Below are 67041 nucleotides of genomic sequence, written 5' to 3' on the forward strand. Positions count from 1 at the left end.
CCCTACAGAAATGTAAGGCGATATTGTGGGTTTACCTTTGTTCACTGTTGGATGAACAATAATGACTGGCAAAAAATATTTGGAGATTGAATCTATTAATAGGGGAGCAGTTGAATAAATTATGGCACGCAGTGGAACACCATACAACCATTAAAACAAACATGATACCTCTCTATATACTAACACAGAAAGATATCCACAATGTACTGAGAAAAAAGTAAAAATATCTACCATTCTATCTATGTATGCAATTGCATAGAAAAATCACTTAGAGGACGATATGCCAAACTGTTAGCCATGGTTTTTCCGGGGTGGTGGTGGTGGTGGTGGAATTCTTTTTAGATTGGTAAAATCTAAGCAACTTAGGAGAGATTCTATTCGCAACTGGCAAAGTGCACACATCACTGATTACCTAGCCCCCTTCTAGATGTTTCCCAGCTCTCAGGTCTGATTTAGGTTAATACTGCCTTGGAGAATGAACTCGCCTAAACTGGGGAGCTTAGAGAGTCATGCTGAATAATAAATGACAAGCTCCTTGGAACAGCCTTACGTGCAACATTCACAAAATAAAAGGCAAAGTAGAGGCTGTTATGAGACCTGCAATCTATTCACAACTGTGCCTCTCTTCAAGAAGGTAAATGGTGATTGTAAGATACGGATTCCTCAGATTAAAGACTTGTTGCCTAAAAACCCATAAATAAATTTCTTAAGGATCACAGTATCAATATATTTAAATATAGCTGGGTGAAGGAAAGTATAAGACGCCTTCCAATCTCCCACTTGGACTTTTCACACAATGGTCATTATTGCTCTCCAAAAGTAGATGGTGGAGGGCATCCAGTGACCTCTATCAAATTCAGAAGATCGTCTTGGCCTTCCTGACGACTGACAGGGCAGGTTTGGTGAAAGCTAGCTGACTGGAACTTAGACCAAAATGGATTTGAGCAGATCTTTCTGGAGATGGAGCTGGGATCCATGTATCTTGATTTAGCAGTCAGGAAAAAATGCAATTTCGTGTACATATGGAAGCTTACTGGGAGATATGGCTTGGACTCATCAAAGTGGTTCTTCGACCCCCTCAACTGGTACATCTTTTTATTTCTTCACCATGCTGAATGGCATGTGGGATCTTAGTTCCCCAATCAGGGATCGAACCCGTGTCCCCTGCAGTGGAAGCACAGAGTCTTAACCACTGGACAGCCAGGTAAGTCCCTAGTATATCATTTTAAATGTTCAATAGTGGAATACCTGACCACATCTCACAGGATAATTGCCTTGTTTCCACATATTTTTCAGCACATTCATCTGCTACAAAGTCAAATGCACTGGCTCTGAAACCAAGCACAACTAGGTCAGACATTTTTGTCCCACTAGAACTTATTTTCTCACCAGAAAGTAGAGGGTTTACTAATTTTAGCTGTTTTTAGAGAATAACCCCCTTTCGGTTGTAACCGCAATACATGCTCATTGAAGACAATCTGGACAATGGAAAAGCAGGAACAATCAACTACACACAAAATCCTCCACAACCCTTCCCCTTAAAGGCATCCACTGCTCTCTGATCACCCTTGATTGCATTCCTTTCCCATTTTTTTCCCCACACAGATTAAGTCATATACACATATAAAAACTATTTATACTTAACATTATATTAAGTATTTTCCCATGTAACTAAGCTCTTCAAAGACAATATTTCCTCTAAGGATATAAGCAATGCATTTTCTCTATAGAAGACTTGGAAAATACTGAAAGCAAAAGAAAGTTCCACGTAATCCCGCCATCTACAGATGGACACCTTCAGCGGTAACTGCAGGGGCATATCCTCCCAATTTTTTTCTCATCATATATACATTTTCTTAAAAAAAGAATTGGATTCAAAGCATATATACTTTCTGCTTTTCCCCCATACTAGATCATGAACACTTTCCATGGTTAAATATTCTAATTGTCCATGACACAGATTATCACTTCCTTAGCCATTATTGTGATCTTGGGCATTTAGGCTATTTCAATTTTTCTATTATGAATAATGCTGTGATAAGTTTGAAATAATTAACATGAATTTACTATAAAGAATGACCAACTTTTTTCCACCTCTTTTGAGGAGATATGAGTGAGAGCTAAGGAAATACTAACCATGAGGGCAGCTTAAGGCCAAACTGGGCTACGTGAAGTTTCTTTAAAAAGTCTCATATGCCAGGACTTCCCTGGTGGCACAGTGGTTAAGAATCCACCTGCCAATGCAGGGGACATGGGTTTGATCCCTGGTCCAGGAAGATCCCACATGCCGTGGAGCAACTAAGCCCACGCACCACAACTACTGAGCCTGTGCTCTAGAGCCCGTGAGCCATAATTCCTGAAGCCTGTGAGCCTAGAGCCCGTACTCAGCAACAAGAGAAGCCACCGCAACGAAGAGTAGCCCCCACTCGCTGCAACTAGAGAAAGCCTGCACACGCCAACGAAGACCCAACGCAGCCAAAATTTTTTTAAAATGTCTCATATGTCTAGAGATGAAGATGAACTGCAGTCCATCTATTGAAATTTATAATTCTGCTTTGTAGTTAAAAGTTGGAGAGGAGGGACTTCCCTGGTGGCACAGTGGTTAGGTTCTACCTGCCAATGCAGGGGACGTGGGTTCGAGCCCTGGTCCAGGAAGATCCCACGTGCCATGGAGCAACTAAGCCTGTGTGCTGCAATTGCTGAGCCTGTGCTCTAGAACCAGCGAGCCACAACTACTGAACCCCGCGTGCCTAGAGCCCATGCTCCGCAACAAAGAGAAGCCACCACAATGAGAAGCCCGCGCACTGCAATGAAGAGTAGCCTCCGCTCACCACAATTAGAGAAAAGCCCACACACAGCAATGAAGACCCAACGCAGCCAAAAAGAAACAAACAAACAAATTTATATAAAAGAAAAAGTTGCGGGCAAATGACAATGGTCGAAAGCAGCCTAGGTTTTTTTTAAAAGGCTTTTTGTTTTTTTGATAAATTTATTTATTTATTTTTGCCTGCATTGGGTCTTCGTTGCTGTGCACGGGATTCTTGCTGCAGTGGCTTCCCTTGTTGTGGAACACGGGCTCTAGGGTGCACGGACTTCAGTAGTTGCAGCACGTCGGCTCAGCAGTTGTGGCCCCTGGGCTGTAGAGCACAGGCTCAGTAGTTGTGGTGCATGGGCTTAGTTGCTCCGCGGCATGTGGGATCTTCCCAGACCAGGGCTCGAACCCACGTCCCCTGCACTGGCAGGCGGACTCTCAACCACTGAGCCACCAGGGAAGTCCTGAAAGCACGCTAGGTTTTTAAAGGAAAGTTATCACGTAAACATAAGATCTTTATGTGTTGTCTCCCTTATGACAAAATAAAAAAGATAAAAAATTAGGTAATAATATCCTTACCAATCCACAACACCAAGAGGTCTATCTAAATATGCTAGAAACACATTAAAAAGCTCAGAAGTAATAAATAGAAATGGAGGCACATTTTTTTTTCAAGTATACAATTTATTTTTATTTACAATACCCTATAAAAATGTAAATTTAGAAACTTTAATTTTTATTAATTAAAACCAAACAAAAAAGATAAAGCACAGAAAAGAAGAAATAATAATCAAGCCTTCACTTGATCGGTTGTGAAGGGAAGGTAGGAAAGGCGCCTAGTGGAAAATGATGGCAGAGGGCAAGCTAGGGAATGTCATGGGGAACAGCTGGTGGAACCTAGGGCCACTGAATGGGAAGAAATGGAGGTGGAGAACAAGGAGAGCTGGATATAACTGAGGACCTTACTGTTGTACATTTATGTGCAAAATGTTAAATCTCATTAAATATCATAACCTGTCCCCCCACTACATTCGAAAAGGCTAGAACAGCAAAATGTGCATCAGGACAGTCATGTGAAATTAATTCAGATTTAATTTTCTTGAGGGCTATAATCACCAGGGATCAAAACCCTTTATCCTGGTTGACTGCTGAATGGGGGAGGGATAAGTGACTAGGGTCACAGCAGGCTTGTCCCTGCTCGCATTCAGACCCAGGCCCCTGGCTGCCTGGGAATGGGACCTGGGTGAGATGAAGCAGCGAGGACGGCAGCTCTGCCCACAGTGTGGAGGAAACTGAAGAGCAGCACAGGCCGGACTTAGCTTCCATGGTTAGGTGTGGAGGTTTCTCCCCATGGCACCAAATAAAAACAGAAACGAGAGAAGTGAAAGCATGGCTTACTGAAGTAGCCTCAGGAAGACAGACTGAGTGTGTGAAAGCTGCACTGTGGAAGCGGGCTCTAGGTTACGGCCATCCTGGGTGACCTTCCATGCACTCGAGGGGACAGGCTCAAGTACACCGCAGTTGTAGCAGGAAAAAGGCTTAACCGTGTGCTGTTTTCACTGAGGTGGACAGAACCAAAGGAAATACAAGTGGGGAGGAGATAAAGAACTTCTCAGCCTAGAGCTGGGCAGCAGCCAATTAAGAGTTCTGGTTTTATTAAACGTGCTCCATACCCTATATTTATATGAAAACAAGTAGAACCCACCAAATTCATTACAAGAGGGACGAGAATCAGATTAAAAATACATCAACTGGTTTGTGGTTAAAGAAGGGTTGTGTCACCTAAATATTTCTCAATCTAAAATTCATTCTTTAAGCATCCTTTGGAGACCACATAAGTGTGTGTATAGGGGGGTGTGTGTGCATATATATAGACTTCTACTTAATTGGCTCTCCTACAGTCATATTAATATGGGGCAATGAAAAAAGATTTCAGTAGGATGAGGGAAGGAATCCTTTGGCAAGCTACAATCTACTCTGAACTGGAGTAGTGGTGGTGGGATAAAGGGAGAGATTATATTTGTGTTTCTAGGGCAAAGAAAATGCAAAATTGAGAAGAATTGGGTAAAAGTAGGACATGCAGAATTGTAACACAGACGGTAAGAAGAAACCAGCAGAAGTATCACCCAGCCACATTTCACAGACCAGCGGGGAAATAGCTGGCATTCAGAGCCAACCCCTGTGAACAGGAATCGGTCCCACAAGACGCTCTGGGGAATAAGCTACCTTCCCTCCCTCATTAAAAACAACACTCCATTGGTGGTGGCAGCAGTGCAGGTGGCAGCCAAAAGGAGGTACAGGACACATGTGGAGATCTTTTATCGTATCCCCTGAACTAGCCTACGGTACAAAGAAAGAGAGAAAGGAAACCTGTATAAATGAGTTAAAACAGAAGTCAGTCATTTGTATCAGAGTTACATCCTTGTATGAACTCTCGTAACAAAACACCTAAGATATTTGTACCCTTCACATTTATTTAACAATGAGGGTTCTGTTGCATCCAATACAGTCTTTTATATCTCGCAGATATTCATGCATTTGACAGAAATCTTTAATCTCTTCCACCAAATGCAGTTTTATGCCCCCCCAGCCTCCTCAACATAACTTCTAAAGTGCCAACTTCAGTGAGATGTGGAACTCTCCTGTTTCCAACTTACTGCAGTTTTGTCTCCAGCAAGTTCAGTTTCTGTCGGTCAACGTAACGAGAAAACAGGGATACTAGATTTGTGGGTATAGAGACTGGCTTGGCCAGGGCTGCCTGGGGAATCCGCAGAAGTTCTCGGGTTGCCAGGAACATCACCTCCGTCCTGAAAGGGAAAATCAAAAATAACAATATAAAAAAAGAATGAAAAGATTACCTAAAAGAACTTAAAATAAGAGAAGAAACACAGTCTAGACTGACCACTGGTTGCTCTGCGTTGATTCTGAAGTGGGGTCTGAGCCCTGCAGGTCTTCCCCCCGGCTCAGCACGAGGAGGAGCAGTGACAGGCCGAACTGCGAGAGGAGACAGAGGGCGTCACACGGCGCTGCACCCAGTCCTCCTGGACCGCTGCTGCGCGGACTGCAGCCCTAGATGGGCAACGGCGCTGGATCAAAAGAACCCCACTGCTGTGCTGCTCTGTGGAATCGGGCCGAGCCGAGAGGCCGTGTCCTTCTCCTGGCACAGCAGCAACAAGCCCCCCCAAAGGAAGCAGGAAGCCCCAGTGTCCAGCGGTCCTCCACACCCCACCCCACCCCGACGGGACAAGACAACTTCTCCTTGCCACGGGCAATGCGGGATTTAGTCCTCCACACCCCACCCCACCCCGACAGGACAAGACAACTTCTCCTTGCCCAGTGTCCAGCAGTCCTCCACACCCCACCCCACCCCGACGGGACAAGACAACTTCTCCTTGCCATGGGCAATGTGGGATTTAGTCCTCCACACCCCACCCCACCCCGACGGGGCAAGACAACTTCTCCTTGCCACGGGCAATGCGGGATTTAGTCCTCCACACCCCACCCCACCCCGACAGGGCAAGACAACTTCTCCTTGCCCAGTATCCAGCAGTCCTCCACACCCCACCCCACCCCGACGGGACAAGACAACTTCTCCTTGCCACGGGCAATGCGGGATTTAGCTTTTCTCCTGTTCACCAGAACAGAAATGGATTAAAAAGGAGAGTTAAATGAAGACAAATTTTGATACAGAAAATTAAAGTTCATAGAATAAAAGACATTAAATAGAATTTGAATTAAGAAAAATGGTGTTAAGACCTGTGAGAAAACATACAAAGAAAGGTAACTGCGATGATCAGGGAATGAAGAGAAAATTTCCTTAAAAAAGGACACACATATCTGGAAATATAAAGGCTTAGAGAGGATGTTCCAGTCCTAGGTTAAATGTATGAATCACAGCTATAATGGACCATAAAGAGAAGCTGGGGATATTTTGGGATTCCATCCCCTCCTTTCTGAGTTCACCTCATACAGGATAACCTTGCCTTCCAAAAAAGCTCCCTTCATGTCATTGTCGGAAAAACAACGGGTTACATAACCTTGTCTGACTTCATGCTTTTCTACTGTCTTTATCAAAATTAAAGCTAAGAGACCAAATAACATGGAAGGCACACAACTGATTACCCCAGAACCCCTGTCTTATGCCCCCTGAGGCACCATCACCCTCTCAGCCTCTGAGGTACTCGCGGCCCTTCCGAGCCATGCTTGGCAGGTTTTCAGGTATAAGAAGAAAGAGGCCTTGGGTCTGCTTTTCCTTCTACTGTAACAGACGGCCCTTAGTGAGTGCTCACTGTGTACCAGGCATTATACTGAACCGTTCACGGCTGCTTTCTCTTCTAAGAAACAGGACAACTCTGACACTGACCTCATCACCTCCACATTACAGATCAGGAAAGTGTGGCTCAGCAAAGTGAAATAATGTGTTCAGGGTCCCAGAGCTAGGATGTGGCAGAGAAGGAGTGGAAACCTGCTCTGTCTCAAAGCTCATGTTCTTCTTCTGTATCCAGCTTCCCCTAGGAGTCTCTGGGTCTTTAACCTGATATAGATGAAATATGAAATAGTCTCTTATGACAGAGACCGTTAATTATCTACCTAATACTGTATGCTTTCCTTCTCCTATTAGATCTATTTGTGGTGACAATGGCGTGAACTAAAAGACGTTCTCCAGCCTTCCTGCAGTTTAGGCATGGCATGTGACTAAGATCCGGCCATTGAGATTAAGTAGAAGTTCGTGGTTAGAGCTCCTGGAAAAGGTCCAAATAAGGAGGACAGACAGCTACTCCACACCTCTTGGCTTTCTAAACACACCTCTCTTCCTGGTGCAAAGTGGAACCTTAAATTCCACAACCATCGTGGACCATTAGAGGTCACAAGCATGGCAGCCACTGCTAAGGATGGCAAAGAAGGGAAACTGAAGGAGCCTGTACCCCTGACACCATGCAGTCACCATACCAGATTTATTCCACATGAGATACAGAATGTTCTATTTTGTTGAAACCACTGTTATTTCTAGTTTTTATCACTATAAGCTTAATGTAAAAGGCTGAAGGAAGCCTTTTTTTTTTTTTTACAATTGCCACAGCAGTCATTATTTTTACTCATAACTCAAATTTAAACGCCTCTCAAAGTTCAGGGACATAAAAGGGCAAGGCCACCTTGTTCTGGAGCACAGCAGTGAGGTGAGGATTGGAGGGTGCTGGTGCAGCTGCACTCTGAGGTAGGTTCATTAGCTGTTGCAGAAGGCTGGTGACAGTCACTGATGGAAGATGATAGAGGAGAAGAGAGAAGGGACTCAATAAGCATGGCAGCACCTACCAAAAAAAAAAAAAAAGGCATCACATCTCGGCAACTGTTACTTCAGTCACACCCCATCAGTGGGCACGGATGGAAGGATGCTCAGTTGTATATTCAACTTCCCGAGGCAAGATTTAACCAAAAAGGGCTGACAAGCCTAGCAGATACTACCAGCATCTTAACAGCGGATTCTATGGTAGCTACTGAGAACTTTTTCAACTCAACTTGTAAAGGAAACAGCATTACTTGTGTGAACCAAGGGTGTAAACATCGCTTCTCAAATCCATAGCAAGATTCACGATAAACATCAGTATTCCCTCCGCAAATAGTTAGATGCTTTAACACATTCAGATGTGTTCCAGGCGTGTGAGGTAAAAACAAATAGTAAACAGGACAGACCCTCAGGGGTCTAAGGCATAGAGGAGAAGCCATGAGTAAACTGGCAACTTTAATGCATTGTGAGAGGGACTCTAACACAGGTAAAATTCTCAGTGCTACAGAGTTATCGAGAAGTATTTTCAGAGTTAACTGTACCTTGTTTTATCTTTTTATAAAAGCTGAATGAGGAAATGATTAATCAATTTTTATAGATTATTAGAGAAGCTAAGTGATCAGAAACTCAGTGTTCGGTTACAAAGCTAGGAGCTGGAACCAGACTCCAAGGCTGCTGGATTCCAGCCTGCTGGTCCACTCATTCCGTTTTGCCTTAAGGCCCGGACTGGGAAGTTAAAATACAGAGCTACTGGTATAACTAGGTTATGACACTTGAAAGGAAATTGAGGGTGCTTCCAGCACTCAATGCCCATGGCATAAAAAGTGATGGCTGGTTCTACTTTAAACAGCATACAAGGATGCAGAAAACTCCTTTTCATGATCTACTACTCTAAATAAACAGAGCTTTAAAAATGAAACCATTCTTAAACATACACAAAAGTACAAAGACCAGTATAGTGAAGTCCACATACCCATAACCTAACTTCAACAACAATTCAATCAACAACAGGTTGCCAACCTTATTAAATCTATATTTAAGATATAGATTCCCATATAAGATCATTCCATCCATAAATACTTCAATTGGCATCGCTAACAAAATCTCTCACAATATTATCACACCTAACAAAGTTTAATTCCTTAATTATCATCCAATATTTATTCCAAATTCAGTCTGTCCAACTGTCTCGAAAATGTCTTTTAACAGCTGATTTATTCTTTTTTTTTTTTTTAAATGCCATCAGTTAATATAGTCCAACACAGCAAAAGCTTTCCTCAATGCTTTGGCCAATTTGGTACATGCCCATCCTAGCTTGATGGACATTCAGTCTAGGACCAGCAATGTGAATTATTATTTTTATTTTTAAAATATTTATCTATTTGGTTGCGCTGGGTCTTAGTTACAGCATGCGGGATGGTTAGCTGCAGCATGCGAACTCTTAGTTGCAGCATGTGGGACCTAGTTCCCTGAGCAGAGATCGAACCCAGGCTCCCTGCATTGGGAGAGTGGAGTCTTAACCACTGGACCATCAGGGAAGTCCCAGTAGCTGATTTATTTTAATCATGATTCAAATAAATCCACACATTGCATTCGGCTGGTAAGGCTTTTAAAATCTGTTAATAGCGCCTTTGTCACTGTCCATCTCCTTTTCTCATGCCATTTATTTGTTGAAGAAACTGGGTCATTTGTCCCATAGTTTGGATCTGGCTAATTGCACCCCTGTGGTGTCACTTAACAGGTTTCACCATCCTCTGTTTTTTCCCATAAAAACTGATAATTAGAGGTTCGATTCAATTCAAGTTCAATGGAGGGGTCAGGGTGGTGCATGGCAAGAAAACTTCATGGAGAGAGCTGTGTGTTTTCTACTGCATCACATCAAGATGCACATAGTGTCCGGTTGTTCCCCTTAGTGGTGTTAACAGTCAACACTGGGGGACTTCCCTGGTGGCACAGTGGTTGAGAATCCACCTGCCAATGCAGGGGACACGGGTTCGAGTCCTGGTCCAGGAAGATCCCACATGAGGCGGAGCAGCTAAGCCCGTGAGCCACAACTACTGAGCCTGCGCTCTAGCGCCCGCGAGCCACAACTACTGAGCCCACATGCCACAACTACTGAAGCCCGCGTGCCTAGAGCCCGTGCTTCGCGACAAGAGAAGCCACTGCGATGGGAAGCCCGTGCACCGCAATGAAGAGTAGCCCCCACTCGCTGCAACTAGAGAAAGCCCGCGCGCAGCAATGAAGACCCAACGCAGCCATAAATACATACATACATACATAAATAAAACCAAAAACAGTCATCAGTGGGTTCAGGTGTCGCCAGGCTGCTCCAACCACCGTAAAGGTCCCCATCCACCTTTTACCTAATGCTTTTGTAGCACCAGTAATGGCTGCTGCCTAGATTGATTGCTTTTCCATTAGGAGCTGTAAAACTGCAATTTTCTAGTTTTATCATTTCTTTTGAATTTATTAGCTGATATACCTTCTATAAAGAAGAACTTTTCTATTATCACTCTCTGGTCACCATGACATTTGGTTGTAATGCGGCAGGATAAATGCTTCTTTTCCTTTATTTACCATCTTTCAGAATAATGAGTTGATAGCCTAGCAATCTCTGAAGGTGATTAGTATATTTTTTCACACCATTGTGAACTCATTAAATTAAATATATTTGATTTACTTCAATCCACTCCTATAACTTTTCTTTCTGATGCAAATGATCCCATTTTGGCCAAAAGGAGACCCCTTCAAAGTGGTCTGTGCATCTTCTACACAGGACCCTAGCAATCGTTTAGCTTCCATGCTTTCTGATACAAGATATTCCAGAATTATCTCGTACATTTTATGCCTCAGGACCTGGAACACGCTATTACTTCAAAAAAATGGTGTTTAGAGATGTGGTCTATTACTCTTTAACGCATACAGGTAAAAACTTAGCCTCTACACTTAACCAAGTTTTCCTCACTAGCAGATAAGCTCTACCAAAGCAGGCATCTTTGGATTCCTAACTCTCAGCACCTAGAACTAGGTGCTATATTTCTAGGACCTAAATGTGCCTGGTACATAGAAGTATTCAATAAATATTTGCTGAATGAAGAAATTCTTTCAATCCTATTATCATTTCAGAAGGAATAATTTTCACATCTTTCAGGTTCACGCTCATAAATTCTATTATTCTGAATCTCACATTGAGTAATACTAGCTAGCCCTTTGTGCTAACCTTATCAATTCCTTGTTTTGAAATTCTAAGACTATTTTAAATTGTGCTAATCTTTCAAGTATTACAACATGCATAAGCAGAGAGCAATTCTTACCAAGAGTTAACTTATCAACTTGATAATCATGTTTCAAATTCCAGCCCAGTCTAGGTTAGATAAAATTATTTAAAAGCACTGGCCCAATTCCTGTGGGACACCATTCAACTAAGTCTACAGGTCAATGTTAGCTACTAATAACAGCCCAATGAATGATACTTTATATCCAACAAAGTAACCAAGATCATAAGTTGCAAATTTAGTGAGCATCAGATTCAGCTGGGGATGTTGTTATAAACCCAGAAGCCCTGATCGTCTCTCTGTAAATTCTGATTCAGCAAGATTGGCGTAGGGCTGAATTATCTGCTTCCCAAGCAATTCTGATACAGACCACAGCTTTTACAACTACTTCCAAGTAAGACAGAATTACTGCTTTCCTCCTGTTTAGGAACATGGTCTGTTGGATAAAAAGTGACATTAAAAATACAGGCCTGGAGTAAAGTTTTTGCCTTAAATAATCATATCACTCTGCCAAAGATAAAAGAGTACAAAAGGGAAAAGGAGACAAAAAGAAATCTGGATTCTAGAAATCTTTTCAACTATGAAGACCCAAAGGAAAGATGTCCCACACATGGCGGATCACCTCATCTTGTGCATCCTTCTTGATAAGGAAAGGGAGGTTCCTGGCTGTTGTCATGAGAATGTCAGCTGCTTGCTCTGTGGAGAGGAAAGGAAGAATACGGGCAACCATTCTCTTCCCTTTTCTGATGCACATGATCTGTACAAAGTGGTCATCACTGGGCCTGCAGGGAAAGAAGAATGCTAACTTAGGCCAGCAAGAATAATGTAAAAAATCCCTTTTTTCCTCTTACATGTTACTGAGTAAATACACTGCATTTATTTTCACTCTACAATTATCTGTACTACAAAATAGAATTACTTCTCCAACTCTCAACCAAATAATAAAAAGTAATTCTTCGGGGCTTCCCTGATGGCGCAGTGGTTAAGAAGCCGCCTGACAATGCAGGGGACATGGGCTCGAGCCCTGCTCCGGGAAGATCCCACATGCCACGGAGTACCTGAGCCCGCGCGCCACAACTACTGAAGCCTGCACGCCTAGAGCCCATGCTCTGCAACAAGAGAAGCCACCGCAATGAGAAGCCCGCGCACTGCAACAGAGAGTAGCCCTGCTCGCTGCAACTAGAGAAAGCCCACACGCAGCAACGAAGACCCAAATGCAGCCAAAACTAAATAAATAAAGAAGCTACTGTGGAGTTTTGGTATAGTCTCAAAGAATAATAAAAAAAAAAAGTAATTCTTCGTTTCATAAATACTGAAAATCATCATTTCAAAAACTGTTATGTTAAAGAATTGATCAAACTATTTGCATTAATTTCCTTTATTAACTTTTAAGTAACTATACAAATGACATGGGTAAAACAGCAAAATCTGAAAATATATATAAGAAAAAAGAAATAAAATATTCATAATCTCAGAGATAATTTATTAGTGTTATCATTTTGAAGACATTTTTGCTGTCTATTGTATATTTTTATCTTTCATTTAAAAGAAAGGGTCCATGTAATTTATATGGCTTTGTTACTTGACTTTTTGCACTCAACAACTTCTTGTAAACACTCTTCTACGGCAATAAATAATACTTCAACTACATACATTTTAATGGCTGCATAACAGTCAAATCTATGGATAAACCCAAACTTATTCAACCAGTTCCCTGCCAGCCCGACTCCAGAAAAGGTGTGCCGAAAAGAAGGTCCTTTTTTGAAGTTCTGTTTTGCGTATGTCCTGGCTTAGAAGAATCATCAATTCTCTTGAATGGGCAAAGAGAAAGGGAGTGATTAGGAGACACAGTCCTCTCGCATTCATCAAATAAATATTGTGATTTATAGAACATTTACCATTAGCAAGATTCTGTTCCAGATACTGGGTGGGAGAGAGATGAGAGAGATATAGAGAAGTTATATTAAGGAGCTTAGTCTCCACTGGAAAACCAACTGGTTTCCATAGCAAATAAGTATTGTATGGAAATCCCAAGGAAGTGTAAGTGTTATAATACTTTCCCTCCTAGTAGGAAAGAAAATACATAAAGATCACAACGTTGAACATTAGTAAGCATAAACCAGATGCAATCTGTAAGCTCAACAACACAAGCTAAATAATGCTCCCCACTGTATCTCCAGTGCCCAGCACAGTTCCTAGCAGATACCTGAATAGGTACTTGCTGAAAAAATGAATTCAGAATAAACAGATTTTTTTCCTGGCTGGAAAGAATTATGAAATATTTTATATGAAGTGGCATTTGAGGCCAAAGGGAAGACTTTGAGCTTACTGAGATGGTAAGGAAGGATATCCAAAGGGTAGAACGTATAAAGTTCAATGTAGCAGAGGAAGGAGTCTAGCTAGTCTATGTTTTTACCAAAGTACACTACTCTTACCTCTCCTGTCCAGGCAATTTCCCCCTTAAGTTGTCATACATGCTACAAATTTTGTGCTTTCTTTCATCCATCAGGGCAGGTCGCTCTTCTTCCAGACTTAGGAGGTAACGCCTTTCATAATCCTCCACATCAAGGAGTAAACTATAGGTCTAAGTGAGAGACAAAGCAGGCCTCAGCAAGCTCAGAGTATTAGATAAACAACTTCACAGTTTAGGAATACCAGATAAAGACAAAAGAGTGAGAGCGCATTGTAATAAGATTGAGAGGGAAAAAGTGCTCTTTTAAACCCAGAAAAACATAGTGGAATAACTTAAAAAATTCTTTGAACATCATTCCCTGTACCTCCTTGACCTCTAATCCAGAAGGCAGACAGTGAAATGATTACACACTTTCCAAATTCTCCAGCAGCGGCAACAGCACTGTAAGATAAACAACGTGTACCACTGCTCCAAGTAATGCCTTATGTTAATAAAAACGGTCACAGCTAATTTTACTACTGGGTGCCAGGCATATTGCTCTAAACACTTTGCAAGTCCTCATTTACTGAATACTAACTCACCACAGCCCAGTGAGAAACAGACTCTTATAGTTTTCATTTTTAAAGATAAAGAAACTGAGGACAGCATAGAAAGGTTAAATAACTTGCCTCAAGTCACAGCTCTGAGAAATGGAAAAGACATGATTTGTAGACTGTTTCCAGGGTCTGTGCTCCTAACCCCTATGCTCTATGCCTTGCAATATGTATTTATGCTTTAACACAAACTGCTTATATATTACCTGATTGTCCTTAGAACCCAGGACAGTGCCCAGCACCCAGAGAATGTCCAATAAATATATGTGAGCTGACTAAATAGACCTGAATTAATTCATAGGCAGAACAGTGTAATTTTTATTCTCATTTTCTTAGGAAGATGACCTGCCCCAAAACATTCACAGTTGTTAACTGAACAAGCTTGGACAAAAAACCCAGGACTTCCAATTGCAGTGTTCTTTTCATGAGACCATAGGTGAGGTATGCCACATTCCTTTCTAGCGTGCCCTGCACACAACAGGCACTTTACACAAATATATCCATTAATTAAAATCATGCAACACTAACTGATGGTTTACTTTCCCATTGTTGAGTACACATACATTTAATAGTTCCTTATTTGAAACTAACTACAGTAACAAATTCTAAAACTTACCTTCTCAATTATGACAAGGGTTTTTCGTCTTTTGTCCCGAACCTGTTTTTCTTTTGTCTCCTAAAAAGAGACAAGACTCCTCAATGTGAACTCTTTACCCATGTTAAAAATAACTTACTGGCACATAGGTAATTCCATTTGTAACAATACTTTGAGAATATTGACTCTTTGAAAGTTAATACTCTAAAACAAAACTAATGTGGACAAAGGTCATAGAGTTGACTGAATCAACCCACACATAAACTGAACACACAGATAGGCAAGAGGTAGTTGCACAATGCAGTGGAAGATGAGGATATCATAGGAAAATCTTAAAACACAGAGAAAATCATAGTTTTAAAAACTGGAGTCAATAGCTGATGCTGCCTGCAGCCAGACTGACCTAGTTCAAAGGCTCCTGCCACCCCGGTCCCGCCTGGCTGCCTTAGGATTCCAATCCACTGACCCCCAAAGAAGTGGTGATGACCCAGACTTTTTTAAACACACAATTCTACAGACACTTACATCATCCTCACTCCGAGATGTCACAACAGCATCAATCATTTTTCGGGGATTATTCACACTAGAGACAGTAAGCTTTCCCAAAGAGCCCTCAAACTGCACTGCAGGGACAAAAAATTTCCAACAAATAAAAACTCAGAAATGCAGGCAGACAGCTTTCAAAGAAGATCTTTATATTCTCTATTCTTTACACAGAGCCTAACAATTTACTACAAAAATCTATGTATTATCTAAAGCAATCTCTTATCAACATCTATCCTTTCCCATTTTTTGGGTTGTAATAATAAATAAAACTCTGAAGTATTTCCCCCTTATCTATTTTATGGGCACTAGAAATTATAACAGGTTTTAAAAAGTCATGGAATCTCAAGTAGAAAAGGATCTAAAAGGCCATGTGTCAAACCATTCACTCCATGCTTGAATAAGGCTGACCTGTGCATTTGTCAAGGACAATGATACTTTACACATCAGTTTCACACATCTCTATCCAATCATCTTTACAGTTATTTTTATTCTATCCTATCAGCAGCACCACATCTCTCCATTATGGCTGTGGGGATAAGGACCTCACCTGGCTTATAAGCGTGCTCCAGTTTGGCCACCTGAGGGGTAATGAGCTTGGTGCGCTCCTTTTTTGGGCCATCACCTTGCACTTCTTCAGCGGCTGACAGTTTCTCCAGTTTTTCAAAATAATTCTACCACATGAGAAGATGATTTCAGTTGCAACAAGCACAGAATATGGTCTCTCTTTATCATGAAATAATTAACTTATACTAGTGGTAACAACACTACTTGTACTCTATAAATATATTGATCTTTAATTTTTGTTAGATTGCTATGAATTTACTTTATCAAAAAATCCCAGCCTTCAAAATAATCATCAATGGAAATATCTTTAAAGTTAGACTGCCAATATTCTTCATTGAAAGAACCAGATTATTGATGCCGAAAAGATTTGAAAATATTGGTCTGAGAGCCTCCGTAGGTAAGAAATAAAAGGCATTTATGCAAACCTTTGAGTGAATAGTGGGACAGGTTCTTCAGCTTGAAAAGAGGACAGAATTTGCTTAGTCAATTCTTATCCACTTGAAGACTACCTCAAAAGAAAATTCTAGCAATATTTATTTCTACCAATATTTAAATGAGTACCTTCAGGGTAAGGGACTAAACTATTATCCTCAAAACTAGCACAGAGTACTTACCTGGTAATAAAAATCATCCAGGTAGGGATCAGTGCTTTGCAGCTGCACCATCTGGATTTTAGAGACCCAATCCTTTTCTCGCTGCAACATGAGATTGGCATATGGATCCTTTCGGAGATGATCCTGATGACTGCTCCGGTGACTTCCTCTATCTCCTGCACCATTGAGATTCCGATGCTGACTGAAAAAGAAATACATGCCACATTCACTCCAAGTGGATACATGAATTATGCCTTGTAACAGCACTGCAGTAAACCAGGCCAATTGAAAAAAAGGTTCCCCTTTGCTTCTGTTAAAAGAGGAGTGAAAAAGAATCGAATCTTAACAGAATTTGAAAGGAAAGAGCTGTGCAACACGTAATTAAGGAGATAAAACTAAGATCCAAGTGCCTTACCATAAGCTAAGCACTTTCACCTATGGACTTTTGTATAAGCCCCACAATAACCCTACGAGGTAATAAGGTAGATTTATTTTCTCCACGTAAGACAACAAGCCGAGGCCAAAGGAGATCAAGTAGCTAGCCTAAAGCAGGATACCAGGCAGCAGAGTGAGAGATTGTGAACACATGCCAATTTGACCCCAAGTCTATATACTTTTAAAAAAACTTGATGAAAATCATGACATACTTCAAACATATAGAAAAGCCCAGCAAATACTATTAAAAAAAATCCATTTACTCACCATCTAGACTTAATGAAAAAAAATTGTTTGGTCAAATTTGCTTCAGACTTTTAAAAAGTAATATTAAAGTAATACAGTGTGACATTTACAGTTGAAGGCCCACCTATACCCTCCAGATCACGGTTTCCACCTTCCCTTCCTTCCTATAGGAACCACTATCCTGACTTTGTTATGCAACCTCCATGAAATGTTTTTATACTTTTATTACTTGTACATCTACTTTTAAATATTATACAGTGTTATTCCATTTTACATAACTGGTACTAGACATACAGTTCTGCTCCTTGTTTCTTATTCAACATTATGCCTTTCATATTTATCCATGTTGATGATAACATACACAGGCATATACTGAAAAGTAGAACTGCTAGGATGCAGCGTATCCACATTATCAATCTTATTATTTATTGCCAAATTCTCTCTCAAAAGGCTGTGCATGCCATTCCTGCCAACAATGACAGTTGAGACACTTCACGTTTTGCCTGAGGATATAAAATGGTTATCTAATTTGCATTCTTCTGATTACAAGTGAATCTGAAAAATCTTTTCACTTTTATGAGCCATGTACATTTCCTCTATTGAAAATTACATGTTTGTGTTTGATGCCTTTTGTTACACAGAAGTTTAATATATTTTTGAAATTTTATTAAAATACTTTTAAACTGCTTTATTAAGTGATAACTGATATACAAAGAACTGCACATATTTAATGTGTACAAATTGGTAAGTTTGGACATATGCAAACATTTGTGTTATCACCATAAACAAAGTAACGGACATATCCAACACCTACTCCTCGTGTCCCTTTCTTTCTCTTTTTTTGGTGGTGGTAAGAACACTTAACATGAGATCTACACTCTTAAATTCTGAAGTACATAATACCATAATGTTAACTGCAGGCACAAGAAGTTTCATATTTTAACAGTCTAATGTATTAATCTTTTCCTTTATGGTTTGTACTTTTTGTGTCTGAAGAGTCCATATTGGTTTTTTCCCCCTGAAAAAAATATTCTGGAATTTTTTTGAAAGAAAAAATAAATTACACACAAAGAACCATAAAATGAAAGGTTGAAAAAACCCCTCAAAATTATGTTTAATTCTCTTATTTTATATATAAGAATGGTGATAGAATGTAAGCTCCATGAAGGCAAGGGTTTGATATGTCTTGTTCTTCTTTCAATCCCCAAAACTGACTACAGTGCCTGGTACACAGCTGAGGTCACATATATAAATATATATTTGAATGAGGATTAAACAGAGGCAAAGATAAAGAGTGACTGTTGGCTTTACGTAAGACCCAAATGTAATGCTAGAGACTATATTCAAGATTATGTCTGAGCTGAGATGGTCAACAAAAGGTAGTTAAAAGTATGGTAAGAACTTGGTAAGCAGTGAATATAAAATGTTGATTCCGCACCCCCCAGATCTAAATTGTACTTCAGAATTATAGTAACTTGGAAATAAGTTGATAAGCTCTTGTCATTTATAGCTTGTGCATTGGTATGCAGGCAGGTATTAAATCTAATAACATAATTTAAAGTTCAGGGCTCCGGTTTTCGGAAGGTGGAAATGGATGGAGGACACTCCCTCTTGTGAGAGCACCGGAATCACAACTAACTGCTGAACAATCATCGACAGGAAGACACTGGAACTCACCAAAAAAGATATCCCGTGTCCAAAGACAAAGGAGAAGCTGCAGTGAGACGGTAGGAGGGGTGCAATCACAATCAAATCAAATCAAACCCACAACTGCTGGGTGGCTGACTCACAAACTGGAGAACACTTATACCACAGAAGTCCACCCACTGGAGTGAAGGTTCTGAGCCCCACGTCAGGCTTCCCAACCTGGGGGTCTGGCAACGGCAGGGGGAATTCCCAGAGAATCAGACTTGGAAGGGTAGCGGGATTTGATTGCAGGACTTCAACAGGACTGGGGGAAATAGAGACTCCACTCTTGGAGGGCACACACAAAGTAGTGTGCGCATCAGAACCCAGGGGAAGGAGCAGTGATGCCACAGGAGACTGAACCAGACCTACCTGCTAGTGTTGGAGGGTCTCCTGCAGAGAGGCTGGGGGTGGCTGTGGCTCACCGTGGGGACAAGGACACTGGCAGCAGAAGTTCTGGGAAGTACTCCTTGGCGTGAGCCCTCCCAGAGTCCACCATTAGTCCCACCAAAGAGTGGGTAGGCTCCAGTGCTGGGTCGCCTCAAGCCAAACAACCAACAGGGAGGGAACCCAGCCCCACCCATCAGCAGACAAGTGGATTAAAGTTTTACTGAGCTCTGCCCACCAACACAACAGCCAGCTCTACCCACCACCAGTCCCTCCCATCAGGAAGCTTGCACAAGCCTCTTAGATAGCCTCATCCACCAGAGGGCAGACAGCAGAAGCAAGAAGAACTACAATTCTGCAGCCTGTGGAAGGAAAACCACGTTCACAGAAAGACAAAATGAAAAGGCAGACGACGTGGTACCAGATGAAGGAACAAGATAAAACCCCAGAAAAACAACTAAATGAAGTGGAGATAGGCAACCTTCCAGAAAAAGAATTCAGAATAATGATAGTGAAGATGATCCAGGACCTCGGAAAAAGGATGGAGGCAAAGATTGAGAAGATGCAAGAAATGTTTAACACAGACCTAGAAGCATTAAAGAACAAATACCTGGAAGAATTAAAGAACAAACAAACAGACATGAACAATACAATAACTGAAATGAAAAATACAACGGAAGGAATCAATAGCAGAATAACTGAGGCAGAAGAAAGGATAAGTGACCTGGAACCCAGAATGGTGGAATTCACTGCCGTGGAACAGAATAAAGAAAAAAGAATGAAAAGAAATGAAGACAGCCTAAGAGACCTCTAGGACAACATTAAATGAACCAACAATTGCATTAGGGGTCCCAGAAGAAGAGAGAGAGAAAGGATCCGAGATGAAGAGATTATTTGAAGAAATTATAGTCAAAAACGTCCCTAGGGCTTCCCCGGTGGCGCAGTGGTTGAGAGTCCGCCTGCCGATGCAGGGGACACGGGTTTGTGCCCCGGTCCGGGAAGATCCCACATGCCACGGAGCGGCTGGGCCCGTGAGCCATGGCCGCTGAGCCTGTGCGTCCGGAGCCTGTTGCTCCACAACGGGAGAGGCCACAGCAGTGAGATGCCCGCATACCGCAAACAAAACAAAACAAAACAAACAAACAAACAAAAAACACGTCCCTAACATGGGAAAGGAAACAGCCACCCAAGTCCAGGAAGCACAGAGTCCCAGGCAGGATAAACTCAAGGAGGAACATGCCAAGACACATAGTAATCAAATTGACAAAAATTAAAGAAAAATTATTGAAAGCAACAAGGGAAAAATGACAAATAACATACAAGGGAACTCCCATAAGGTTACCAGCTGATTTCTCAGCAGAAACTCTACAAGCCAGAAGAGAGTGGCCCGATATATTTCAAGTGATGAAAGAGAAGAACCTACAACCAAGATTACTCTACCCAGCAAGGATTTCATTCAGATTCAATGGAGAAATCAAAAGCTTTACAGACAAGGAAAAGCTAAAAGAATTCAACACCACCAAACCAGCTCTACAACAAATGCTAAAGGAATTTCTCTAAGTGGGAAACACAAGAGAAGAAAAGGACCTACAAAAACAAACCCATAACAATTAAGAAAATGGTAACAGGAACATACATATCAATAATTACCTTAAACGTGAATGGATTACATGCTCCAACCAAAAGACACAGGCTCGCTGAACGGATACAAAAACAAGACCCATATATATGCTGTCTACAAGAGACCCACTTCAGACCTAGGGACACATACAGACTGAAAGTGAGGGGATGGAAAAAAGATATTCCATGCAAATGGAAATCAAAAGAAAGCTGGAGTAGCAATACTCATGTCAGATAAAATAGACTTTAAAATAAAGAATGTTACAAAAGAGAAGGACACTACATACTGATCAAGGGATCAATCCAAGAAGAAGATGTATCAATTATAAATATATATGCACCCAACATAGGAGCACCTCAATACATAAGGCAAATGCTAACAGCTATAAAAGAGGAAATTGACAGTAACACAATAGTGGGGGACTTTAACACCTCAATTACACCAATGGACAGACCATCCAGACAGAAAATTAATAAGGAAACACAAGCTTTAAATGACACAACAGACCAGATAGATTTAATTGATATTTATAGGACAATCCATCCCAAAACGGCAGATTACACTTTCTTCTCAATGCACATGGAACAATATCCAGGATAGATCACATCTTGGGTCACAACTCAAGGCTCAGTAAATTTAAGAAAATTGAAATCATATCAAACATCTTTTCCGACCACAACCCTATGATATTAGAAATCAATTACAAGGAAAAAAACATAAAAAACGCAAACTTATGGAGGCTAAACAATACATTACTAAATAACCAAGAGATCACTAAAGAAATCAAAGAGGAAATAAAAAAATACCTAAAGACAAATTACAGCGAAAACACGACAATCCAAAACCTATGGGATGCAGCAAAAGCAGTTCTAATAGGGAAGTTTATAGCAATACAATAAGCCTACCTCAAGAAACAAGAAAAATCTCAAATAAACAATCTAACCTTACACCTAAAGGAACTAGAGAAAGAAGAACAAACAAAACCCAAAGTTAGCAGAAGGAAAGAAATCATAAAGATCACAGCAGAAATAAATGAAATAGAAACAAAGAATACAGTAGCAAAGATCAATAAAAACGAAAAGCTGGTTCTTTGAGAAGGTAAACAAAATTGACAAACTTTTAGCCAGACTCATCAAGCAAAAGAGGGAGAGGGCTCAATAAAATCAGAAATGAAAAAGGAGAAGTTACAGCAGACACTGCAGAAATATAAAGCATCATAAGAGACTACTACAAGCAACTCTATGGACAACCTGGAAGAAATGGACAAATCCTTAGAAAGGTATAACCTTCCAAGACTGAATGAGGAAGAAATAGAAAACATCAACAGACCAATCACAAGTAATGAAATTGAAACTGTGTTTAAAAATCTTGCAACAGGGCTTCCCTGGTGGCGCAGTGGTTGAGAGTCCGCCTGCCGATGCAGGGGACACGGGTTTGTGCCCTGGTCCGGGAAGATCCCACATGCCGCAGAGCGGCTGGGCCCGTGAGCCATGGCCACTGAGCCTGTGCGTCCGCAGCCTGTGCTCCGCAACGGGAGAGGCCACAACAGTGAGAGGTCCGCGTACCGCAAAAAAAAAAAAAAAAAAAAAATTCCAACAAACAAAAATCCAGGACCGGATGGCTTCACAGGTGAATTCTATCAAACATTTAGAGAACAGCTAATACACATCCTTCTCAAACTCTTCAAAAAAACTGCAGAGGAAGGAACACTCCCAAACTCATTCTATGAGGCCACCATCACCCTGATACCGAAACCAAAGATACTAAAAAAAAAGAAAATTACAGACCAATATCACTCATGAATATAGATGCAAAAATCCTCAACAAAATACTAGCAAACAGAATCCAACAACACATTAAAAGGATCATACACCATGATCAAGTGGGATTTATCCCAGGGATGCAGGATTCTTCAATGTACGCAAAACAATCAATGTGATGCACCATATTAACAAATTAAAGAATAAAAACCATATGCTCATCTCAATAGATGCAGAAAAAGCATTTGACAAAATTCAACACTCATTTATGATAAAAAGTCTCCAGAAAGTGGGCACAGAAGGAACCTACCCCAACATAATAAAAGCCATATACGACTAACCCACAGCAAACATCATTCTCAATGGCGAAAATCTGAAAGCATTTCCTCTAAGATCAGGAGCAAGACAAGGATATCCACTCTCGCCACTATTATTCATCACAGTATTGGAAGTCCTAGCCACAGCAATCAGGGAAGAAAAAGAAATAAAAGGAAATTGGAAAAGAAAAAGTAAAACCATCCCGTCCCTGGTGCCAACGACATGATACTATACGTAGAAAATCCTAAAGACGCTACCAGAAAACTACTAGAACTAATCAATGAATTTGGTAAGGTTGCAGGATACAAAATTAATGCACAGAAACCTCCTGCATTCCTACACACTAACAATGAAAGATCAGAAAGAGAAATTAAGGAAACAATCCCATTTACCATCCCACAAAAAGAATAAAATGCCTAGGAATAAACCTACCTAAGGAGGTAAAAGACCTGTACTCAGAAAACTGTAAGACACTGATGAAAGAAATCAAAGATGACACAAACAGATGGAGAGATATACCATGTTCTTGGATTGGAAGAAGCAATATCGTGAAAATGACTATACTACCCAAAGCAATATACAGATTCAATGCAATCCCCATCAAATTACCAATGGCATTCTTCACAGAACTAGAACAAAAAATTTCACAATTTGTACGTAAACACAAAAGACCCCGAATAGCCAAATCAATCTTGAGAAAGAAAAACGGAGCTGGAGGAATCAGCCTCCCTGACTTCATACTACAAAGCTACAGTAATCAAGACAATATGGTACTGGCACAAAAACAGATACATAGATCAATGGAACAGGATAGAAAGCCCAGAGATAAACCCACACACTAATCCATGACAATGGACAAAAGACAGTCCCTTTAATAAGTGGTGCTTGGAAAAGTGGACAGCTTCATGTAAAAGAATGAAATTAGAACACTCCCTAACACCATACACAAAAATAAACTCAAAATGGATTAGACACCTAAATGTAAGACTGGACACTATAAAACTCACAGAGGAAAATGTAGGAAGAACACTCTTTGACATGAATCACAGCAAGATCTTTTCTGATCCACCTCCTAATGGAAATAAAAACAAAAATACACAAATGGGACCTAATGAAACTTACAAGCTTTTGCAAAGCAAACTACAAACAAGATGAAAAGACAACCCTCAGAATGGGAGAAAATATTTGCAACAAATCAATGGACAAAGGATTAATCTCCAAAATATATAAACAGCTCATGCAGCTCAATATTAAAAAAACAACCCCATCCAAAAATGGGCAGAAGACCTAAATAGACATTTCTCCAAAGAAGACATACAGATGGCCAAGAAGCACGTGAAAAGCTGCTCAACATCACTAATTATTAGGGAAATGCAAATCAAAACTACAATGAGGTATCATCTCATACCAGTTAGAAAGAGCATCATCAGAAAATCTACAAACAACAAATGCTGGAGAGAGTGTGGAGAAGAGAGAACCCTCTTGCACTGTTGGTGGGAATGTAAATTGATACAGCCACTATGGAGAACAGTATGGAGGTTTCTTAAAAAACTAAAAATAGAATTACCATATGATCCAGCAATCCCACTCCTGGGCATATACCCAGAGAAAACCATATTTAAAAAGACACATGCACCCCAATGTTCACTGCAGCACTATTTACAATAGCCAGGTCATGGAAGCAACCTAAATGTCCACCGACAGACGAATGGATAAAGAAGATGTGGCACATATATACAATGGAGTATTACTCAGCCATAAAAAGGAATGAAATTGGGTCATTTGTAGAGATGTGGATGGATCTAGAGACTGTCATACAGAGTGAAGTAAGTCAGAAAGAGAAAAACAAGTATCGTATATTAATGCATATATGTGGAACCTAGAAAAATGGTACAGGTGAACCGGTTTGCAGGGCAGAAACAGACACACAGATGTAGAGAACAAACATATGGACAAGGACACCAAGGGGGGAAAGTGGCGGGGAAGGGTGGTGGTGGCGGGATGAATTGGGAGATTGGGATTGACATGTATACACTAATATGTATAAAATAGATACCTAATAAGAACCTGCTGTATAAAACATAAGTAAAATTCAAAAATTCAAAAAAAAAGAAGAATTTGTGCAGTTGAAACATAAAATAACAGCATATATGATCTGACTTAACCAGTTAAAATAAGTGCAATACTGATTACATTTACTTAAAAAGTAAACTAAATCAGTCAAAAATGAAAGCTAAATTAAGAAACCACAAAGGAGTAGGATAAGTACTTACTTCCTATTCTGTTGCTGTCTCTGATGCAAGAGTCGACGGTGCTGTGGATGAAGGTGGGTTGTGTCTGGTCTAAACATTGGGGCCTGTGATCTAAACAAAAAGGGAAAAGATGTGCAATTCTGTCATCCTGATGACTTGAAGTTTTTAACAATGTGGTCAGTACAGGATAACTTCATACAGGTTCACCCAAGGGAATGCTAAAGTCTATTCTAAGATCTTTCAGAAGGAAGACGCCACTGTATTTTTATGTCTTCCACAAAAGCCAATTCTCAACTCCTAAGAGGACAATCATAAAATTAGAATGAATCAGCAGTAAAGCAGTTTAACTCTTTTTCTTTTTGCTCCTGTTAAAGAGAAGTCTCTAATAGATTTAATGTACTTAGTTTCAAGTATTTGGGAATGACATTGAAACATATATGTGTGATAGTTAATTTTATATGTTAGCTTGGCTAAGCTGGCCAGTTGTTTGGACAATCACTCAACTAGATGTTGCTGTGAAGGCATTTTGCAGATGCGACTAACATTTGCAATTAGTTGACCTTAAGAAAAAAAGAGATGACCCTCGATAATGTGGTTGGGGCTTGCCCAATCAGTTGAAAGGAAAACATGTTTCCCAGGGAAGGAATTTTGCCTCAAGACTAGAACAGGGAAGTCCTGACTGAATTTCCAGCCTGCCCACCTGCCCTACAAATTCAGACTCAAGGTTGCAACCTCAGCTCCTACCAAAATGTCCAGCCTGCTGGCCTGCCCTATGCATTCTGGACTTGCCAGCCCCACAATCATGCAAGCCAATTCCTTTCAGTAAATTTCTTCTTTACTTATTTATCTATATCCTACTGGTTCTGCTGCTCTGGAGAATCCTAACTGATACAATACGATATGTAATAAAACACAATTTCACTGAAGCAGGAACTTAAACCCCTCTTGTTATAAAATCACAGTGGAAGCAAGCAACTAGCTAGCACTGAGATTAGCTGACAACTCAACATCTGTATCTCTGTTCCCTTTTTTTTCTTTTTGGCTGAGCCGTGCAGCTTGCAGAATCTTAGTTCCCCAACCAGGCACTGAACCCAGGTCATGGCAGTGAAAGCACCGAATCCTAACCATTGGACCGCCAGGGAACTTCCTCTCTGTTCCTTAGTGTATGATAATTCTTGTTAAATGACAAACACTTCGTGCATACGTAAGTATGTGTGTGTTTGTAAAATAAGTGAGACACAAGAAACTTCAGGAGAAATAAAAAAGGTGATTAGTAATGTGCAAATGTACACAGGAAGCATGTGACTGGAGGGAAATGTGATTCATAAGAAAGCCTGGAGACGGTCAAACATTTCTGTGTTTGGCAACGTGAGGATCAAATAACATCTCAAAATATATCACTTGCAAATATCAACAGACTTCTATGTTACAGCACTAAACGTCAATGATCAGGAGGCTTAGATGACAATGGATAAACGGAGGCAACTGTTTTGTGTACCTTAGGTTTTGCAGGTGAGGCCCTGGGCCAGGAGGGTGCTGCTGAGGAGGAGGCGGTGTAGCAGGGGCTGGAGCACTAAAGAAGGCACGGAAGCCTGGTGCTGGGGGAAGCATCTGCCCAACTCGCCCTTGCAGCAACTTGGGATTCATGGCAGCAAGTGGACTACCAACAAATCCAGGGACCCGTGCAAACTGGCTGGGAGACATCCGTCCAGGCTGTAGCTACAAGAGGCACAAGATCTTAGATTCAGTTGATCAGCAAGTCCCCTTACTTTTATCCACAGAAAAGTGAATACTGCTTCCATCAGTAACTTTGTTTGAGAAAGTAAAGGAAAAAATAAGAGGCGGCAGTGACTGATTAACAGCAAAAAAGGGGGTTATCAGCTAGTGAACCATTGGAAAGTGAGAAAGCTCTTTAAGGGCTGAGCTAACCCTAGGCTTACCTGTGCTCCTCCAAGAAGCTGCGCTCTCTGGAGGGGGCTGAGAACAGGAGGAACACTAGGAGGGAAAGGGTGACCCAGTAGGGAAGAGTTCTAAAAAAAAAAAAAAATTATATTTATACCATGAAAAAACGTAAATAACAGGGGAACTCAATAGAAATACAGAATTAACTTAGATAGAAAAACTCTCAAATTGTAGAGCTGAGCTGTCCACTGAAGGAATATGAAAGAGTAATGCCAGAAGTTAGAAAGCACTATGATCATGTAACGTGAAAGAGAAAGAAGTAGAATGAGGGACTATAATAGCAAGAAACCGGATCATGTCAAGTTTAGATTTTTAAGATAAGAAAAGAGTTAAGGTAAGAAATAGCTGAACATGATGAACTATGTCTTCTGACCCGGGGACTATAAGATCCAGAAATTCAAGTATGGAGATTATAAAAAACATGTAAGATTTAGGAGATGTCTATATACTAGGCAGTGATCAGAAAATATTTTCATTAGATTGTAAAGTGACATACCGGGACACTGCAGAGCTGGTTTGGAGACATCCTCTCACCGTAGGGAGCAGGATAGCGTGGTGGCATTGGGGGTCGAACATGGACAGGCTTCGGACACAGAACCTATCAGGACAAACATATATACAACTACACTCAGTGAAGTCAGTTTTTCCTCTACCTATTCTTCCTCCCCTCGAGTACCGGCAGAGACACAGAACTCAATGCAAAGCCCTACTTCTAAGCAAATTGCTATGGCTTTGGTCCACATACAGAACCTTTGGTCACTTCCTCTCACAAATATCAAGCAATGTGCCACTTTTAACTGAGGAAGATTTAGCTAATTCTCCAGTTATCCCCACCCTTCCATGCTATCTGAGGGAGGTACCAGCAGATATTCTGACTTGCAAATTCTCTCCAAGAGGATATATTTTGGTAGCAGTGAGGGAGATGGAATGATAAGAAAGCTGGAGGATTAACTAAGTCCTATTCTGAAGTCCCTATGATATGGCCGCCATGCTCAGCTCTTTCGTGTACGTTGTGACTCCACCATTTCATAGGATATTGAGCCTAACTAGGCCATACCAATACCACCCTCCCCCCATACCTTCCAAATTGGCCTTCCTTTTCAGCTGCTGGTTTCAGGTGGAGGAAAGTCTATGGAACAGGACTGCACAGGCTCTAGGGAAAGCAGGGATATCTTAAAGGTAAAAAGGGATGTGGACAATGCTGTGTGTTCCCACTCCCCCCAGCTTTCAGTTACCTCTCTGCCAATGTTTTGGGCAGCCAGCAAAACACTTTAAAAAGGACATTTACACTAAATGTGGTTCACTACCCTTTTTCTCCCCCAATTAAAAGGCAGCAGCAACAGTAGTAGCACCAGCAATGGGCATTGGGGAATGTGTCTCTTATTTGTACTACCTTTTCCTCTAATTGGCTACTTTTCTTTCTAATCTAATGCCTACCCCAAACTTCCACCCTCCTCCCAGCATCACCAATTTCCCAAATAATTTTGCCCAGATTCCCAATATCCTGGGCTGAGTGCCTGTTAATGAGAGGTACCTGTTGGTTGAAGCTGGGTACAGCCATCTGCTTAGGTGGGGTGCCTATGGGGACAGCTCTAACAGGAGGACTCCCAATGATAGGCGAAGTTGACCGCCTCGGTAATGCACGCTCAGAAACGTCCCGATCATCTTCTGGGCCCTGTGGGGGCCTCTGAGGCAAGGCATATTCTAACACAGACACTGTAGGCATTTCCTAATTGAGGAAGTAGTGTTAAAAAAATTAGCTACCTTGAAATGTTTTAATAACCTTTACAGATGCCAGATATCTTGAGAAATTATTTAAAAATTTTTCATTTAGTTTTATTTCACATCCAGTAAAAATGTTACCCTCTTTAGTGTATAGCATTAAATTTTGATAAATGCAGAGAGTCCTGGATCTATCACCAAAATCAAGACACATAAGTTTTATTACTCCCCAAACTTCCTTTGTATTGTTCCTCTGTAGTCAACCTCTCCTACCGCCCCCAACCACTGGCAAACACTGATCTGTTCTCTGTCCCTATAGTTTTGCCTAAAAATGACTTTAAGTAATTCAGATCATAAGCTGTCAAATTTTGAGTCCCAATGGCTCCTTTCAACCATTTCAAAGAAAGCACAGTCAAGTGAGCATTACCACAGAGTCTGGGGGAGGGCACAGTCAACAGGTCCAGCTATGGGTGCTGGCGACATAATCAACGTTAAGACCGGCAGAGGATATACATCCATACATTGTTCCAGTAAGGAAAGGACAACAACAGGACCCAGCTTTGGGGTATTAGGATTTTTATACAACGAGAAAACGTTTAATACCTGAGCAAGCAGTGGTCCTCGGATTCGCCTCAGAACTTCAGATCCATCCCAGATGCTGGAATTGAGACTTCCTGGTCGGGGCTAACAAAAAAGGAAAACACACACACAAAGTCTAGAAGAGGGCGGGCTCGCTGGGCAACTTACCAGCTTTCGGTGAGCAAAGCTCCCAAAGCGCCTCAACTGCTTGAGAACAGAAACTACAGTGTTCTAGAATCTACCTTATTTCCCGACTTCATCTCTAGAATTGCTATCATCAGGAATTATACTACCAAATTTCTATAGCACATGTAATTCTCTCAGTATAGTAGGTGGAATAAAATAGCCAAGCCCAATACTTTGCTTTAATCATCAGTCTGCTATAGCTCTCAGATCACAGTAACTTACTTGCAACACTGGCCTGGTCTGTACTGCCCTCATGATAGCTGGATCTTCTAGTTCATTTTCAATCACCATCTTACTGAGCCTTTCTGCCAGATTCTCCTCATGATCACCCAACAAGTCCATCTCATCCCTTTCTCCATTGCCTGTTTGTTCATTAACCGCCACGGGTAGCTTTTCTTCCAATTCAGCCAGGCGCTCATGTGCTTCCTGCCAATCATCATCTATAAGGAAATCATAAAAAAGAAACAGAGTTCATATTGGAATAAAAAAGTTTTATAAAATTCTTCTGTTATCCATCTAGAGTCATGAAATAAGGTTTAAACTAAGGGGCACATTTAAAGTGGGCTTTGCACTATTGAGAACAACTAACATCCTACCAGGAATAAACTCAGACTTTTGGAGTAATAGCTTAATACATTAGCAACGATGTGCAAACTATATTCTGAAACCAATTTCTAAGTTGGTGATATAGTACAACCTGTTGGTTTGAGATTCTGTGATATTTCAGGCAAAAACTCGCGCTAGCGTACAACTTTCTCTTAGGTAAGTGTCATCTTCTTTACAAGCTTTTAAATCCATTCGTGTCATTCAATTAGTATTTTTTGAGCATCTATTATGTGACAGACATTGTTTTAGGTGCATGGGGTACATTGGTGTACAAAACAGACAAGGATCCCTGCCCTCCTGTGGCTTTTTAAGCAGGGAAGAGACAGATAATAGATAATGAACGTAACGAATAAGTAAATTAGATACTATATTAGAAGATGATATGCTACAGGAATACGGTGAAAAGAAGCAAATTGAAAACTTTAACTAGGATGGTCAGAGGTATGTCTCATTGAGAAGGTGACATTTGAGCAAAATATCAAGAATAAGTTAGCCATGTGGATATCTAGGAGAAGAGTGCCTCAGGCAGAGGGACAGTCAGTAAAAAGGCCTTAAGATGAGAGACTGACGATTTTGAGAAGCAGCAAGGACTGTGCTTGGATTGGAATGAACAGGGGTGAAGAGGAGAAGAAAAATGAGGTCGAAGTGGGAGAGCTCCTACAGGGCCTTTAGGGCCACTCTGAAGTGGGGCCGCTGGAGGTTCGGATGTGGCTTGACTTTTTGAAAGAATCACTCTGGCTGCTGTGTTGAAAACAGATTTGCAGAGAAGGGGGTAACACTATTGGAAGCATGGAGGCCTGTTAGGAGGCTACTACAAGTATGCCACAGGAAAGGTGAGGGTGACTTGGACCAGCGTCGGTCCTCTTCTGCTTTAACTGTCTATTTCTACATACTACTATATAATCTGTAGCACTGGCACTAGGTTATTTTGTTGTTTTTTGTTTTTTATGCTGACACAGCATTGTTTTTGGGTCCAGCTATAGCACAGATGAAAATCTTCAGAACCTTCTATCGGCTTCTCTAGAACCAGACCTTACTTCCGTCACTTCTCTCATTCCAGTTCTCCTCGACCTCAGCGCTCATCATGCCCTTCTGACTCCATCATAAAAGCTCTACTACTTTGCTCCTTTCAGCGTTCAAATTCAGATACCTTTCCCTCCTAACTGAAGCTTTCCCTAAATAATCTTTTCATTTTAATTCTACCTTCACCTCATTTGAACATGCACTACTTTCTAACCCACCAAAACCCCATGTATTCTTTTGTAAATGTTATATATTTTTATTCTTATTTTAGTTTTGTTTTGTATGTCCTGCAAAATTCAAAACAGAGAGATAACAGGTAATTACTAACATAAAAACACAGAATTCTGAAAAAGTGTCCTTAATGACAATCCTCCCCATATTTTTCTATATACCTCATTTAAAGAAAGCAGAAGGAAGAAGTGGGAGCACCACGACAAGAAAAAAAGAAAAAAAAAAGTGCCTGGTATATACTAAGAGTGTAATTAATGGTAGCCACTTAAAAAAAGATTTAGACTTTCTGAAGGGCTCATATGCAACTTGTTAAAATACATGTTTGTTAAAAAAATTTAAACATTACACAAATATGTAACTTAGAAAGTGAAAGTTCCCCATAATTCTTCAGGTATGTTAAATTTTTTAAAGTGGGAACACATAACTACTGATAATATCATCTCATTCTTTTTCATACCTATATAAGATTCTACTCTACTAATAAAGTAATTTAACTTATCCCTTACTGATGGAAATTTGGATTATTTGCAATTTTTAATTTATTTATTGAAGTATAGTTGATGTACAACATTACATTAGTTTCAGATGTATAACAAATTTAAGTAGCCTAAGTCCCTTTCAGGGTCAGATTATAAACATTTAAAATTGCTACTTTTATTATATAACAATGTATCATATAACATTAGTGATCCAAAAAAAAAACAAGGTAAGGGATTTCCCTAGCGGTCCAGTGGTTAAGACTCCATGCTCCCAATGCAGGGGGCACGGGTTCAGTCCCTGGTCAGGGAACTAAGATCCCGCATGCCGCGGCCAAAAAACAAAAAAAACGAGGTAAGTGGGACTCCCAAATTTATAATTTGTATGATCAGAACCACCGTCTAGCCTTTGAGCACTGCGGTAGATGTGAATGTACTACTTGTGATAAAGGGAAAAATCTACTTTAGATGAAAATTACAGCACTAATTTAAATTATCAGCTATTTAAAAAATATGCTTAAAGAACAGTGTAATTAAAAATCAATTGTGATATTAATATTTGTATCATCTTTGCTAAGGAAGAGTAAGCTAAGCATGTTTTGAAGGACTAACTGCTTTTTGCAATTTTACTGACTCAACAATGCCGGGGGAAAAAAAAAGGGAGTCTATAATCCTGAATTAAGGGATTTTTTTAAACATTTATTTCCCAAATTTAAGAAACTGATTTGTTAAGATTGATTCTAATGCAAAAGAGTTCTAATTTGCATTGATTTCATTCACTTCTCATAATCCTATTTACTAACTTTACTAGGTCCCACCAAAGATGATAATCTATTTGTCCTTAATAATTAATTTAAAAAATGCTGGTTAAGTAGCCATATTCTGTGAGAAAGGCTCTGTTGTGAATTGTTACTTTTTCAAACATGTAAGCAAAGAAACCTATGCCACAGAACACCATCATGTTCATTTTAGATATTTCTTGCTCTTGCGAAAAATCATCTGAAACAGTAATGTCAGAGATCACACGTCCTTAGTATAAAAGGATACCTCACTCTGTATCTTTTTCAAATGACCTAAAAACATACTTAGATATGCCAATGCTTGACCTCAACCCACACTGATCAAAATGATAAAGGGTAGGGGAAAAAAATAACAGAGAAATGAAGGGAAAGAGATAACTGTTTTCCTTGAACTAATTAACCTATACCCTGAGGTGGGTTACTGAATTCCTGGCTGCTTTTATAAATGCATGCTTGCTGTGGTAATTCCCCTCAAGTCTGTCTCAGAGATATTTGTTTCTGAATAAAAACAAAATGAACAGGAAGTAGAGGTGATTTAATTTTAGAGCAATCTCAGTCCCTAAAGATTTTAGCAGCTATCAATAAAAAGGAAGTAGAAAGAATGGGGAGCCCTTCCATGTGGAGGCAGGAGATTCCCAAAGATCCCCCAGAGACTGTTAAAACATAACTGGTAGCTTACATTGACTGTATTTATAGTTACTTAACATCTCTGGCATTTTCCTTCTTCATTTGTTAACATGAGGATAATAATAGTACCTACCTTGCAAGGCTGCTACGAGGATTAACAATATACATGAAACACTCAGAATGGTCCCTAGCACATAATAAGCACCTTGTAAGTGTAAGCTTTTATTTTTAGAGAACAAGTTGAGATTACTGTGGCCCATTTACTGCTCAAAGATGATGCAAACATTTTTCCATGCAGAAGACAGTGACTAGTTTCTTAAGGAAAGGTGACATCAGAGCATCTGTAGCCAGTGACTTAAAATAACTACTGTACTAACAGGTATTACTCAAGATACTCACTCCTTGAGTTAAAAACCAACAAACCAAAATGTATGTCATAGGTCTGACATTTTATCTCCTGGTTTAAATTCTCTACACCAGCTGTATATCCACCTTTAGAAGTATATTAAACAAGTCACAGGTTGACTTAGAAAGCAATTTTCTTTTTATAAACCCGTATAGTATTTATATCAAGATGAGGAACTAAGGTTTTAACTTCACAATTCAAGTATATTATACTCTCAACGGAAAGGGCTCACACTGGGAAATCTTTTCTCCATTATAAACTTTGTTGACCAAGAAGTCCTTAATCATCCTTGTGCCTCAGGGTACAAAATGGGCTAACCATATGCTACTTCACTGCCTTTACTTTTTTTTTTTTTTTTTTTGCACGGTACGAGGGCCTCTCACTGTTGTGGCCTCTCCCGCTGTGGAGCACAGGCTCCGGATGCGCAGGCTCAGCGGCCATGGCTCATGGGCCCAGCCGCTCCATGGCATGTGGGATCTTCCCGGACCGGGGCACGAACCCGTGTCCCCTGCATCGGCAGGCGGACTCTCAACCACTGCGCCACCAGGGAAGCCCAACTGCCTTTACTTTTTATCACCTGTTCTTTTACTGTGTAACCCTAGGGGCTTTTTCATTTTCCATCACATAAAATGCAGTTCTGCACACTCTAAAATTCTTTTAAGGCAATACTTTCCTCATCTTGTGAGAAACATAGGAACTCAGAAAAAAAGACTGTCTAGCACTCTGGAAGTCAATGAGAAGGCCAAACTATTCCTCTTCTGTCCAGGTTAAAAACTGAGGACATTTACTATGCTGGCTAACCTCAACATACTTCATTTTAATAAATTTCATTTTAACACAGATGAATTTGCTAAAAAATGGTAACATTCAGTACAATATTTTAAGAGAAAAAGAGCTCCAGAAACAAGCACACACTGTTTATAGCTTCTATTGTATTCTATAGGTTTTTACTAAAGTTTCAAATATAATTTGCACTTCACATCAGTTCCCTGCTTTCGTCATTCTATTCTATGTCCCTTTCCCTGTGATCTCCATGGATAGAGAACAGCATCTGAGATCATGTCATCCTCTTGGACAATCTCATCCCCTAAACTATGGCTGTAATCCAAAAGGTCTTCGGTTCCCTTCTGTAATAAGCCTAGCTTCTACCTTAAATGCTTCTCTTGCTGCTTCCAAAAGCAGCAGTTTTAGCTCTTCAAGGAATTCTGTAAACCCTGATTGAAAACAGTATACTCTTTCATTTTTGCCAGTTCATTCAACTCAGTCTAAGCTTAAATAAACTTAAGCTGTTTAGGTCAGTGCAAAACCAGTAACCAGTACAACTATTTTATTTTATTTTTGGCTGCATTGGGTCTTTGTTGCTGCACCTGGGCTTCCTCTAGTTGCGGCGAGCAGGGGTTACTCTTTGTTGCAGTGTGCGGGCTTCTCACTGTGGTGGCTTCTCTTGCTGTGGAGCACGGGCTCTAGGCGGGCGAGCTTCAGTAGTTGTGGCGTGCAGGCTCAGTAGTTGTGGCGCACAGGCTTAGCTGCTCAACAGCATGTGGGATCTTCCCCGACCAGGGATTGATCCCATGTCCCCTGCATTGGCAGGTGGATTCTTAACCCCTGCGCCACCAGGGAAGTCCTAATACAACATTTTTAAGACCTCTCATTTGTTTTTGATATTGAACATTTTAGGGTTACCCACTACTGATAAATTTCCTCTTCTTATTACTTAACTTGAATATTTGAAATCCCACATATTCACAGATCCCAACATAAATGTGGTCATTGCTGCTTTTCAACACCAACAGTCAAAGCAAAGAGAGTTCCATGGACTCTTACCTATTCATCTTTTTTTTTTCCCAAATGTGTTCATCAAATCTTATTGAAACGGAATGGACAAAATTAAAGCTACAAGATAATATTTTAAAACAATTACAGAAATTATTTTAAAACAATACTAAAACAAAACCCCACAATACTGACAGAATTGTGGTTAAAATGTTACCTCTATACAATGTTTTGGGTTTTTTTTTTAACATCTTTATTGGAGTATAATTGCTTTACAATGATATGTTAGTTTCTGCTGTATAACAAAGTGAATCAGCTATACATAAACATATATCCCCATATCTCCTCCCTCTTGCGTGTCTCTCCCACCCTCCCTATCCCAGCCCTCTAGGTGGATACAAAGCACCAAGCTGATCTCCCTGTGCTATGTGGCTGCTTCCCAGTAGCCATCGGTTTTACATTTGGTAGTGTATATATGTCCATGACACTCTCTCACTTCATCCCAACTTCCCCTTCCCCGTGTCAAGTCCATTCTCTACGTCTGCGTTTTCATTCCTGTCCTGCCCCTAGGTGCTTTAGAACCATTATTTTTTTAGATTCCATATATATGTGTTAGCATATGGTATTTGTTTTTTGTTTTTCTCTTTCTGACTTACTTCACTCTGTATGAGTCTCTAGGTCCATCCACCTCACTACAAATAACTCAATTTCATTTCTTTTTATGGCTGAGTAATATTCCATTGTATATCTGCACCACATCTTCTTTATCCATTCATCTGTCGATGGACACTTAGGTTGCTTCCACGTCCTGGCTATTGTAAATAGTGCTGCAATGAACATTGTGGTACTGCCTCTTTTTGAATTATGGTTTTCTCAGAGTATATGCCCAGTAGTGGGATTGCTGGGTCATATGGTAGTTCTATTTTTAGATTTTTAAGGAACCCCCATACTGCTCTCCATAGTGGCTATATCAATTTACATTCCCACCAGCAGTACAAGAGGGTTCCCTTTTCTCCACACCCTCTCCAGCATTTATTTGTAGATTTTTTGATGATGGCCATTCTGACCAGTGTGAGGTGATACCTTATTGTGGTTTTGATTTGTATTTCTCTAATGATTCGTGATGTTGAGCATCCTTTCATGTGTTTCTTGGCAATCTGTATGTCTTCCTTGGAGAAATGTCTATTTGGTCTTCTGCCCATGTTTGGATTGGGTTGTTTGTTTTTTTGCTATTGAGCTGCGTGACCTGCTTATATATTTTGGAGATTAATCCTTTGTCAGTTGCTTCACTTGCAAATATTTTCTCCCATTCTGAGGGTTGTCTTTTCGTCTTGTTTATGGTTTCCTTTGCTGTGGAAAACTTTTAAGTTTCATTAGGTCCCATTTGTTTATTTTTACTTTCATTTCTCTAGTAGATGGGTCAAAAAGGATCTTGCTGTGATGTATGTCATAGCGTGTTCTGCCTATGTTTCCTCTAAGGGTTTTATAGTTTCTGGCCTTACCTATTCTTTTTTTTTTTTTTGGCTGCACGGGGTATGCGGGATCTTAGTTCCCCGACCAGGGACGAACCTGGGCCCTTGGCAGTGAGAGCAAAGAGTCCTAACCACTGGACCACCAGGGACTTCCCTTACCTATTCATCTTTCCGAAGTACAGTTTAATTTTAACTTATTAGTATACTTGTTCCAGGATCTCTAACTCTCAAACTTTATTATGTAAGCTTGCTCCCTAAACCTTTCATCTCAGTAATTATAACTGTGGCCTCTAGTTTAGTTTGGCTCTTTAATTTTTTAACCACTTCCAACACCAGGAATATTTATCTATACCCAAGGATGAGAAAATTTCACCTGTGCACAACATTTTTCTAACTTATGAAGACTTTCTATCACCAAAATTCTTGGAATAAAAAACTTTATTTATTGAATATACTATAGGGCAATAGCAGGGTCATGCAATATATTATTGATCAACTGAATTTTAAAACATATACATCTGAATCTGAGTTTTCTCCTAGTCCACTAGTTTTCCTTAAGTTCCATGTTCCACAAATAAAAATTTCCTTCTTCTAGGGTTATTTAAACCTTTGTAAAATGTCCACTTCTCTAATCATTTGAATTCCTTATAGTGTCAACTTAGAGCCATAGATCATAAAGCTGGAAGGGACAGGGCTTAGAAAACACTTGGTTTTATAAGTGAGGCAAAAAGAAGCCCAGAGGAGGAGGGTAGATGCTTGGATTGAAGAACAGAACAGTTTGCCAACTTTGTGAATGAGGTTACGCCTACTTAGACAAAAGTACTTATAAAAGAGAGCATTTGAAAACAGCAAGAGGCCAAGATGACATTACAAAAGAAAGATATCACTTACCAACTGCACCTGACCCAAATGTATCATCATTGAATTGATCAATCTCTTCATCTTCCTCTCCCAGGCCCTGAAATGCATCTTCATCTTCATCCAGAGGACAATCCTCCAAAGACTAAAAAAAGAGAAAAAAGAGATCAGCTATTCATGAAGTTCACAACCTCGCTCTAAAAAAATGTTTTTATCTTCCCGATCAACACAATAGCTTCATTATGACTTTTTGTGCACATGGCATTTTTTCTATCCCCCAATTTCCCTGACACTGGAAGACTTCAGTACCTTTTCCTTCAGCTTCTCGTTCCTATTCCTTATTTAACCTCTTCCCCCAAACTTCCATTTCTCTATTTATCAAGAATATAATAACAGCATTTCCTCATGCAACCAAGAAATGAGGCCTGCCAACTTCCTTTCCATCACTGGTTACAATAATAATGACAGGTGAAAATGAACATTTTATTATTTTGCTTGAGTTCTACCTATATTTTTCAACGAAATTCTCATCTTCCTCATATTCATGTCACCTTTTCAACTATTTTATTATTCCCTTTTAAAGCTTTCTCTTCATTTTCCTTTTCCCCTTCTGTTTTCCTACAGATCCAAACTCTGGTGATAAAGGAGAAAGCTAAGTGTTCAATCACAATTAAGTGAACTCTTGAAAAGCTGTGATGTGACAGGTTTAAGTTGTGTCTCTACTCTTTCTTCCAAGTGATACCAACTTGGGCAAGTCACATCCTTTCTGATTAATTCATTCAATACCCCTGAGCATCTATTTTGTCTCAGGCTGTGTTAGCCTCTAAGCCACAATCTCTTAAGTGGTAATGCAGGGACAATACCACCTACCTCAGAAAGTTGTTGTGAGGATCAAATGAGGCAAAGATTTAGGCAAACATTGGGTATTGTTAAACAACGCTAGATATCACCAGTTTAACCACTTAGATGTGTTCTATCTTAAACGTACCCTCCCACCCCCATTTCAGTTTTCAACTGATTTATTTTCCAAGTTTTCTTTTCTTTTGGGAACTTTGCCTACTGCATCTCATCATCTCTCTCCATGTTTACATAAAGGCAGTTTGATCTTGAACCATTCCTATCAAATACCAAGTATATGTGTCCCCAGTTTTCAAAGACTCAGGATCGGAATTCCACACGCTCTCTGAAGTCACATTTCGGATACACCCTGACTGGCTACCTCTTAGCCAGGATGTTCCCAAATGAAAGGTTAGGTCAAACGGCCATCCTACCCATCTTAAGTCTCCCAAACTTACACAAAGCAAGCATGCAACTGCCTCTCCATCACAGGCAACTTCCAGAAGCACTCCCAAATCACAAAGATCTACTTAACCAAATCACTGCTTTTTACACTGGAAAGACTCTTAGGGGTCATCTAAACCAACCCTTTGGTTCTACAAATCCAGAAACCCTGTCCAATGATTAGGAATCGCTAAAGGTCATACAGCGAACCAGTGACACTGTCAGGACTCTCGACTGTTGCTACATACCCGGACCGTCACCAAACCCACGTCCCCCTCCACTCGCCCAGAAGGAACTTCTGCTGGACACGCCCCTTCCCAACTCGGAGTCCTCTTTAGTAAACGGTCTTTGGCCCCAGTCAAAGGGCGAGTCCAGGCCCCCAGGACCTGACGGTCGCCGGTTTGTAAGGGGGTGTGTATAAGTAATTGGAGGGGAGATGGTTCCGGGTCCAGGGCGGGAAACGCGTCTCTGGGCTTTCTCGGGTGAAGCTTCCTCAAGAGCCACCGAGGGTGGGTGCAACGCTCTCTACTCCTCACTCCTCCGGGGGTGGGGGGTGGTCTGGTTAAGGCACGTAAGGGGCCCTCCCCACCCCAAAACATAGGTCAGCTCTCCTCAGTGGCAACTGATAGGACAGTCCCGCCCCCCGAAGCCAGCTCACAGCCCTCGGATTAAACCCGCGACCCCAGACCCAACGCACTCCGTTCGGTCCCGCGGGTCCCGCCGCCCCCCCCCCCTCCCCCCAGGAGCGCTGGACAGACGCGCGGAGGGTGAGGGAGAAAGAGGGGCGCGTGCGGGAGGGAGGGAGGGAGGGGTCACTTCCGGTCGAAACAACTCACCTCGTAGCGGAACATTCTTGGGGGGGGGAGGGAGCGGGGAGGGGAATAGGGGAGGGAGGGAAGAAGCGCTGACTCTGCGGGCTCCTCCGCGCGCGGGTCCTCCACCGGCTCGCGACCCCTGGCCGCCGCCGTACGCCGGAGCGTGCGTGGGAACGTGCGCAGGCGCGCCTCGGGGAGGGCGGCCGCCCCGTTCGGCGCCCGGCGGCGGCGGCTGCGCGGGGACAGATTTGGCGTCCCGCTTCCTAGTTTCAGCGGCGGGAAGGAGGTCCCATGGCGAGACACTGCGCACGCGCCGCCCGTCGGGGGCTTCCTGGCGATCTGGACTTGTAGCTCCGCCTCTGGCTTCTGTGTGCTCGCCCGGCGCTCAGTTTCGAGTCACGAGTTTTCCGTCACCGACGGGGCGGAGAAAAGCCTTGTGATTGTCACAGGGTAAGGCTTTGAAGAGTCCCAGGATTAGCCTGGACTGGGAGAAATGGAGATTCCTAGACTGTTTTGCCAGCGTCCAACACGGTCTTCGCGGGTTTTGCTTGGCACTCCTCACGACATACGATAATGCGCCGAGTGGAGGGGAAAAAATAAAAGTTCAGGTCATTGAAATGGGCAGAATTCGTCGCCACTTTCAGCGGCACGTCACCCGCTGAGTCGACAGCGGGTCAGGGCTATGATTTGTGTGTCTCAAAGTGATGAGGGCGATTAAAAAAAAAAGCCGAATGCATGTTCCGGGAGGTTCCACCAGGGAGGTATTTTTAGGTCCCAGGCGCTCCAGGCAGGTGAAGTGGGAGAGCCAAGAAGGGCAGCACAGCCGTGGGCAGCAAGGTCATCGAGGCTGAGTGCGCCGCTGGGTGACACCACCTGCTTACAGGATCAAGCCCAGAAAAACGTTTGTCCTGGGTGTAAGCCTCGGCAGCCTGCCTCCAGAAGTCTGTTTGGGGGGTTTACCTCCGCTAGCACCTTGCATGCCCTTTCGGCCCTGAACTCTTTCTTTCCCCATAAGGACTAAATTTGGACCACAAAGAATTAATTCGAAGAATTGAGGAGTGGATTTCGCAACTCCTTTCTCGCGGTGTCTTAAAATGCAGCCTCACCTAGGAGTGGCATAAATTCCTTACATGTTAGTATGACCAGATTGATTAATCAGAGTCTGAGTAGTGGAAACTTTGGATTTGGAACTAGAAGTTATGGGTGGGAATCAGTACTTTGTCACTGGCTGTCAGATGTGGAGCAGGTTATCTAAACACGTCTGAGGCTTAAATTCTTTGTAAAATGGGTTTAATGAAACCTGCCTCACAGAGTAGTGGTTCAGTGATGATTCTAATACTACTTCTACTAATGACTGAAGTCTGCCTTATGCCAACCCTGTGAGGTAGGTACTGTTATTTTCCGTATAGATGTGGAACCTGAGGATTAGAGATGTTAATTCATCTATCCTAAACCACCCAGTGGAAAGTGGCAACCAGTTCTCTCTGATTCCAAAAATCCAGTCTCTTAATCACTGTGCCGGTTTTACAAAAGCGAATGTTTGCATGGGCCAGGCCTAAAGCTTAAAGTGGAACAGGCCAAGGATAAGACGATAATTAGCTTTCAAGCATGCATGGAACATTACAAAACCTCCTGTAGTACGGGTAACAGCACAATGACCAAAGAACTGGTGCCACGTAGGCCAAGGGTTGGCAAGTTGTGACCCACAGCCGAATCTGGCCAGCTGCCTGTTTTTGTAAGTAAAGTTTTGTTGGAATACAACCACCCTCATTTTTTTGCGTATTGTCTTTGGTTGCTTTAGGGCAACCAAGGCAGAGTTGTATACTTACAGTGGAGGCCATTTGGCTAGCGAAGCCTGAAATATTTACTGTCTGGCCCTTTACACAAAGAGTTTGCTGATTCCTGATGTTGCAGATCCTGTTTTCTGATCATTATGTTAGAGATCAGAAATTAAAACAAAACAAAACAAAAAAACCTCCGTGCCTCTAATTAATGGACTACTTGAGAAAACATAATGGGAAGCAGAAAATATTTAGAACTGAATGATAAACTTATTAACGTATAAAGACTTTTAGGATACAGCTAAAGCAGTTTATATAAGAAAATAGGAAAGCTTGAATATAAATGCACTATAGGATAATTTTAAAGAAAAGATAAGGAAAGAAATAATACAGAGAAGGAAACAGAAAACAAGGTGTCATATAGACAATCAATAAAATTACCTGTTTTTCCCATGCACCAACTGTCTTTGAGGGAGATTAATGAGAGTCCCTTTAGGTGAATAATGTATTTTTTTGAGCTGTGTAATAGGCCCCTTATTAAGATGGAGAGGATACAAATTCTTTTCACAAGTAATTCTGTAGAAATAAGATGTGAGGCCCCTGGAGAGTGTCCCTCGAGTGGGTGGAAGAAAAGTCTTTCCTGCGAGCCTGGGTATATGGAAAAGGCTTTTCACAGCTGAGAGAGAACATCAGTTAGTGAAAGCCACCGTGCTTTGGTATTGTCTGTCCTTTCTCCAGAGGCTGTAAATAATCCACTGTGGTATTTACAGATTCTCTACATGCTTCTCTTTTTTTAGATCATGGTAAAAGAACATAAAATGTACTTTCTTGTGAGACTAGTTTCAGATGTTGTATTAATTTTCATTAAGTAACGTACAGCTCTACAACAGTGGTTCCCAGCCTCGCCAAGAGGGCTTGTTCCGACAGACTGCTGGGCCCCATCCCTGGTGTTTCTGGTTCAGTAGGTCTGAAGTGGGACCTAAGAATTGCATTTATGCCAAGTTCCCAGGTGATGCTGATGCTATTGGTTCTAGGACTACACTTTGCATACCGCTGCTTTAAGATATTGTCCATGAGTGCTTGCAAAGGGTTATAGAGAGGGAGAAAAAGAGTGGTGGGCTGCCCAGAGGGTCATTTCTCATGTAGCCAACAAAGTTGTGACGGACATCCCAGAAAGCTATGGGAACTCTTGGTGCAGCAGACTTTAGACAAAAGGGTTAGCAATATAATGAAAATAAAAATGTATAAGATGAAACTTGTGGTAGATTAAACAAGGCTACAAATTCTTTGTTCTCTCATCAAGAGGTGGGTTCTACTTCCATTATTCCTTGAATCTGGACTGGATTATGATGGCTTTGACCAATGGAGCAGGGGGCGGGGGGTGGTGATGCTATGCCAGTTCTGTGTCTAGTCTTTAAGAAGATTGACAGTGTAAGTCCATGTAAGATGTCCAGTTACCTTGCTGAAGAGGTCATGTGGAAAGGCCCTGAGACTACGTGAAGAGGAAGAGGGGTCCAGCTATACCCAGCTTACCAGCCACACCAGACACGTGAATGAAGCTGTCCAGACCAGCTCAGCTAGCAACTGAATGTCATCGAGTGACCCCATTCAACACGATGTGAAGCAGAAGAATCACTCAGCTGAGCCTTTCCCAGATACCTGACCCATAAAATTGTGGTATTATAATCAAATGGTTGTGGTTTTAAACCACAAAATTTTGGAGTAGTTTATTACTCACTAATAGGTAACTGGGACAAGTGTGTTTAGAAAAATTGTACAAAACTGGGAAATAAGGAAAAAAGGTTATTGTGCGCCCCTTCTATGTTATAACAAGAACATTGTCTAACGAGCCTGCTTCAGGATAATTTGAAGTTCTAGGGGAGGCAACTTTATTTGACTTAGTATTTACTATTAGTGAGGTACCAGACTCAGTAAAGTTAGATGTTAATTTGTAGAAGATTGCTAAATTGCAAATTAATTTTGTCCAGTTGAGATGATTTCTTTTTTTTTTTTTAATGCTTGGCTTTTTAATTAATTAATTAATTTATTTATTTATTTATTTTTGCCTGTGTTGGGTCTTCGTTTCTCTGCGAGGGCTTTCTCCAGGTACGGCAAGCGGGGGCCACTCTTCACCGCGGTGTGCGGGCCTCTCACTATCGCGGCCTCTCTTGTTGTGGAGCACAGGCTCCAGACGCGCAGGCTCAGTAATTGTGGCTCACGGGCCCAGCCGCTCCGTGGCATGTGGGATCTTCCCAGACCAGGGCTCGAACGTGTGTCCCCTGCATTAGCAGGCAGACTCTCAACTACTGCGCCACCAGGGAAGCCCAATGATTTCATTTTGATAGAAAAGATAATCCCAAAGGGGACAGTTTTATTGCCTTGCCGGATATTAACTGGTATGATATTTAACATTTGAGTCTTACTCCAGCATTCTTTTTTTTAAAAATAAATTTATTTATTTATTCATTTATTTATTTATTTTTGGCTGAGTTGGGTCTTTGTTGCTGCACGAGGGTTTTCTCTAGTTGCGGTGAGCGGGGGGTACTCTTTGTTGCGGTGCTCAGTCTGCTCATTGTGGTGGCTTCTCAGTGCGGAGCATGGGCTCTAGGCGTGTGGGCTTCAGTAGTTGTGGCTCGCGGGCTCAGTAGTTGTGGTTCATTGCTCCGCGGCACGTGGGATCTTCCCGGACCAGGGCTCGAACCCGTGTCCACTGCATTGGCAGGCGGATTCTTAACCACTGCACCACCAGGGAAGCCCCCTCCAGCATTCTCTTCCACACTAGTTATAGTTCATAGTTTCTTATATCTCTTTTGAACCAGCCTTAACATCCTGCCGGTTCTCTCATTAACAAGATAAATAAATGGCCCGTGCTCATGCTGGTTCACACACTGGCCCCCCATACATAGAGGGCAAGGAGAGCCTGAAGAAAGAGGCAGCCACTCCAGATTGGTAGGTGGTAGGAAGTACCTACAGAGCAAGAGAACTTACATACGGGCTTGTCTTGGGCAGCCGCAAGCAAGTAGATCTTACCCGCCTGCCAGAATCGTAAAAGTTTATATGGAGCCCAGAACAGGGCCAGTCACGTATACCATCCAGGTGGTCTCAACAACATCCTACTCTCTTGTCCTTGAAAATAGCTCCCACTGTGGGAATGGTGGGCAAAGTGTACATTACAAGGACAGAGGAGGGGGTGTGTAGTATCCAATTGCCAGGGTCCAGCTCATGGCTCCATGGGTGATCATGTCTTTTTAAATTATTTATTTATTTATCTTTTCTTTCTTTTTTTTTTTCTTTTGACTGTCTCGGGTCTTAGTTGTGGCCCTTGGGATCTTCACTGAGGCATGCGGGATCTTTCATTGTGGCGTGTGGGTTTTCTCTCTCTAGTTGTGGCGTGGGCTCCAGGGCACATGGGCTCTGTAGTTTGCGGCGGGCTCTCTTGTTGAGGTGCGCGAGCTCAGTAGTCGTAGCATATGGAGTTAGTTTCCCCTCGGCATGTGGGATCTTAGTTCCCCGACCAGGGATTGAACCCTCATCCCCTGCATTGGAAGGTAGATTCTTTACCACTGGACCACCAGGGAAGTCCTGATCATGTCCTTTCAATGACAACCTCCAACAGCTAATAATATATTGTAGAGTCTATTATGTAAAAAGTTAAGAATCTGTTATGTAAAGTGTCTTGAGCAGGATGAGGGTAGTTTATTAGGTATGAGTTAAGTGCTGAATGGTAGTATATTAGTTTACTATTGCTACTGTAACAAATTACCACAAACTTAGTGGGTTAAAACAACACAAATTTATTCTCTTATAGTTGTGGAGGTCAGAGTCTAAAATGGGTTGTAGGGCTTCCCTGGTGGCGCAGTGGTTGAGAGTCCGCCTGCCGATGCAGGGGACACGGGTTCGTGCCCTGGTCCGGGAAGATCCCCCATGCCGTGGAGCGGGTGGGCCCGTGAGCCATGGCTGCTGAGCCTGCGCGTCCGGAGTCTGTGCTGCGCAACGGGAGAGGCCCGCGTACCGCAAAAAAAAAAAATAATAAAATAAATAAATAAATAAATAAATAAAATGGGTTGTAGTACTGTGTTCCTTCTGGAAGCACTAGGTGAGAATCTGTTTTCTTCCTTTTTTTAGTTTCTAGAGGTTGCTTGCATTCCTTGGCTTATGGCCTCATCCTCCATCTTCAAAGCCAGCGGCATAGCATCTCCCAAACTCTCCCTCTCTCACCCTCCTTCTGTTGTCACATTTTTCTCTCCCACCCTCCTTCCTCCTTCTTATAAATAATCTGTGATAACAGTAGGGGCAACTGCATAATCCAGGATAATCTCCTCATCTCAGGACCCTTAATCTCATCTGCAAAGTCCCTTTTACCATATAAAGTAACATACAGTTTCTGGGGATTAGGACTTGGGGGACCATTTTTCAGCCTACCACATGTGGTATGTGGTAACCATTGGGGGTGTCCAAAATGATTTTTGATAGTATAATGAGAAAATATTTTAAAGTTTAAGTGTTTGTTTTGTATACTTTTTTTTTTTGGCTGCACTGTGGGGCATGTGGGATCTTAGTTCCCAAACCAAGGAAGGAACCCATGCCCCTACAGTGGAAGTGCGGAGTCTTAACCATTGGACTGCCAGGGACATCCCTATACTATTTATTTAAAGGTGAAAAAAGATTTACTAGGTGAAACTATGAAGGGCCATTAAAAGGAGAATCAAGAAGGAGTAAGAGGGCTTCCCTGGTGGTGCAGTGGTTAAGAATCCGCCTGCCAATGCAGGGGACACGGGTTTGAGTCCTCGTCTGGGAAGATCCCACATACCGTGGAGCAACTAAGCCCGTGCGCCACAGCTACTGAGCCTGCATGCCACAACTACTAAAGCCTGCGCACCCTAGAGCCCATGCTCTGCAACAAGAAGAGCCACCGCAATGGGAAGCCCGTGCACTGCAACGAAGAGTAGACCCCTCTCGCCTCAACTAGAAGAAGTCCGCGCAGCAACAGAGACCCAACACAGCCAAAAATAAATAAATAAATTTAAAAAATCATATTAAAAAGCTATTAATGAAATTTAAAAAAAAAAGAATGAGTAAGAGAACATGCAGGCCCCCCACTCCTGCCGTGGATCCCAGAAGGGGCAGCTCTGTGCTGACCAGGCCTTGACAGTAAGAACAGGTTGCAGGGACATCTCTCCTGTATGAGTATGTGTTTGGCTGTCAGTTAGAGGTGAGGAAATATGATGGTTTGTTGGGGTAGATCATGGCATTGGAAGATAAAAGCAGAAAGCCAGTTTTGTTGCACATTTGTCTATTACTGAACTGGTAAGAGAAGGGGGAGCTTACAGTGTCATTGCTCCCCTTATTTCTTTTCGACTCTCTGAGCATTGCAGAGTGAGGGTTGGGGCATTGGGAACTATTCCCCTCATCATTTACACAATCTGGGAAAGGGATGATGATGATGATGATGATAGTGATTATTTTTGGCCGTGCAGCTTGTGGTATCTTAGTTCCCTGACCAGGGATTGAACCCAGGTCCTCAGCAGTGAAAGCACCAGGTCCTAACCACTGGACTGCCAGGGAATTCCCAGAAATATTTCCTTTTTTTTTTTTTTTTTGCACGTAATATGGAATACTTTTATTCACATGGAGATGGAAAAAAACTAGGAATAAATATTAAGTAATTAAAAATTGCTATTTTTAATTACAAATAAAAATTTAATGGTAGCATCAAGGAAGATAGGATATCAATGAAAATGTTTTGAACCAGTGATACTTTGTTTCTTTCCATTAATTCTCCAAATACTACTTTCCTTTTCTTTTTTGGGTTTACTTTTTTTTTTTTTTTAGATCTTTATTGGAGTATAATTGCTTCACAATACTGTGTTAGTTTCTGTTGTACAACAAAGTGAATCAGTCATATGCGTATGTATGTCCCCATATCCCCTCCCTCTTGAGCCTCCCTCCCACCCTCCCTACCCCACCCCTCCAGGTCATCCCGGAGCACCGAGCTGATCTCCCCGTGCTATGCAGCTGCTTCCCACTCGCTATCTATTTTACATTTGGTAGTATATACATGTCCATGACACTCTCTCACTTTGTCCCAGCTTACCCTTCCCCCTCCCCGTGTCCCCATGTCCATTCTCTACATCTGCATCGTTATTCCTGTCCTGCCCCTAGTTTCTTCAGAACCTTTTTTTTTTTTAGATTCCATATATATGTGTTAGCATACGCCATTTGTTTTTCTCTTTCTGACTTACTTCACTCTGTATGACGGACCATCCACCTCACTACAAATAACTAAGTTTTGTTTCTTTTTATGGCTGAGTAATATTCCATTGTATATATGTGCCATCTGTTGATGGACATTTAGGTTGCTTCCATGTCCTGACTATTGTAAATAGTGCTGCAATGAACATTGTTTTACATATATCTTTTTGAATTATGGTTCTCTCAGGGTATATGCCCAGTAGTGGGATTGCTGTGTCATATGGTAGTTCTATTTTTAGTTTTTTAAGGAACCTCCATACTGTTCTCCATAGTGGTTCTATCAATTTACATTCCCACCAACAGTGCAGGAGGGTTTGCTTTTCACCACACCCTTTCTAGCATTTATTGTTTCTAGATTTTTTTTAAAGAAAATAAAATGTTCCTTTATTAAATTTAATTGAACATTATCCAAAAAATCACTTTTCCAAGGAGAGCAATATGAGATTTTCTCATTGACAGTTACACAATGCTTTACCACATAACTAGAGTTGAGAAAATAATAAATTATGCCATATGTTCTTATCTAGATCATGCCCCCAAAGGCCTAGAGAATGGGCATGGTTTAATAAATCTAAACAAATTAAATAAATGTTTTGCACTTGTAACTCTGTTACCTTTTAGCAAAAAAAAAAAAAAAAAAAAAGAATTACTTCCAGGGAAGCCACAAAATTAAAGGGACCCTGTAAACGAAAGAACAGAAGACTGTCTTCACACCAAATTAACAGAACACCAGACAAGTTACAACAGATTATTCAGTTTATCAAAAAAGACAGCTAACTCACTGCAGTTTAAATTCATGGCCTATATATAAAAATATATATAAATATAATCTTATTTTGATTATTAATGGAAAAAGACAAGAAAACTTCTTCAATTTCTCAAGAAATGAATATATTTTTAAGAGCAAGATGTAAAAAACCTTGAATATTCCCTTCTAAACTTATTTCAGATTCTGCCTGTGCCTACAAACCCCAGTACCCATGTTACTTCTCCCTGGAATCATCTGACTCTACACCAGCACGTGTATCTGAGCCCTGGCTATGTGTCCCACACTTTTTTTTAAAATTTTTATTTTATTTACTTTTTTATACATTTCTTGTTAGTCATCAATTTTATACACATCAGTGTATACATGTCAATCCCAATCTCCCAATTCATCACACCACCATCCCTACCCCACCGCGGCTTTCCCCCTTTGTGACCATACATTTGTTCTCTACATCTCTGTCTCAACTTCTGCCCTGCAGACTGGTTCATCTGTACCACTTTTCTAGGTTCCACATATATGCGTTAATATACGATATTTGTTTTTCTCTTTCTGACTTACTTCACTCGGTATGACAGTCTCTAGATCCAACCACGTGTCTACAGATGAGCCAGTTTCGTTCCTTTTTATGTCTGAGTAATATTCCATTGTATATATGTACCACATCTTCTTTATCCATTCGTCTGTCGATGGGCATTTAAGTTGCTTCCATGACCTGACTATTGTAAATAGTGCTGCAATGAACATTGGGGTGCATGTGTCTTTTTGAATTATGGTTTTCTCTGGGTATATGCCCAGTAGTGGGATTGCTGGGTCATATGGTAATTCTATTTTTAGTTTTTTAGGGAACCTCCATACTGTTCTCCACAGTGGCTGTATCAATTTACATTCCCACCAACGGTGCAAGAGGGTTCCCTTTTCTCCGCACCCTCTCCAGCATTTGTTGTTTGTAGATTTTCTGATGATGCCATTCTAACTGGTGTGAGGTGGTACCTCATTGTAGTTTTGATTTGCATTTCTCTAATGATTAGTGATGTTGAGCAACTTTTCATGTGCTTCTTGGCCATCTGTATTTCTTCTTTGGAGAAATGTCTATTTAGGTCTTCTGCCCATTTTTGGATTGCGTTGTTTGTTTCTTTAATATTGAGCTGCATGAGCTGTTTATATATTTTGGAGATTAATCCTTTGTCCATTGATTCATTTGCAAATATTTTCTCCCATTCTGAGGGTTGTCTTTTGGTCTTGTTTATGGTTTCCTTTGCTGTGCAAAAGCTTTTAAGTTTCATTAGGTCCCATTTGTTTACTTTTGTTTTTATTTCCATTACTCTAAGAGGTGGATCAATAAAGATCTTGGTGTGATTTATGTCAAAGAGTTTTCTGCCTATGTTTTTCTCTAAGAGTTTTATAGTGTCTGGTCTTACATTTAGGTGTCTAATCCATTTTGAGTTTATTTTTGTGTTTGCTGTTAGGGAGTGTTCTAATTTCATTCTTTTATATGTAGCTGTCCAGTTTTCCCAGCACCACTTATTGAAGAGACTGTCTTTTCTCCATGGTATATCCTTGCCTCCTTTGTCATAGATTAGTTGACCATAGGTGCATGGGTTTATCTCTGGGCTTTCTATCTTTTTCCATTGATCTATGTTTCTGTATTTGTGCCAGTACCATATTCTCTTGATTACTGTAGCTCTGTAGTATAGTCTGAAGTCAGGGAATCTGATTCCTCCAGCTCCTTTTTTTTCCCCTCAAGACTGCTTTGGCTTTTCGGGGTCTTTTGTGTCTCCATACAAATTTTAAGATTTTTTTGTTCTAGTTCCATAAAAAATGCCATTGGTAATTTGATAGGGATTGCATTGAATCTGTATATTGCTTTGGGTAGTATAGTCATTTTCACAATATTGATTCTTCCAATCCAAGAATATGGTATATCTCTCCATCTGTTGGTATCATCTTTAATTTCTTTCATCAGTGTCTTATCGTTTTCTGCATACAGGTCTTTTGTCTCCCTAGGTAGGTTTATTCCTTGGTATTTTATTCTTTGTGTTGCAATGGTAAATGGGAGTGTTTCCTTAATTTCTCTTTCAGAATTTTCATCATTAGTGTATAGGAATGCAAGAGATTTCTGTGCATTAATTTTGTATCCTGCAAATTTACCAAATTCACTGATTAGCTCTAGTAGTTTTCTGGTGGCATTTTTAGGATTCTCTATGTATAGTATCATGTCATCTCTAAACAGTGACAGTTTTACTTCTTCTTTTCTAATTTGTATTCCTTTTATTTCTTTTTCTTCTCTGATTGTCGTGGCTAGGAGTTCCAAAACTATGTTGAATAATAGTGGTGAGAGTGGACATCCTTGTCTTGTTCCTGATCTTAGAGGAAATGGTTTCAGTTTTTCACCATTGAGGATGATGTTTGCTGTGAGTCTGTTGTATATGACCTTTATTATGTTGAGGTAGGTTCCCTCTATGCCCACTTTCTGGAGAGTTTTTATCATAAATGGGTGTTGAATTTTGTCAAAAGCTTTTTCTGCATCTATTGAGATGATCATGTGGTTTTTCTTCTTCAATTTGTTAATATGGTGTGTCACATTGATTGATTTGTGTATATTGAAGAATCCTTGTATCCCTGGGATAAATCCCACTTGATCATGGTGTATGATCCTTTTAATGTGTTGTTGGACTCTGTTTGCTAGTATTTTGTTGAGGATTTTTGCATCTATATTCATGAGTGATATTGGTCTGTAATTTTCTTTTTTTGTAGTATCTTTGTCTGGTTTTGGTATCAGGGTGATGGTGGCCTCATAGACTGACTTTGGGAGTGTTCCTTCCTCTGCAATTTTTTGTAAGAGTTTGAGAAGGATGGGTGTTAGCTCTTCTCTAAATGTTTGATAGAATTCACCTGTGAAGCCATCTGGTCCTGGACGTTTGTTTGTTGGAATATTTTAAGTCACAGTTTCAATTTCATTACTTGTGATTGGTCTGTTCATATTTTCTATTTCTTTTTGGTTCAGTCTTGGTAGGTTATACCTTTCTAAGAATTTGTCCATTTCTTCCAGGTTGTCCATTTTATTGGCATAGTGTTGCTTGTAGTAGTCTCTTAGGATGCTTTGTATTTCTGTGGTGTCTGTTGTAACGTCTCCTTTTTCATTTGTAATTTTATTGATTTGAGTCCTCTCCCTCTTTTGCTTGATGAGTCTGGCTAATGGTTTATCAATTTTGGTTATCTTCTCAAAGAACCAGCTTTTGGTTTTATTGATCTTTGCTATTGTTTTCTTTGTTTCTATTTCATTTATTTCTGCTCTGATCTTTATGATTTCTTTCCTTCTGCTAACTGTGGGTTTCGTTTGTTCTTCTTTCTCTAGTTCTTTCAGGCGTAAGGTTACATTGTTTATTTGAGATTTTCCTTGTTTCTTGAAGTAGGCTTGTATAGCTATAAGCTTCCCTCTTAGAACTGCTTTTGCTGCATCCCATAGGTTTTGGATCATCATGTTTTCATTGTCATTTGTCTCTAGGTATTTTTTGATTTCCACTTTGACTTCTTCAGTGATCTCTTAGTTATTTAGTAACGTATTGTTTAGCCTCCATGTGTTTGTGTTTTCTACGTTTTTTTCCCTGTAATTCATTTCTAATCTCATAGCGCTGTGGTCAGAAAATATTTTTTATATGATTTCAATTTTCTTAAATTTACTGAGGCTTGATTTGTGACCCAAGATGTGATCTATCCTGGAGAATATTCCATGCGCACTTGAGAAGAAAGTGTAATCTGCTATTTTTGGATAGAATGTCCTATAAATGTCAATGAAATCTATCTGGTCTATTGTGTCATTTAAAGCTTGTGTTTCCTTATTTATTTTCATTTTGGATGATCTGTCCATTGGTGTAACTGAGGTGTTAAAGTCACCCACTATTATTGTGTTACTGTCGATTTCCTCTTTTATAGCTGTTAGCAGTTGCCTTATGTATTGAGGTACTCCTACGTTGGGGGCATATATATTTATAATTGTTATATCTTCTTCTTTGATTGATCCCTTGATCATTATGTAGTGTCCTTCCTTGTCTCTTGTAACATTCTTTTTTTTTTTTTTTTTTGAGGTATGTGGGCCTCTCACTGTTGCGGCCTCTCCCGTTGCGGAGCACAGGCTCCGAACACACAGGCTCAGCGGCCATGGCTCACGGGCCCAGCCGCTCCACAGCATGTGGGATCTTCCCGGACCGGGGCACGAACCCATGTCCCGTGCATCGGCAGGCAGACTCTCAACCACTGCGCCACCAGGGAAGCTCCCTCTTGTAACATTCTTTATTTTAAAGTCTATTTTATCTGATATGAGTTTTGCTACTCCAGCTTTCTTTTGATTTCCATTTGCATGGAATATCTTTTTCCATCCCCTCACTTTCAGTCTGTATGTGTCCCTAGGTCTGAAGTGGGTCTCCTGTAGACAGCATATATTTGGGTCTTTTTTTTGGTATCCATTCAGTGAGCCTGTGTCTCTTGGTTGGAGCATTTAATCCATTCACGTTTAAGGTAATTATCGATATGTATGTTCCTATGACCATTTTCCTAATTGTTTTGGGTTTGTTTTTGTAGGTCCTTTTCTTCTCTTGTTTTTCCCACTTAGAGAAGTTCCTTTAGCATTTGTTGTAGAGCTGGTTTGGTGGTGCTGAATTCTCTTAGCTTTTGCTTGTCTGTAAAGCTTTTGATTTCTCCTTCGAATCTGAATGAGATCCTTGCTGAGTAGAGTAGTCTTGGTTGTAGGCTCTTCCCTTTCATCACTTTAAGTATATCATGCCACACCCTTCTGACTTGTAGAGTTTCTGCTGAGAAGTCAGCTGTTAACCTTATGGGAGTTCCCTTGTATGTTATTTGTCATTTTTCCCTTGCTGCTTTCAATAATTTTTCTTTGTCTTTAATTTTTGCCAATTTGATTACTATGTGTCTCAGCATGTTTCTCCTTGGGTTTAACCTGTATGGGAGTCACTGCACTTCCTGGACTTGGGTGGCTATTTCCTTTCCCATGTTAGGGAAGTTTCCGGCTATAATCTCTTCAAATATTTTCTCTGGTCCTTTCTCTCTCTCTTCTCCTTCTGGGACCCCTATAATGCGAATGTTGTTGTGTTTAATGTTACCCCAGAGGTCTCTTAGGCTGTCTTCATTGCTTTTCATTCTTTTTTCTTTATTCTGTTCCGCAGCAGTGAATTCCACCATTCTGTCTTCCAGGTCACTTATCCATTCTTCTGTGTCAGTTATTCTGCTATTGATTCCTTCTAGTGTAGTTTTCATTTCAGTTATTGTATTGTTCATCTCTGTTTGTTTGTTCTTTAATTCTTCTAGGTCTTTGTTCAACATTTCTTGCATCGTCTTGATCTTTGCCTCCATTCTTTTTCTGAGGTCCTGGATCATCTTCACTATCAGTATTCTGAATTCTTTTTCTGGAAGGTTGCCTATCTCCACTTCATTTAGTTGTTTTTCTGGGGTTTTATCTTGTTCCTTCATCTGGTACATAGCTGTCTGCCTTTTCATCTTGTGTATCTTTCTGTGAATTTGGTTTTTGTTCCACCGGCTGCAGGATTGTAGTTCTTCTTCCCCAGAAGCTATTTCTTTCTTTCTTTCTTTCTTTTTTTTGCCACACAATGAACTCATTTGAGGAACTTTATTTTTTTTAAAACTTTTTATTTTATATTGGAATATAGCCAATTAACAATGTTGTGAAAGTTTCAGGTGCACAGCAAAGCAACTCAGCCATACATATACATGTAACCATTCTCCCCCAAACTCTACTCCCATCCAGGCTGCCACATAACATTGAGCAGAGTTCCTTGTGCTATAGAGTAGGTCCTTGTTGGTTATCCATTTTAAATACAGTAGTGTGTACATGTCAATCCTAAACTCCCTAACTATCCCTTCCCCCCACCCTTACCCCCTGGTAACTGTAAGTTCGTTCTCTAAGTCTGTGAGCCTGTTTCTGTTTTGTAAATAAGTTCATTTGTATCATTTCTTTTTAGCTTCTGCATATAAGGGATATCATACAATATTTCTCTTTCTCTGTCTGACTTACTTTCCACAGTATGACAATCTCTAGGTCCATCCATGTTGCTGCAAATGACATTATTTCATTCCTTTTAATGGATGAGTATTAGTCAATTGTACATATATACCACATCTTCTTTATCCGTTCCTCTATTGATGGACATTAAGGTTGCTTCCACGTTTTGGCCATTGTAAACAGTGCTGCAATGAACATTGGTTTGCATGTATCCTTTCAGACCATGTTTTTCTCCAGATATATGCTCAGAAGTGGGATTGCAGGGTCAGAGGGTAGCTCTATTTTTAGTTTTTTAAGGAACCTCCAGACTGTTCTCCATAGTGGCTGTACCAGTTTACATTCCCACCAACAGTGTAGGAGGGTTCCCTTCTCTCCACACCCTCTCCAGCATTTATTGTTTGTGGATTTTTTGATGATAGCCATTTTGACTGGTGTGAGGTGATATCTCATTATAGTTTTGATTTGCATTTCTCTAATAATTAACGATGGTAAACATCTTTTCATGTACCTCTTGGCCATCTGCATGTCTTCTTTGGTTAAATGTCTGTTTAGGTCTTCTGCCCATTTTTTGATTCGGTTGTTTGTTTTGATGATATTAAGCCTCATGAGCTGTTTGTAAATTTTGGAGACTAATCCCTTGTCAGTCACATCATTTGCAAATATTTTCTCCCAATCTGTGAGCTGTCTTTTCGTTTTGTTTTTTATGCTTTGCTTTGCTGTGCAAAAGCTTTTGAGTTTAATTAGGTCCCGTTTATTCATTTTTGTTTTTATTTCCATTATTCTGAGAGATGGATTAGAAAAGATATTACTGCGATTTATGTCAGAGAGAGTTCTCCCTATGTTTTCCTCTAGGAGTTTTATACTGTCTGTATAGGTCTTTAATCCATTTAGGTCTTTAATCCATTTTGAGCTTATTTTTGTGTATGGTGTTAGGGAGTGTTCTAATCCCATACTTTTACATGTACCTGTCCAGTTTTCCCAGCACCACTTATTGAAGAGTCTGTCCTTTCTCCACTGTACATTCCTGCCTCCTTTATCAAAGATAAGGTGACCATATGTGTGTGGGTTTATCTCTGGGCTTTCTATCCTGTTCCATTTTCTCCATAAAGTCTTTCCTAATAGTATAATCAGGAACAGGCTTTTCTTTAAACTTATATAAACCTTCCTTATGGCATTCTGTCTCATATTATAGATAATATTATGTACTTAAAAATTATTAGACTACATGTCTGACTAAAATCAAACACAATGGTGAGCTTTTTTTTTAAAATTCTACACATGTAGTTAATGGATATTTGTTGACTTAATTTAAATCAATCTTCCTGGGCATATAAATAATGATACATCAAAGAAGGTCTAATGATATGGGAAGAACTACTTTAGACTGGAAAGCCTTCATCATTCATGAGACTCACAGTAGATTTTTGTTCAACAACTATTTTTGAGTCTCTTCTTTGTGCTAGATGATATATGAGCGTTTAAGCAGGGAACTGACCTGAGAAGTGGAGATAATAAACAGGAACCTAGAGGAACCGTCCCCCAAAGGAGCAGAACTTTGAAACAGAAAAAATTGGGGACTGCTCTTAGTGAGAGGAGAGATTTTTTTTTTTTTTTTTTTTTTTTTTTTTGCGGTACGCGGGCCTCTCACTGTTGTGGCCTCTCCCGTTGCGGAGCACAGGCTCTGGACACTCAGGTTCAGCAGCCATGGCTCACGGGCCCAGCCGCTCCGTGGCATGTGGGATCTTCCCGGACTGGGGCACGAACCCGTGTTCCCTACATCGGCAGGCGAACTCTCAACCACTGCGCCACCAGGGAAGCCCGAGAGGAGAGATTTTAACAGAAGTAAACTTCATGGGAAAATGGCATCACTTAACGAGAGCATAATAAACAAGAGAAAACCTAGGCAGGTTAGGTGTAGATGCTGCAGAAGAGCCAAAGATGAACATGTCAGATTACTGTAAAAATTAGAGCAACTTAAAAAAAAGAAACCGGTTAGTACATATGTTTCAGGCAAATTGAAAAAATCTGGGTTCTGAAATGGATTTTCTCGAGCTCAGAGCCACTGAAGCTTTCAATAGAGAGAAAAGTCAATATAAGGTCAATAGAGAGTTGCCAAAATCCATAAAGAATGCAAACTATCTTTTTCTCCAGAAGACCAGGAACCAGAGACCAGAGCTGCTGCAGAACTTATGTGGAGTAAGACTGAGACCACAGTGGATGGTCTTGGGGTTCATCTTGAAACCGAGATAAGGAGCAGATTTGCAGTGGCCGGGTCGTGGGGGACAAAGGTTATCTCCAGATGCAAGAGTTCTGCCAATCTGATATATCTTATGATAGAAAAGAAACTTTGTGCAATGTCTACTTTTCAATTTCAAATGGAGATCAAAAAAGCAAATGAAGTTGGATACCCCACAAGTTGTACCTACCAAGTCCATCTGTGGTTCGACTTTATTTACCCTAAAATAAGAAATCTAAGTTTTATACAACCATTACACTTTTAATTTTAGCTTTGAGAAGAGGAAACTTGAAGATATAGGGATTTGAGCGGGGGGAAAGTAAGCTTTATTTTGTGAGACGCCAGGATGTAAAACAAAAACTAAAAATAAGAAATTATGGAGAGATAGCTTTTAGTTCAATAAAAAAGGAATATCTAGATTGGTTCTGGTTCTGGGCAAAATAAAGTAAGCATCATCTACCCCATCCCTCTCACCGAATGTGGATATAAAACTTGGACAAAATGCAAGGAGCAGCCATTTGGGGACTCTGAAAAGCAAACAGTCGCAGACAGTTTGGGGAAGAAGACCAGAATTAAGTACTACCTAACTTGGGCTTCCCTGGTGGCGCAGTGGTTGAGAGTCCGCCTGCCGCTGCAGGGGACGCGTGTTCGTGCCCCGGGCCGGGAAGATCCCACATGCCTCGGAGCGGCTAGGCCCGTGAGCCATAGCCGCTGAGCTTGCGCGTCCGGAGCCTGTGCTCCGCAACGGGAGAGGCCACAACTGTGAGAGGCCCACGTACCGCAAAAAAAAAAAAAAAAAGTACTACTCAACTGGTGGCTGGTTTATCGCATTTTGTTCCCTCTCCGGTATTCCTTGGCCTGGACTCAAGGCAGCCTGAAACCCAGAAGTGGGTTTTGACAAGGATAGACAGGGCTCCAAGAGAAACCATCTGGTGCAGACTTGAAGAGTGAGAAGGGACCTGCTGGTGGTGACAATGGCAGCAGCGGGAACCAAAGGCGCCTAGAACTCCGAGGGAGGGTACTTTCTTCTCCAATCAAAGGACCTGTTGTCCTAGAAGGTAGGTGAACCCCTGTCGATTTCTTCTCTCCCGTCTTCCTGCTGCTTGGACTCAGACTTGGGTGCTGTCGAGGGAAACTCCCTTCAGCGTAGGGTAAATAAAGCCTCAGCTTTCTGACCCAAATAGGAGAACCTTCGGGAACTGGAAAATACCAAGGAGATTTTGGAGAGGGAGGAACTTAGGAAAATGACCTGATAAGGTTGTTTATGAACTCCTGGGCTCACCCCTGAGCCACATACTAGTGGAAATGATTCCAAACAGCATACTAAAGACTTTGAGAACTGAACTAACAGATAAATCGCTTTTCAGGTGCCAGATTGGCCACTGTGTGGAACACATGTGGAGCGTATCTGAATATCGCATTTTTGTTTTGAAATATCACTTATTGCTGAAAATGGAACTGACATTGAAACCACAATGTAAAGGGGTAGTGGTGGTAAGAGAATTTCCCACACTTTGACTCTAATAACCAGAGAAATTACTGACGCTTGTGGTGATAGTAACCATGCCAACCCTAGTCTCCCGGAAGAGAATGAGGACGGAGAATGGATGGTAAAAATTGGGGGATAGCTGTGAATGTTGATCACGTCCCAGCTGGGCTACTTTCTAGAGCAGTGGATCTTAAACTTTATTAGGTATCAGAATCGCATGGAAGGCTTGTTAAAACTCAGGTTGCTGGACCGCACCTTCTCCAGTTTCTGATTAAGTAGGTCTGAGGTAGGGCCTGAGAATTTGCCTTTGTAACAGGTTTCCAGGTGATGTGGACGCTCCTGGCCTTGGGAACTGCGCTTTGAGCATCGCCCTGTAAAGTAGCATTGCAGAGGAACAGCTTGGTTCCAGGTGCATATTATTAATTGGAAGAGTGAGAAGCCAGACAGACTCCTCTGTGATTTAACATCTTTGTCTAGCAATTATGTGTTCCATATTATGCACACGCACACGCACAGTTTGGTCCCTAACCCTAACTCTAACGTCCAGGAACAGCTCCTTCTTCAACTTTGCCTTTTTTTCCTTCATCTCCTCCCCCTCCCCCCCCATCTTCACTCCCCATTTTCTTCCTTCTCCTTCTTCTCTAGCAACTATTGCATTAAGTATTGAAAGAATATATATAATTTCCCTGACCTCCAGGAACAACTCCTCCTTATCTCCTTCCCCTTCCTCTTCCTCTTTCCCTTCTCTCTTCTCCTTCCCCTCTCCCTACTCTACTCCCTCCTTATTTTAGATACAGTAACAAAACATAGTTGGAATTTTCATGAGAACAATTAGAGTTCTCAGCAGAGTGATGACTCAGAGGAGGTCACAGAGTTTCTCTCCAAAGAATTATTCACAAGTTGTTGCAACATTGGACACTGGGTCCCGTTGCCCATAGATACTGTAATACCTTTTGGCCCATTTAGCAGTTAGCCACATATTCCTGAATTTTCCAGGTGGAAAATGGATCTAGGTGGGATTCACTGATTCAGTTCCAGTTTTTGTAAACGGAACATATGACATATATCCATTAAGATCGATCAGTCTCTAGAAAATCAAACAAAAGGGCCCTTTTATTTGCAGTGAAGCCCACCCACATCAACATGGGATGCTGCTACTACACAATCAGGCCTCTGTACTTTTTTTGTTCTTGGAATGTGGGAAGAAAGAGACAGAACTTGAGAAACATTACAGATGAGCTAGTTTTATCAAGTTCCATGAGAAAGAGGAAAGAATCTTTTTGAATGTCAAGAAAGAAAACAAAATTATATTTACAATCTTTCTGACATTAAGAAACAAAGCATGAGTTTGTTCTAATTCTTTTCATATTTTTCCTTTTTAGAAAAATATTCACAAATAAAACTTTCTCAACCTACCCACATAAACAGCATCATAACAGCATATCTGAACTTAAAGATCAGAAAAAGTGGAGCAATTTTATGTACGAAAACACGTACACTATTTGTATTATTAAAAAACTGGAAATACCTAAAATGTTTAGTTTGGGGAGAATGGTTTGACTCTGTGTTAATCAGCGATTGCTGCAAAGATGTTGTATAGCAAACCAATCCCAAACCTAGTGACTTATAAGCATGAATTTATTTATCTACTTAAAAAAATTGTGCAGGTGATTGTGTGCCAGCTTGGGCAGCTCTGCTTCAGGGTGAAGGTTGGATAGACTTGGCTTCAGGCTTCAGATTGTGTTTAGGTCTTCTGCACATGTCTTGTTTTGGGACCAAACTGAAGGGTCATGCTTCCTGGGGCATGGTTTCCTCATTGTGATACAGGAAGGTAAGGGGTTAGTCAAATCAAGCAAGCATGTCTGAAATCTGTGCTCCATCATGTGTGCTAACATTCCATTGGTCAGAGAGAGTCACATGACCAAGACCGACGTCGATGGAACCCGCCAATTTACTCTGCCTCCTCTAGGGTACAGCCAGGCTATGTGGCAGAGGGAGAGAGTAATGAATTGAGAATGACAATCTAAATCTACAACACACTTTTACAATCACATGCTTGAGACAGAAAGGGGGCAGGGCACAATCCTTAAAAGGATGACATGGCCATTGAGGACAAAACTTAAACTGGTTAGAACCAGCTAGGTCCAAGATGGCAGACAAGTCGACTTCCACTAGACCTTGAGCCTCATTATACGCTCATTGTAATACATCAGCATATGCTAAATGACACACCCACAGGCGTCGTGACAGTTCCGAGGCCGACCATAAAAGGCCAAAAAGTAGGTGGTGACTCAGTTCCTGGAAATCTCCACCCCTTCCCCAAAATAATTGGAATAATCTCCTTCTACTCATTAGCCTACAAACTTACTTAGCCCATAAAAACTAACTACACCATATTTCGGGGCCTCTCGCCTTCTGAAATGGCCCACACCCTGTATGGGGAGTGTGTTTCTTCCAGGGCCGCTCTCACATTCTGAGATGGACCACATTCTGTCTATGGAATCTATAGCTCTCTAAATAAACCTGCTTTCACTTTACTATGGCTCACTCTTGAATTCTTTCCTGTGCAAAGCCAGGGATCCACACTTGGCGGCCGTCCCAGGACTCGCCTGAGACCCGGGACATTACCATCCTCTGATGCCCCCACTTTTCCCTGCAACGTGGTAAGATGTTTTCTTTAAAAAAAACCTTTTTATTGTGGGTAATGTCAAAATACCCAAGTGGCAAGAAGAGTTCAATGAATCCCTGGGTGCCCATCACTCAGCTTCAGCAGTCATCAACTCCTGGCTTCCCTTCTTTCATCTATATTTCCATTCACTCCCCTAGTTGGGCTATTTTAACTCCTAGGTACCACATACTTTAGGATCTATCTCTAAGAGGTAATTTTTTTTAAAAAAGCATTAGCCATAATCCCTTGAACAAATAATTTCTTAAGAACATGATAGAATCTTAGTTATCAAAAACTATGTCTACAATAGGTCTGTAATGACATAGGAAATGAATATAGCTTTGAGTGAAAGAGGATAATGTATGACTACAGGTACATTAAAAACATGCTAAACAAGAGATCAAATGGAAATTTAACAAAATGTTAATAACAGTTTTTCTTCAGTAGTGGGAATAAATGTGATTTTTAAGAACTTTTCATTTTTATCCCCTTAAACACTTTCTTTAATAATTATGGATTATATTTATAATGAAAATAATGATGCCAAATTCAAATTTAGACATAAACTTAAATTCCTGGGCAAGGCAACTTACCTATTTGGATATGCAATCTGCCCTAATATTCCTATTACTAGTTTACTGAAAAGAAAGCATAAAAAACTAGAAAGAGCATATACTTGCCATCAGTAGACCTTGGGCAAATCACTCAGACTCACAGAACCTAGGTGTACTCCCCATTTGCCAAATGAGGATAATATAATAGCAAACTAGGAACATTTTGGTCTTGAGGATCAAGTGCACGTGAAAACATTTTGTAAATGGAAACTTGCCATACAATTGTAAGATATTATTATTACTTCTGAGACCAATTTCTGAGCTAGAATCTGAAGGTTGATAACCATGATAGCATGTTTTAGACAGCAGGCTGTGGGAAATTGTCTTGTTCGTTTGTTTCATGTGATCAGTTGGAAAGAGTACTGGGGTGATGACCGGGTTGGCTTGGGTTCTAGGTCTGGTGTTGTCATTAACTAGTCTTGTAACATTCTGAGAGTCCTTTCCACTTTTTTTTTTTTTTTTTGTAAAAATTAGGAGGTTGGGTTAGATGATCTTAAAGGGTCCTCTATCTATGACAGACAACTGATGGCAAAATGCCAGCATTTGCTTACAGTAATTAGGTTGATTTTTTTACTGTCTGCTGGGTTGATATTCATGCAAATCTGCGCAATTCTGTTGAGAGGAAATGGACGAATTAAAATGTGGAATCCAAGTTTTCATAATGTAGATGACAGAGTAGATCATCGAGTTTCATATTTAGAACCACACAATATACTGAAACATCATTTTGGGAACTTGTATGCTGCCTTCATTGTGAGCTGGACTGAATCAGAACATTTAAGTTGGTATTCTACTCCTGTCTCTTACTAGCTGGGTGACCTTGGACTAATCCCTTAAGTGTCTTGATGCTCCATTTCTCAATTTGACAAATGTGTATTATAATGTCCATTTCATAGGGATTCTGTTAAGAGGATAAAAATGATAATATTCTTGGAAGAACCTTGCTTATGGAAAAGTACTGTACACATGCAAAGTCTCTACTTTGATGATCAGGGGTGAGTCATCTGAAAGTATAGCATTGCCTGTTTTCACTCATTTTAATGAATGAAGCTGGTAAAGGGAACAACCAAAGGCCATGGGTGTTAAAAAAAAACAGTAAATAAAAGAAATAATTAGTTTCAAAACCTGGACAAGAACCAGAAATGGAAGCTGGAGTTTTGAAGGTTGACATTGGAGCAAGAGATTTGTCAGGAGACCAGGGCTTCAGCTCAGTGATTATCCACTCCCTGGATTCATTACCCTGAGGCTTATTAAATGGAGTTAGAACCTTTAGGGATATATATGTGGGCATGTTATAATAATTCTCTGATGGCACTGTGTCACCGTAAGGCATAATTATCCGACTCAAGAATAAAGTTGAATTTGTATTAAATTAACTCTAACAAAGAGAACTCTGGTAACAACTGGAAACAAAGATTTAGCACACATCTAAATAAAGTATGCCAGTTCTCAAATATTGGGGCCAATAGTTCAGAGATATTTTCTTGTTTCATGCACGGACACAACTCATTTATAAGACTGTACAGTCTATATTCTTTTCCCTCTTTCTCATGTCTTACAAAGCCCTAGTATCCTGATTATTTCATTCCTTGTAATCTTGAGGCCTTGGGAAAATAAATATACTTTTTCCCCTAATGGTAAAATAAGCAATTCTGTTAGTTCCTCACGGCAGTCCAAATGTCAATCTCTCTCTCTCTGGAGTGTGCTTCTCCAATTATTTTCCTAGAAAACTCCAGCTCATCCTTCCTCAGCTGCTCCAATGCCACATCTTCTGTGAAGGCTTGCTTGGTTACCCCAGACTGTAATTCACTCCCCACCATGCCTCTCACAGTACTTCATGCATGTTTCAGTTTAGCCTTTGTTGCATCAAATCATGGTCGTTTGTTATCATGTTTGTTACCCACTCTGGACTATAAGATCCTTAAAGAGAGGAGCATGCCTTTTCCCACAGTTAGGTCTCAAGATCTCATACTATATCTGATGTTGGATATGGGATGAGATCAGAAGAGAGGGGGAGGAACTCAGTGCCTGAACACTTCGTCTAATTTTTGACCTGCATCTCTTCTCTGAAATGGATGTATGCTCGAAAGACAGAGCCAAGAAGTCTCTTCATTATTATTCATCTCTTTTCTTGCTTCCTACCATTCCCCATTTCTCCATTCCTTCCTTTCTTTTATCTTCCCCCTATTCTTACCTGTAATAAATAAAAATATTCACAGTGTAAAAATATAAAGCAGTACATGGATTATGACCTAAAGGACAAAATAAATATTCATAATTAGTTGCTGATACAAATACATAATTGAATAAAATTAAAGGGGGAGAATAGACAAATCTCCCATACAGTAGAATTCCAAGTAGTAGATACTTCCCTCTCAATTTGGGGGAGAATAACTCCCTATTCCTTAAGTGTGAACTTAAGTGGCGACTTCCTTCCAAAAAATACAATTTGGAAAGGGAGAAAAAAGGGTAAGTTTACACTAGAGAACCTGACAAACACTACCTCTGTCAGGTGATCAAAGTCAACGTCAATAGTGAAGTCATGTTTTCAGTATGTACCCTTGACATGATGTGATGAGAATGATGCTTTACCTCCGTGTCTTTCTACCCCAAACTCATAACCCCTTGTCTAACTGTCAGACAAATTCAATTTGAAGGACACTCTACAAAATACCTGACCAGAACTTCTCAAAACTGTCAAGGTTATTAAAAACAAGGAAAGTCCAAGAAACTCACAGCCAAGAACCTAAAGAGACATGACAGCTGAATTCTATGTGGTATCCTGGATGGGATCCTTGAATGGAAAAAGGATATTATGTTAAAAATAAAGTAATCTGAATAAAGCAAGAACTTTAATTCATACGAATGTGTCAATATTGGTTAATTAGTTATGACAAATGTACTTTAGTCATGTTACCAATAGGGGAAACTGAGTACAGTGTGTACATACTCATTCTTATCTAAAATAGATATTCCTCAGTCATTTATTTCCTATTGTGTTACCATGTTGATTGCCTTTATGGCAATTATCACAGTCTATAATTATCTTTTCTGTTGTTTTAACACCAGCATTTAATTTATTAGCAAATTGACACAAAAATGTACAGTAGGCAAAGACTGTTGTCATTGCATCTTTCGTTTCCTTACTTCTCTATATACCAGGGGATCCTGGTTAAAATTTAGAGCCACTGCTTCCTCCCAGAACTCACAATGAAGCATCACATATAGGCCTGTTTCTTTCTTTTTTTTTTTTTTTTGAAGTACGCGGGCCTCTCACTGTTGTGGTCTCGCCCGTTGCGGAGCACAGGCTCCGGTCGCGCAGGCTCAGCAGCCATGGCTCTCGGGCCCAGCCACTCCGCGGCATGTGGGATCTTCCTGGACTGGGGCGCGAACCCATGTACCCTGCATCGGCAGGTGGACTCTCAACCACTGCGCCACCAGGGAAGCCCAGGCCTGTTTCTTAATAGCATCTTTTCTTTTTCTTTGTTTTTTTGAGCAGAGACAGGTTTATTGCAGGGCCAAGCAAGGAGAACAGGTGGCTTGTGCTCAAAAACCCAACTCCTTTTAATAGCATCTTATGCAATCCTTCACCTTAATTCAACTGAGCAACCCTTTACAGAGATTCCATCTTGAAATGTAATTATTTACTTTGTTTACTCTATGTCTCTCCCGTTAGTCTGTAAACTCAATAGAGCAAAGATCTTCTCTGTTCATTCACTGCTGCATTCCCAGTATGTTCCAGGTTGCCACACATAGTAGATACTCAGTAAATACCCACTGAATGAATGAAGGAAGGAATTATTGATTGTTGTAACCAAGACTCAGAGGATCATTGCAACTGGAGCAGAACTAACTCATTACATTACATTATAAATAGAATATACTTTATGCTTTCTCTAAAGAGAGGTAGTAGAGAAAGTGCCTTTGACCTGGGCTCTATTTCATCTTCCCTCCCTCCCTCTCTCCCACCTTTCTTTCTCTCTTTCTTTTCTTCTTCCCTCCCCCCCTTCCTTCATTACTTCCTTCCTTCCTTCCCTAGTTCCATTCTTTCAATAATAAAAACAATAATATCCCCAAGCATCCCGTGAAGTGTGAATAACATGATATTGCCTGGAGTTTCATCTTGGAAGATGTGTAAATAGGTTGGTAATGTACATTGCTAGGAAGTTACTTCTAGGAGACTCAGCCTTTCTCTATCGAAAGGTTGTCACTGAACCACAAGCACCTAGCTACTAAGGATAAAGAGAGTCTCTTTCTGTGCACAGCTGGGGGCTTTCCCCATCCTGGGATCACTGAAAGCAAGGATGACAAAAAGGCTGGGAATCTTGAAAAACAGACACAAAAGAAGAGTTGGATGTTAGACCCTGATCATAGTGCATCTTCCTACATGTTTAATAAAGAGTAGTGGTGCATAACTAAGAAAGACAGTATTTTATATAGTCTGTGTGCATCTTCACACAGTGCATCATAGTGCATAGTGCATCTTCCTACATGTTTAATTAATAAAGAGTAGTGGTGCATAACTAAGAAAGACAGTATTTTATATAGTCTGTGTTAGTCTTTGGAGTATTTCTGTGCTTTGATTGGTGTGTTCAGTTTCTTCCGTTAGGTTATTTAACCTGTACTTCTCCAGATGATTTTTTTTTTGAGTGTCACCCATTCATTGTGGCAAATTTATGAGATATTTGAAGATATATTAGGCAGGGTCTCTGGAATCAATGAGGTCAGCATCTGATTTTGGGAGATAAAACACACAGGCCAGGAATGTTTCCCTAATAATGAAGTCCAATGTGAGACTGTCCCTTGAAAGTGATGTTATCATAGTTGAGAACAGAGGGATAATAAGAGTCAGGTAAGGCTTTATGGTGGAGGTGAGCTTGCCCTGAAAGAATGACTGTGAATTAACGATTAATGGCTTAATTTGGTGTTTTTGAAATCTCTAGACACCAGGCTAACAGAAATAGTTACGTTCTCCAAAGAGGTCAGAGTGTACATGAGCAC

The 67041-nt window shown here is 40.7% G+C and overlaps 1 protein-coding gene across 2 annotated transcripts; it reads right to left on the reverse strand.

Moving 5' to 3' along the window:
* Positions 1-3493: 3493 nt before the first annotated feature.
* Positions 3494-40261, reverse strand: PATL1 (PAT1 homolog 1, processing body mRNA decay factor). 2 transcript variants are annotated; one of them, XM_082659487.1, is made up of 19 exons: positions 40219-40261; positions 38135-38246; positions 30052-30269; positions 29668-29748; positions 28877-29071; positions 27839-27940; positions 27321-27410; positions 26879-27099; positions 25402-25491; positions 16697-16877; positions 16066-16189; positions 15498-15595; positions 14994-15053; positions 13807-13955; positions 11994-12153; positions 7966-8121; positions 5715-5806; positions 5470-5619; positions 3494-5152 (listed from the first exon to the last, which is right to left on the reverse strand). In XM_082659487.1, the coding sequence occupies exons 1-19, from the start codon at positions 40231-40233 to the stop codon at positions 5131-5133; spliced, it is 2316 nt and encodes a 771-aa protein (XP_082515613.1). In that variant the 5' UTR covers positions 40234-40261; the 3' UTR covers positions 3494-5130. The 2 variants fall into 2 exon arrangements, with proteins under 2 accessions (XP_082515613.1, XP_082515614.1); XM_082659488.1 differs by lacking the exons at positions 28877-29071; positions 29668-29748; positions 30052-30269; positions 38135-38246; positions 40219-40261 and adding an exon at positions 28422-28497.
* Between the last annotated feature and the right edge of the window lie 26780 nt (positions 40262-67041).

Source organism: Grampus griseus (assembly GCF_964374135.1).
Source record: "Grampus griseus genome assembly, chromosome: 8".
NCBI lineage: Eukaryota > Metazoa > Chordata > Mammalia > Artiodactyla > Delphinidae > Grampus > Grampus griseus.

What these genes read in the sequence shown, in the direction of transcription:
- PATL1 (XM_082659487.1), bottom strand. An exon ending in AAATTGCCTGGACAGGAGAG is followed by an intron (nt 12,154 to 13,806) that starts GTAAGAGTAGTG and finishes CTTTCCCTGCAG; the next exon opens with GCCCAGTGATGACCACTTTG. An exon ending in CTGCTGTGCTCCAGAACAAG is followed by an intron (nt 5,807 to 7,965) that starts GTGGCCTTGCCC and finishes CTCCTCTCGCAG; the next exon opens with TTCGGCCTGTCACTGCTCCT.